Source organism: Schistocerca piceifrons, chromosome 1 (assembly GCF_021461385.2).
Source record: "Schistocerca piceifrons isolate TAMUIC-IGC-003096 chromosome 1, iqSchPice1.1, whole genome shotgun sequence".
NCBI lineage: Eukaryota > Metazoa > Arthropoda > Insecta > Orthoptera > Acrididae > Schistocerca > Schistocerca piceifrons.
The window spans coordinates 340,172,536-340,244,624 of record NC_060138.1 but is presented as its reverse complement, the minus strand read 5'-3'; the positions used below and the strand labels follow the sequence as shown (position 1 = coordinate 340,244,624).

At 40.5% G+C, this 72,089-nt stretch overlaps 1 protein-coding gene across 1 annotated transcript; it reads left to right on the top strand.

Moving 5' to 3' along the window:
• Positions 1-16,809: 16,809 nt before the first annotated feature.
• LOC124787383 (protein FAM8A1) lies at positions 16,810-46,782 on the top strand. The gene is made up of 4 exons (XM_047254335.1): positions 16,810-17,304; positions 25,807-25,924; positions 45,845-45,974; positions 46,138-46,782. Exons 1-4 carry the CDS (start codon positions 16,926-16,928, stop codon positions 46,447-46,449), a joined length of 939 nt encoding a protein of 312 aa, XP_047110291.1. The 5' UTR covers positions 16,810-16,925; the 3' UTR covers positions 46,450-46,782.
• Positions 46,783-72,089: the final 25,307 nt, after the last annotated feature.

The window sequence follows — 72,089 nt, the reverse complement described above, 5'->3', positions numbered from 1 at the left end:
GTCTCTCATTTGTTGGAAAAAGCTCACATCCAGCAACTACATGTTCTAATTACGTAACTGCTGTAGATTGGAGGTGATGGTCTTGTTGGGAGATTTTAGTGCGTGTGGCCGCGTTGACATGCAGGAATTGACTGAGCTACAGCACAGTGCCACTTTCAGAGGACGTCCAACCCCTTGTCCCCCCCTCCCAGAAAAAATTGCCGGGAAAAACCTTACTCTGTGCTTGAGAGGAAGGATCTAAAAACTCGAAATTCCGCCGTTCCGAAGGCTCAGAGGTCGAGGCCGTTGTTATCAAGCAGTCAACCGATCAATTTATATGGATGAAATAATCATCCAGCACTAACACCAATCATACTGAATCTTTTCATGCAACAAACGCGTCTGCTTCTGTCGCTGCTTACCCAGTGTCACACTGCCAGGCCCCGCTGGTGTGGGTAAGATCAGAGAAGTCAGCGGATTCCTTGTACCTAACCGCCTGTGACAGGCCGAGCTAATCCGCAATTTCTGATCACTGAAGCCTAATGATCACTCTTGCCGCCAGCCGCGATGCACTGCGAAACAAACAGTTGTAGCTTAGATGTATACAGTAGTTCTAACCAATTCCACACCGACATAGACCCCTCCAGTTTAAAAAATCCGTTTTACCCAAGCCAAGAGAGCGATATTGTTGACCAGACACCTTGAATTTCTCACACGAAATGTAGATTTCTCCATTTTATACTTTCGAAGACAGAAGAGATCGGGACATCCATGCATTTTCAAATTGTTACTTGTGAAAATCCTGTAATAGCATGGCATAGGCTATATTTTCTCTCACCAGGAAAAAAAATTTGTTCTAATCAGATTAATATCTTTTACCGCCTGCATCACAAGACTAGCATATTAAAGTCACTTCTGGCTAATGATGGAGAGTCACAGGAGCCACAGGATGCCTTCTCGCTTTCAATCTCTGTTAAAGTAACTAAAGGCTTCGCCACATATTGAGTCTCTTAAGGTAACAGCAGAGAGAAGTTGTAAATATCAGACTTATATTACATATCACGTTATAAATTCAGTATTACACCTATTTTATTACGATGGTCGTCTCTCCCTGTGTAGATTGAAATTTCGTTGAAAGCTATCACCCATAGGACAAACCCCTAATTACCTCTCCCACTCCCAAATTATATCTGTGGTACCCTAACTATCGCATCCACCCACCAGGCGAGACGTCATTGATATCAAATTTATAGACTAATTAATTAATTGATCATTATAGTCACTTTACATGGCGAGTATTTTTGTTCTGCAGTTGGAGTACACACACCAGGTAGCTGAAATGAGAATCCACGGAGGGAAGACGATATTCTTTCTGAGGAACCAGCATTTGAACCTGACCGCAGAAGGATTCTACTGCTGGGAATATAAATTTCGTGTAAGGACTGCGCTATTAAAAACGCGATTACAACTACTATATTACTGTCACTCCGCAAAAAATAAATAAATAAATAAATAAATAAATAAATAAATAAATTGTGATTCTATAGATGTACACAAGAGTAGCAGACTTTATCCATGTTAAAAACTGTAATGCATTTCATTTCATTCCATTCCTCAGTGATTATAGTTATTACATCATGGGAAGTGGGGATGGGGGGTGCAGACAGGAGCTCTACCCAAGTGGGGGAGCCCTGTCTCTGCAAACTGATTAAATAAAGAATATATATTAATATATTATTGACTTTGATTTGAATTTGCAGTTGTTAGATCATTCCTCTCAAGCACAGGGTGAATTTTTCCCTGTCAGTTTTTCTTGGAGGGTGGGGAGGGAGGGAGCAAGGCGTTGGGGAGGCGGGATGTCCTCTGGTGGTGGCACTGTGTGCTAGCTCAGTCAATCCCTGCATACCAAGTGAGTGCGCACACCTAAATTGCCGACAAGACTACAACTCTATTATACAGCAATGTAATTACGTAATTAGGCCATGTAGTTGCTGGATGTGAGCTTTTCCCGCCAAATAAGAGAGAGATCCAGCTTCTGAAAACTGAATTTTATAAATAGATAGTATATCCTTTGCTAAGTAATTGAAGTTCTTATCATGAGATCCTTCCTCTCCTGAAGAGACCCACCAATTTACAGGTGATTGCAGTGGGAGGGCTGGAGGGGGGGGGTATTTCCCAGGAGGGGGAAGGGTTTGTTACTTAATAGATTTGAAAAATTAGTCAATTCATTTCATATCAAAAGTGTGCTTGCATTGGCAAAGGGCGTTCCTACTGGTGTGGGGGAGGAGGGGTGGGAGGTTTCTCTGAAGATTGGGTTAATTCCAGGGGGTCATAATCCACTTAGCATAACAATAGGTTGAGGACCTGTCAATCAAAAGAAAACAATTGGTTTGCTTCTGGAGGTATGCTTCCCCTGATGTAGGCAAACTGCACCAACAAAATTCCCCAGAACGAAGGTTATCCCACTACTGATGTGTTAGTTTCTTTGCCACCACTACAGGCCAGGGCAGCAGACAGCTGATAGCGGCCAATAGCTTTCTCAGCAGTTGCAACCTGTGGCCAACTGCTTCTGTGTCCCTGCCCAGCACGCACACTCCCTGTCTATCCTACTGCTAAAATGCGTAATGAAAAGAATAGGTACTTAAAAAGATAAAAACGAACCCTACTATTTTTTAGACAACGATTTGGACTGCTGAACTCGTTAAAAACTCAAACATAAGTCACTAGGGAAGACTAAGTCTGTTACTGGCATTAGTTCCCTTCAGATTGGCAGACCAAGAGAAATCTATTCTCCTTGCAATCCATTAACGGAGGCTGGCATCCGACATGGAAATGTGACTGTTATATTATTACATTTAAATCCAGGCTTCAAGACTTCGTAACTAAAAGGCTAAGAAGTTGACCTTGCCTAGGGTACTGGATGGGCCACAAGTGGCACATAGTGAATGTTCCACCAGATATGATGGACAGCTGCAAATACAGAATAAGTAGTCTCGGACCAAGGCAAAATAAAACCATATCCACTTTGTGTCTGTCTTGTTGCAAGTGCCAAAGCGGTCAGTGTCTGTTCAACAGTGTTGCAGCTGAAATTCCAGTCCTAACACTCTTGAGTTCAGTCAGTAAATCTACTTAACCCTACCTGATTCCAGGTACAATAATCATGGGGCATTTTGATGATCAAAATATTACCGCTGGTGGGCAATCCACCGCCAATAATACTGACACGACTGATCTTTTGGATTATGGAGTGGCCAGGTTAAAATGGAGTGTGATTCAACAATGTAAGTCAGAGTCCTCTGGCCAACTTAAAACCAAAACAAATACATTTTTTGCAACGCTTAACATACAAACACTTTTGCAACCAGGTAAACTACATAAATTGGGAGATACACTACAAGAACAGAAGATTCAAATTTTGGCACTTCAAGAAACACAAATGATGCACAATAACACCATGGATTTCGGTAATAATCGTATTTTTAAAAGTAAAACTGATAAAAGAATACACCACATCTGGCAGTTGCTTTTACAGTCTCCAAAAATATTTGAAATTCAGGAACAGAGGTAACACCCATTAATAATATACTAATGACAATTTTTCTTAAATGCATAAATAAGGCATACACTTTAATTAATGCCCATATGCGAGTCAATGATGACAAACGTCAAAAATCTGAAGAAGCTTATGAAGCTTTAGAAATGTTTGAAAGCATTATCTCAAAAACTTCCTCAAACCGTGTTAAAATTTTAATGGGTGATTTTAATGCTAAATTAGGTAAAGAGAAAAAAATAGTAGAAAAGCTTGGGTGGATTTCCTGGGCATAAATTGACAAACCAAAATCGCCAAAGATTTGTTGAAACATGCAAAAATTTTAATGTTAAAAAGATATCAACACATTTTAAAAAGAACCCTTCCAAACCAAAAAATTTGGTGGGCTCCCAATATACCGGGTGATCAAAAAGTCAGTATAAATTTGAAAACTTAATGAAATGTAGATGGAGAGGTAAAAATTGACATACATGCTTGGAATGACATGGGGTTTTATTAGAACAAAAAAAAAAAGTTCACAAAATGTCCGACACATCGCGCTCGACAGCAAAACTGCTACCATGAGGGGCGAGAGATACGCCGATACGTTACATAATCACATCTTCCCGAGCCTGGCTGATAAACACCTGCTGGAACGTATGATGTTTGTGCAAAATGGCGCTCCACCCCATATTGCTAGATGCACGAAAGATCTCTTGCGCGCATTGTTTGGTGATGATCGCGTGCTCAGCCGCCACTTTCGTCATGCTTGGCCTCCCAGGTCCCCAGACCTCAGTACGTGCGATTATTGGCTTTGGGGTTACCTGAAGTCGCAACTGTATCGTGATCGACCGACATCTCTAGGGATGCTGAAAGACAACATGCCTCACCATAACTCTGGACATGCTTTACAGTGCTGTTCACAACATTATTCCTCAACTACAGCTATTTTTGAGGAATGATGGTGGACATATTGATCATTTCCAGTTAAGAACATCATCTTTGCTTTGTCTTACTTCGTTATACTAATTATTGTTATTTTGATCAGATGAAGTGCCATCTGCCAGACATTTTTTGAACTTTTGTATTTTTTCGGTTCTAATAAAACCCCATGTCATTCCAAGCATGTGTGTCAATTTGTACCTGACTATCTACATTATTCCGTGATTTATTCAGTTTTCAAATTTATACTGGCTTTTTGATCACCCTGTATTTATTGGGGAATTTCAAATCGATCATGTAGCATTTTCATACTCTAACAACAAAGAAATTTTAGATGTCCAAGTTAAGGAAGGGGCTAGAAACTTTTATCAACCATTCAAAACAAAACTAATTGGATACCAACCACAAAGTTTTTGGTTCAAAAATGAAAAAGGCTGTTTAGCTCTTAAAAACCAGGAAAATTATGAGTACTTGCTAATTATTTTGGAAAAGTATTAGACCACCCAGAACCACCGATTAAATTCCAACCAAAGCAAATTAATAATAAATAATTAAACAAATTAAGAGACTTAAAAACAACAAAGCATCTGGATAAGATGGTGTAATTGCAGAACTACTGAAATCAGCTGGCCCTAACACTATAAAAGAGATCACTCAAGTAATTGGACATATCTGCCAAAGTGAGGAAATACCTGAGGACTGGAAATCTGCCCTCATTCATCCATTGCATAAAAAAGTGGATAGAGCTGATGTTAATAATTACTGGAGCAATATCTCTTTTCTCTCGGTTGCAATGGTACTTGAATTACGTAACCATTACGGCACCTCACCTGAACCTCTCGATACCAGTAATATTCTACTGTGTTTCTGCAGAGTAGTTGACATATTTCTGAGACAACATTCAGATTTGATTCCATTAATGTAGAGATACTTTGATGCATTGATATGTTTATGTTGCAATGATATTATTCTTATGTGCATTCTTTCTTTTTGTCACTATGATCTTTGCCGTACTTGTAACTCTGATTTTTAGGCGTGTAAGTGATTATTAGTTAGTTGTTAGAGAGTTGGACCTTGAAAAAGTCAAGTCTTGGACGTCATGTTGGAAAGACACATATTGTAGTCAGCTTATAAAATGTGAACTTTAACAGTGAGGAAGATGTTGTCAAGCATGTTTTGTATTGTGAAATGATGTTTTGTGTGTTACGTGCTACCGCAACAAAAGCAATAAAAAAGAAGTGTAACTTAAATTCGGAGTGCTGATTTTTTTTTTTTTTTTTTTACATCACTATTGTGCTAACTTTGAAAGGTTTAATCTTCAAGAATGGTTTGTGAAGTGCATCTACAAAACTTTTGAATATAGCAGAATAAAACCTAGGCCTCTTTGCATCTGAACTTGGAATCATAACCACCTAGATTTTTGATGATTGAGCCATGATTTTATGACGAGACCAGCGTGGGAAACAAGAAGAGATGAGTGCCTAGTTTATTCATTATTACATGAAATGACTTTAATAACTGTGCTCTAATGACACCTGCCACATAATAACTTTGTTGTTGCCCGAAAATGCAGTATTTAGCAGCGTGAGCAACACCACAATCATTATTAAATTTTGACCTTTGTTGTGGTAGGGTTGTTAGATGGTCACATACAAACTTATTTCACGTTGTTTACTTGAGTGAGCCAAAGAAGAGTTAGAACATAAAATTGACGAATACCAAGCAGGCTTTAAACCAAACAGATTCTGTCCAGAACAAATTCTTAATTTAAAACTAATCCTTGGGCACCAAAGGATTTCTGATAACAATACTGTATGTCAATTTATGGATTTTTAAAAGTTCTATGACTCAGTTGATTGTGAATCTCTTTTCCAAACTTAAGCAGCAAGTGCTAGATAATAAAACTCTAACACTGATTAGTAGAACACTAACTGACACTAGCTCTAAATTTAGATTCATGAGAGAGATTTCTAAACCATTTGATATAAATATTGTTGTTTGACGGGGATATGGACTCCCCATTACTGTTTAACTGTGTTTTGGAAAAGGTAATTACAAAATGGCGAGTGTAAAAGTTTTTGAACACCAAATATGAGTAGTGGGATAACCTGCACAACACACCACTCTCCATTGTTGCCAAATTTATTCAAGATGGCGGCGATAAATATGGCAATGTTGCAATGATGTCATGGTGGGAAATTCAAATTTTGGTGGGAAAATAGGTCACTTGGGCCACATCCACTAACCTAAGTCATCCGGCCGCCACCTCTTCCTTGGAACTGGCGGGAAAAGAGCTCAGCCTGTGTTTGGCTGCTGAATAGGATCGATGTAAGCCTTTATTTTGCAGGCAGTCTTTATTTAAACAATTTGAGGCAGTAGCTCCATCCAGTGTGTTCACTATGAGGGTCCGGAGCCCAACTGACCTAGCACACAGTACTACCACCAGTGGGCGCTGTTGTCCCTCCTGTGACGTGATCCAAGATGGCGGTTTGGGGGGGGGGGAGAGGGGAAATGGCGGGAAAATAAATCAGTCAATGCTGGGCCGCTGGAGAGAGAATGGAGTGTACTTAATTTATTTTTGGAACAATTTATTTAGGGGCAGATTTCACGTAGTTTATTTATTAAATTGATACAAAACACTCTTCTTGGCTTGGGGTCACAATACACAGCATACAGACCTGCAAACTACTCGTAATTCACCGAAATAATGCATATATAAAGCTCTGCCAACATGCTCACAACGCTTAAACAGCCGAAAATAATGTAGTGCGCAAACACTCGTTGCACGCAAAAAACGCTTTTGAACTATTGTCGACCGCAACGTATCAAAGCTTCCAACTAGAGCACACGGCGAAGCTGCCGACACCACACAGGCGCTTTGCAGCCCGCAGGTGAAAGTCGTATCTATTTTCAGGTATGCAGTTAGAGTTCTTCGAGTGTTATACTGACATCACATGTCCATGTAAATAAGAGTCGAGTCACCTTCTGGGCCGTGCACACCTGTTCACCTAACCACCATGGCTGAGGTGTACCTGACAGTCCAGAGCTGAGAGAGATGTTCGCATAGTGGCTCACCCTCGCAGATGCAGCTAAAAGGTCCCAATGTTATACTGTCGTCACAGGTCGCACTATAGAAATCAGTTCCAGTGCTTCTCAGAATAGCACAGGGTGCATTGTTTCTAGCGATCCTTATGGGACATTTGAGATGCCTCTGGCCACGTATGTGTTTACTCAGCCACCACGCGTACCTGCCAGTCCCACGCAGGCCTAATTGCGAAATGTTTGGATGGATGGAAATTTTGGCCCTAACAGGGCCTGTTCACGAAAATAACCCAGAATAACACAGATTGCATTCTTCCTGATGGTCCTAACGATGCATCACCTGTTACCCTTCCTGGAAATCGCAGTGTCCTGCTTTCAACATATGTCTCAGAAGCGGTAAACTTCTCACTGCTAAAAGCCTTCATCATGTATGTGCACACTTGCGAAAACACCATTAATCTTAAAAGTATTCTTGTTACTTGAAGAGAAACAGGAAGAGATTATGGTCGCATCAAGCCCTTCCAGAAGTGGTGATTTTCCATATAGCTTATCATTAGCTGCACATTCAAATGAAGCTCTCTAATTGGTCGCCTCGGCCTATATACTAACCCACAAGCAACCTCCATTGTCCTCAGTCCACTGCTGTCCACCCTGTTGTGCGTTCCATCATTTCTGTGTGTAGTTGTTGTCTTCTCTCCGCAAGATGGAAGTTGACAGACTATACAGCAACAACATTCCCATGACCAAATCGAAGGAGAATGTAGATTTGTACAATAACGTGGTTGATTGTCATATCTGTGGTCTGTGTGCGCTGCCATTAGACGTAAAGGTGGAAACTCCTCATAGTGACCACTGTCATCTTACAGGGAAGTTCTGTGGTGCAGCTCACAATGCATGCAATTTGAAGTGCCAGCTACTAAGACACATACTCGTTTTCTTCAATAATTTAAGTGGGTATGATGCTCACTTTCTAGTTGAGCACTTGGAGAAAGATCAGGTATGTGTCCTACCTGAGAATGTCGAGAAATACATTTTATTATCCGAACGAGTGATGCCAAGAATTACGCTCCACTTCCGAGATATGCTACGTTTTATGCAGGCGCCACTCCAGAGACTCGTTGAAACTCTACCTAGGAAGGATATGCATATCACTCGAGCTGCATTTCCCAGAATAGTTTCAACTTGAGACTAGGAAGGGGGTTTTCCCATGTGAGTATGTGGATAGTATGGCGAAACTCAACGAAACCAGGCTACCTGGCATAACTGCATTCTCCAGCAACCTTACAGTAGATGCTATAACTGATGCAGAGTGTGAGCATGCCATGAATGTCTAGTGGGAATTCAACATCTCAACTTTATGAGAGTATGCATGGCTTTACATGCATGTGCTTGCTTGCAAACGTTTGCGAGAAATTGCGGAGTCTATGCATGGCCACATATTCTCTGGTGCCTGCTTTTTATTACATGGCACCTGGGTTGTCTTGGGAAGCAATGCTTAAGAAAATGGAGTGCAGCATTGAATTATTGACCGATGCTAATATGTCTCTTTTCTTTGAGCGAGGGATCTGTGGAGGATTTTTCCAATGTATCCATAGGAATGCAAAGGCAAATAACCTGTGGATGGGTAACAGGTTCGCCGGCCAGTGTGGCCGAGCGGTTCTAGACGCTACAGTCTGGAACCGCACGACCGCTACGGTCGCAGGTTCGAATCCTGCATTGGGCATGGGTGTGTGTGATGTCCTTAGGTTAGTTAGGTTTAGGTAGTTCTAAGTTCTAACGGACTGATGACCTCAGATGTTACGTCCCATAGTGCTCAGAGCCAATTGAACCATTTTTGGTAACAGGTTCAATTTACCAGTATATATAAACCAATTTCTTGCAGAAAAATACTTCCTCTTCTACTAGCACTACTACTAGAGGCATATACAAACGTAATCTTTTTTTTCAACTTACAAGTAAGCTGCTCGAGCATCTCATTATTTGCTGGATGCTGTTCCTGCATCTGCTGATGAAAAGCCTCCAGCTGCTTGTCCAACAAATCGGACTCCTCCTCTAGAGCTATTCCTGTAAGAGAACGTGACGTAATTTTATTTATTTTGAATGTCGAGTTACACAGAAAGATCACACATGGATTTTTTTTATACTTACGTGAATGTTGTTGTTGGTTATCCACAGCTGGAGTCTGTTCCACGTAACGTTGCTGCTGCTGCAGTGGATGGTTCTTTTCAGCCCCCAGCTCTGCCTCCAGCTCAGTTTGCATTTGCATCAAGTGAACCAGAGGGAAAAAAACAAGTATGAAATAAGAAAAATTTTAATAGCTACTATACAAGAACAAATTACAATGAAAATTATACTCGCATGCCAATTCTGGCTGTGAACCCACCATAGGAAGCTGGACTTCGAGAGTCTGCCATGGTCCAGCCCCCTCCTGTCTCTCCTCACACACCAAGATAAAATTGGCGATTTTAACATACAAACGAAAATTTACACTCAAAATAGAAATTATTTACTCACTTGGTAATCCTGTCTCCAGAACTCTATGCCTCTTGCTGCTACACTCTGAAGTGTTGCTGCAGCTACATCTCTTCATCTTGCGAAGAGAAAACGACAAGTACACACAGAGACGATGGAACGCACAACAAGGTGGACAGCAGCGGACTGAAGGCAATGGAGGCTGCTTGTGGGTTTACATATGGACCGAGGCGACCAATTAGAGAGCTTCATTTGAATGTACAGCCAATGAGAAGCTTTTATGGAACGTCACTATTTCTGGAAGGGCTTGATGCGACCATCGTCTCTCTGTCTCTCTCTCTCTCTGTCTCCAAGTAATAAGAATTGTTTTATGATTAACGGTGTCTTCGCAAGTGTCCACATACATGGTGAAGGAGGATTTTAGCAGTGAGAATTTTACCGTTTCTGAGACATATGTTGAAAGCAGGATATTACGATTTCCGGGAAGGGTAACAGGTGATGCATCGTTAGGACCATCAGGAAGAAAGTAATCTGTGTTATTCTGGGCTATTTTCTTGAACATGTCCTGTTAGGGCCAGAATTTCCATCTATTCAAACATTTCGCACTTGGCAATTAGGCCTGTGCGGGACCGGCAGGTACGCGTGGTGACTGAGTAAACACATACGTGGCCAGAGGCATTTCACATGTCCCGTTAGATTACTAGGAACAATGCACCCTGTGCTTTTCTGGGAAGCACTGGAACTGATTTCTATAGTGCGACCTGTGACGACAGTATAACATTGGGACCTTTTAGCTGCATCTGCGAGGGTGAGCCACTATGCGAACATCTCTCTCAGCTCTGGACCAGTAGGTATGCCTCAGTGACAGTGGTTAGGTGAATACATGTGCACAGCCGAGAGAGTGACTTGGCTCTTATTTACATGGACATGTGACATCAGTATAACACTCGAAGAACTCTAACTGCATACCTGAAAATAGATACGACTTTCACCTGCGGGCTGCAAAACGCCTGTGTGGTGTCGACAGCATCGCCATGTGCTCTAGTTGGAACCTTCGATACATTGCAGACGACAATAGTTCAAAAGCGTTTTTTACGTGCAACGAGTGTTTGTGCACTACATTATTTTCGGCTGTTTAAGCGTTGTGAGCATGTTGGCAGACCTTTATATATGCATTATTTCGGTGAATTACGAGTAGTTTGCAGGTCTGTATGCTGTGTATTGTGACCCCAAGCATGTCAGGAAGAGTGTTTTGGATCAATTTAATAAATAAACTATGTGAAACCTGTTCCTAAATAAATTGTCCCAAAAATAAATTAAGTACACTCCATTCTCTCTCCAGCAGCCCAGCACTGGCTGATTTCTTTTCCCGCCGTCCCCTCCCCCCAAGCCGCCAGCTTGGATTACGTCACAGGAGGGACAACAGCGCCCACTGGTGGCAGTACTGTGTGCTACGTCAGTTGGTCTCCAGACCTCATGGTGAACACACTGGATGGAGCTACTGCCTCAAATTGTTTAAAAAGAGACTGCCTTCAAAATATAGGCTTACAACGATCCTATCCAACAACCCAGTGCAGGCTGAGTCCTTTTTCCGCCAATTCCAAGGAAGAGGTGACGGTTGGATGACTTAGGTTAGTGGAGGTGGCCTAAGTGACCTATTTCCCCGCAATTTTCTTAGGTTAGTGTATGTAGCCCAAGTATATGTAGCCCAAATTTTAACTTCCCGCCATTTTCTGGGAGAGGGGAGGGGTTTAAGTTAGTGGAGGTAGCTCAATTGACCTACTTCCCCACTAAAATTTTAATTTTCCGCCATGATGTCATTGCGATGATGCCATATCTATCGCCGCCTCTTGAATAAATTTGGCAACAGTGGGAAGTGAGGTGTTGTAAATAATGCAACTGCTTTCAGAATAGCACACAATGTTTGTAATAAAAAATCACTTTCTAAATTCAGTAAACTTATGCATAACAGCGCTGTAATCAAACCTGAATGTATTTGTGGTGTAGAAACTTTAATTTTAAATAGAAAGAGAGATATTGAAGAAATTCAAAAGAAAGACAGAAAGAAAGATTATTAGGAAAATACTAGGCCCCAAAATTACTGATGGAGAAACTTAAAGGCTGAGAAGTAATAGGGAAATACAAGAGTACACAAACATACATGTTGACATGAGAAAATGAAGACTTAAATGTTATGGGCACATTAAAAGAATGGCCCCACTAGGTTGACACAACAAATATAATTCTACGAAAACAGAAGTAAGGCCAAAACCGAGCCTATTAAATGGATCACTGCAATTAAGGAGGATCTTAAAGTAGCCAGTATAGCTCAGTCAGATGTTAGAGATTCAGGCAAAAGACATTTGCTTGGAAAGTTACTCAGAGGGAAAATAGAAAACGGACTGGAACAGCATGGTCTGATGAAAGAAAGAGACTTAATTCTGAAAGGATGAAACAAATTTGGACACAAAGGAAAGCCAACCATCAAAAGTGACATTGATGGAGTGTAACTTACATGGTCCTATTGGACCCATACATCAACAATAAATAATTACATTTAAAACTACATGAATGTGGCACTGAAGGCAGCACAAAGCTATATTGCAAAACCTACAAACTAAAAGTGAAAACAAACGACCCCTGCTGTCTTCAGAACACGAATCTGCACTACCACAATTACCGAGATCACAAGCACATGCTACTAAGAAGCACTGAGACTACTCTGAACGTTGGGAGACAATGAGCAAATCTGATAATACAGCGCCATTCGATTTTTGGCGGAACATACACGCTATTGTTGACGAATCGAAGATAACAGACACAACATTATGTTACACCACAGTCCAACATTTTATTAGACTGTGGCTGCCCTGTGTGATCTAAGGCATCTGGATTAACCCTACGGAAATTTGTGGTAAGGTCTTATGGATCCAAACTGCTGAGGTCATCGGTCCCTAAGCTTACACACTATTTAATCTAAGTTAAACTAACTTATGCCAAGGACGACACATAGACACACCCATACCCGAGGGAGCTCTCAAACCTTCGACAGAGGGAGCCATGCGGACCATGACAAGACGTCCTAGACCGCGTGGCTAACCCTATGTATTGCTGAACTGACCACCAGATATCGAAAGGTGGTCCCAACAATATAAACTGAGGTTGCGAATATGGAGTTGTCAGGAGAGAAACAGTAACAGCAGAATGAGTCGGTTACAAGAGCTCAATGTTTTTTTAACGTGAATTCGTCACTGAATGTTACCTGAGTAACGTCCGCCCCCGGTAGTTGAGTGGTCAGCGCGACAGAATGTCAATCTCAAGGGCCCAGGTTCGATTCCCGGCTGGGTCGTAGATTTTCTCCGATCAGGGACTGGGTGTTGTGTTGTCCTAATCACCATCATTTCATCCCCATCGACGCGCAAGTCTCTGAAGTGGCGTCAAATCGAAAGACTTGCACTCGGCGAACGGTCTACCCGACGGGAGGCCCTTGTCACACGACCTGAGTAACAAATCCGTCAGAGACATTTAAACCCTTCCACAGCTGTTGTTGGTGATGGGTTTGTGAAGTGGAAATGCGAAGGAACACCCACAGCTAAAACAAGACCAGGCAGACCTCATGTGTTGACAGACAGGGATCATCAAGCACTGTGGAAGGCCTTTGTAAAAAATCGCATGAAATTAGTGAAAGGAATCATTTGTGAGTTCGAAAATGCTACCAGCAGTCCAACTAGCACAATGGTTGGGTGAGGGAATTGAAAAGAATGGGATACACTGGTCGAGCTGCAACTCATAAGCAACACATTTCTGTAGTCAGAACTAAGTGACGCTTAAGGCGATGTAAAGACCGACGCCACTGTATTGTGGATGACTGTAAACGTGTGATTTGGAGTTATGGAACACTCTATACTCTGTGTCAATCAGCTGGAATTGTCTGGGTATGGCGAATGCCTGGAGAACATTATCTGCCATTATGTGCAATCCCAACAGTGAAGAACAGAGGAGGTGGTGCTACAGTATGGGGATGGTTTTCCTGTTTAGTGTGTGGTCCCCTTTCGCACTTAAGAAAATATTAAATGTGTTAGGCAGACGTGATAACCGCTACACCACGGAAACTGCTACGCTCTGTGCTCCACATCTGACACAACTTGTAGGACGATCGCAACTTTGGCGTAAAAATCACTTTGCGGAAGCGCACAATGCAGGTATTTCGCATTCGTATGCAACAATCGACAGCACCCTTGCCTGTCTGAATGCCATCACGAATAAGAACCCAAGAAGTCGTCGGAAATGCTCGCGGCCGAGTCCTCAGTAGCATCAAATATACTCTTCCTTTCCGTACGAGGTACCGTCAATTCGCGCAGTCGCTATTGCAAATGATGTCACCAAAAGTAATCACTTCGTTAGCGGCAAGGAGCCTGGGCTCTGTACTGCGTACAGAAGAGGAACAGTTTAAAGACAGTTACACTTTGTATCAGCATGTCAATGCACTGTGTCTTAAGACAGCATTTGTGAGGTAATGGTCTGTGGACAATAAAATTTCTGAAACGAATTGGCCTGCCCATCCCAAAGTTCCGACCTGAATGGAATGCTGTTGGGATGAGTTAGAATGTCGACATCGTTCCAGACTCCAGTGTTCAACATCATTACCTTCTCTGGTTTCGGTTCTTGAGGAGTAATAGGCTGGCATTCCTCCATTCTAATGTCATAACCTGAATGACAACGCCATTGTCTGTCCGAATAATCTCAGTTGACGCAGTATTGAAAGCCATGCAATTAGAATTTTGACAGGAGTGTGTGGAAACAGGAACACATAGCGCCACTGCCTTATCAGTTACCATGAAATTTGTGGCGTCACTTTAGTAGGTTGTGGAAACCAGCTTTTCCTGATTTGAGACACATACACAGTATCTAACTGTAATATTTGGCTTATTGTGTTAAACATTACAGCTTCTAATGAATAGATCATATCAGATTTTTAACTTTTTTTAATTTGGTCAATAACTCTGTGAAATATGGAAAGTTAAATTTTTGTTGAGCATGGAAGCCTTTAGGTGGGCATTCTGCAACTGGTGTGTTCACCAGGTTAGCCATTTAGTAATTGGTTAGCTGTTTAGTAATGAAGATACCCGGCCTTCACTTGCTCAAACCAGCCATAACCATAGAACAGACAAGGAAACAATGACTTCGTTTCAAGAACAGCTGTGTTTCAAAAACTAGCAGTGATCTGGACTGGTGTGAGTGAGAGAGCGATGTCATGAACACTAGGAATGTGACGCCATGAACGTTGGCTAGTCAGCAAACCCAGTTCGTTGGCCACCTTGAGATGCAATAGATGTTGAGCAGACTCTCCAGTTTAGTATTGAGTTCACTGCTTCCATGACACAGAAATTCAGAATATACAAGGTGAGTTCAATAAGTAATGCAACACTTTTTTCTTCTAGAAGTTGGTTGGTTTTATACAGGATTCAATACACTATATTATTCCCCATTCTTTTGGCTACAAAACTTTATTTTTCAACATGACCTCCATTAAATGTGACTGCCTTACGCCACCTTACTGGGATGGCCTGTACGTCTATATGGTATTACTCTACCAGATGATGTCAGAGCCAATGTCTTGCTGCTTCAGTAACCTCGTCATCGAAGTACTGCTTCCCGCAGAGTGCAACCTTCACTGGGCCACACGGATGGAAGTCGAAAGGTGCGAGATTCAGGCTGTAGGGTGGGTAAGGAAGAAAATCCAGTGCAGTTTTGTGAGCTCTTTCCCAGGTGTACAGCCTTGCAGTGTCGTGGAGAAGGTGAAGTTCGTTTGCATTTTTCTAGCAATGAACACGCTGAAGTCGTTTCTGCAGTTTCCTGAGGGTAGCACGACTGTGTGCTGTCGGCTGGAGATCAGACAAATTTGAGCGACCTTGTGATTATGATAAATGTCTCGCTCAACGACTCATCATACTTTGATTCAGTGGTAGGTCTCCATAGACGTTCAGCAAGCGCCTATGAATAGCCTATCTGCAATGCTCTGGTTTGTGGCCAAAAGAATCCCAATGACAGATCTCTGCTTGGAACGCCCATCGATTAGAGATGCCATTTTGAAGGTTACGTATAGTGCCGCCACTTATCGCAACTTCAAGAAACCATAGGAGCTGAATTGGGAATATTCCATTATGTACCACAACAAATTCCACATTTCTCAACCGAAATTGGTTGAGAAAAAAGTGTTGCGTTAATTATTGAACGCCCCTTGTAGTATGTAGTAAAGCAACTAGCAATGATAATATTTATTAATTACCAAAGCAGTTTCATAATGCAGGTCTTGATAAAGTTTCTTTGGTGAGCTGTGGAGAAATGAAGCAACAGCAAAAGTGTCGATCAACCATTTCAGAATAACACCATTCGTTTGCTAGCGAACATACACACAAACAAGCACATCAAGCGACATTTATAATGCAATGCATAGAGCCTGTTTACCTCATCCGTTGTATTTTCGTTTCCTAAGTGCTATCAACGGTGTCAAAAACAACTGCATTTTTCTTCTTTAATGGTCCTGCTAAAAGTTTTTTCGGCACAGCCGACTTTACACAATCGGCTGTGTTCCTCGGGAAGAAAATTATGACGTAAGGCGTATAACTATGACGTATAATTATATCGTCGTCTCCTAACATTGGAAGTTAAACTATTCTTCTCGCGCTCACTCTTATTGCAATAGCGGATTATGTGCTTCTGGCCTTTCTTCTGTTCATTAACAAAATGCCGCCAGCTGAAATGCGCTGTGGAATGTTTTGATGTTTCCTGCTGTCTCGTTTCATTGTGTGTAGTGTCGATCGACCTTACGACGCCAAAGATAAAAACGATTGCAAAAACATGCTGAATGTAGTCACTATCTGAAAGATTGAAAGTTGAGACATGTCAAGTTCTTTGTTGATTAGAAGTGAATGTAAACAAGTGCAAATAAATTACGAAAATGGTGGAAAACTCAAATTCATCCAGTGATAAACCAAATGACAGCGCAACAAACCAAATGCTAGGGAAAGGGATAGTGTGTAAAACACGTGAGGAATATTTTGCAGCTTTAGAAAAATGGCTCCAAGACGTATATGTGATGCAGAGTTTCGCGGCTTCATTTCCGTATATTTTAATGTGTAATCAGTTAATGCCAAATGCAGCCACGAATAATCTGACATCAAGTGTTAATACCGCCACTGGTATACCAGGGGCAGGAGTGTTTCAGTTTATTACTCCTCCCCCCTATCTGCAAGGGCAGCAAGCGAATGAAGGCGTCAGACATCGATTTGGCCCAAATGTACAGAGTCAACGAAGGGAACAGGCCAATCTTCAAGAAGGTAAGATTTTACGTCTTTACAATTTACCTATGACATTAAAGACTATGCCTTAGTCGTTAAATTTTCAGTTCTGTTTTCCGTAGTATTATGCTAAGAGTGTCATTTTAATGCCTCCTTAATGTCCAATATTACTGTAAGACGATGGTGACACAATTCATCACATGCATTTCCTTCCAACAGTCCTATTATTATGGCCGGTGCCTACCCTGTTATTTAGACCGCTTTCGCCTTGTCCAAAATTTCGGAAGTTTGTCATGGTTTACCCCTGTAAAAAAATATATGTATTACTTCCTGGTGCTTTGTGCGTATTTTTATGTTATGTTCATAATTAGCTGAAGCCAAGTTAATATATTCATTTCTAGTTTGACAGAATCTGAGTATTTAAAATGAAATGTGTTAATACAATTTGTATTGGTTTGGCACTGTTGACGTAAGACGCTATTCCTTTACTGTACTTCTGACACTAAGCAAATCACCGAAGTACACTCGAAGCTATCATTTGAAGAAACAGCCAGGTGTGTGTTGGATTACTGTTATTTGCTGATTGTTTTGTTAGTATTGTAAACATCAAGAATGAAAAGCAGGATAATATACATAATGAAAAGATTTTCCGTAAGTTCCATGTAAGATTTGTTGTGAAGATTAGAGTTAATGCATCAGTTGTTTGCATGATCTGATAATTTGCATTTTCTCTCCCTCTTTTCCCTTTATTTATTTATTTTTTTAAATTGGGAGCGTGCGTTATAGAGAATTAATACCGTGCCAGACTCTCTTGGTTGTATGTCAGTGTGTTCTTCAGTTCGTCGGAGTTGTTCTGAGATTTTTGTTGCTTGTTGTTAGTCAGATACATGAGCTTCTTTTCTTGTTCAAATGTGACTTAATTCAATGTATTTGTTTTATCTGTATTTCTGCACATAGAGAAACACAGCAAATTGCAATCATTGTTGGCAGGCACGTTGATGATACCACACATATGAAGTGGTTACACTTTCAGCTTCGAAGAATCAAAATTTGTTGTGCTACCCGACCACAAAACATCTATTAATATGGTCTCCGATAGTCATGGTTGTGAATACAAGTGACAAGGTGGCAAGCGTGGAGTTGTATAGGTATTGGATGTGGTCCTGTGACATCCCATTCCATGATTGTTGAAGTTGTCCGAGGCAGAATATCCACAGCTACAAGGCACACTCGGGAGGTGACAGCAATATAAGTACGAGCATTGCCCTGTTGAAATAGGGTGCAGGTCATCATGAATGGCAGAGCCACCAGTTGCAATATCTTCATGTTCCGTACGGGCGTCACAGTGCCCTTAAGGAACACTAATGGTAAACAGATGCAATGGGATATTGTTCCACTCACCATCACACCATATTGGCTGGAAGCGCGCAGAGATACCACAAACAGCTCTTCTTGACACTCATCAGTGCGCCTCCAGACCCGGACCTGGTGGGTGTTGCCTCCAACACAGAAGTGAGGCTGGTGATTAAAGATGACATGTTGCTGATACTAAAGAAATTAAATTCCTAAAAGAAATTGCACTGCACGCCTAATGAAAAATCTGGAGGGGGAGAAACCATGGAACTGACAACTGGATTTGAGCTATATAGTTCAAGTACATAGACTGTTTTATTGTCTTAAAACAAATCGCACTGCGCATCTAATGGGAAATTCTGAAAAATGACTTAAGTTGGACTCAACTGATAGAATTGAGTTGTATAGCTAAACTAGACAATAGTGATACCAAAAATTATCATAAAAGAAATTCAGAAAAAGAAGTCAAAAATTTGTCAGAACCAAGTTTATAAATGTGATTGCTGCTTTTTTCACTTGTAGCAGTGTCATCTGTACTTTTAGGTTCCTATCTAACCCCACCATCAGAAATCGTGCCACATTTGGAAAAAAAAAAAAAAAGCCAGATGTTTGTGGGAACCAGTGTTATAAATATGGATATTACTCCTAGCACTTGCAGCAATTTAAGCTTTGCTGTTAAGTTCCTCCCTAACCACACCACCAGAAATCACAGCATGTTCAAAATAAACAATATAGCCTAGTTTACATTAGTTACGAAGGTAGCCTCAGGTAACATTTAATAACAGGCCACATATCTTTCTCATTGTAAACTTACGATATCACATGATGGTGTGGCTCAAAGCTGCGTGTAGGAATTGGAAACTAGAATTAATACTAGAACTGTGGTGTCTGTGGAGGCAACTGGGAAGCTTGTGTTGACCATCATCAAAGATCGTTTTGCCCTATCAGTGTCTATTACGAACAAAAATTCATCACCCTCTACCCGCCATGGTACATGAAGGAAGTATGGGTCTAGTGTAGCAGGGGATACAACCCGTCGGCTTTGGATAATGACGTCGCAAGTCGCTAGAGAGCAGTTTACCATTTTTGCTTTTGCTGTTATGTTTCAGTTTCGTTTTTTTACTGATTGCTTAATAAAGTGGATCTGTTTATTCTATCTCGTGAGGTTTTTTTTTTAAGCCAAAAAACACTTATCAGCTACTGAAGGGAGCTACAACACTAAGAAGAATCGCTTCTCGTTTGGCGACTTGTGACGTCATTGTCCAAAGCCGACGGGTTGTATGCCCTGCTACACTAGTCCCAAAAGTGTGCTAAGGAACACGTGGAACATGGATCTCTAGCATTGGATTCTCTTTAGTGAATTGTGCAGCATTTATCTGAAGACTGATTATCTTTATAGAAGAGTGTAGATGTGATCAGATGCTGACACACATGTCAAGCATTCAGTCCCAGGAACTTAGCAAGGATGGGGGTCAGTCATGCTTGCGACTGGTATCATGTACAAATGTAGGGCGCCTCTCATTGCTATTTCAAGCTCAAAGGCTGTTGCAGTATTGGGACAGGGTCTGCCAAACTATTGTTCAGCTCTACAGTCAACATTTTAGCAATTTTCAAGGCAATAATGTATGAGCACACTTTGCAACTCATGAATACCTTTCTTCGGGATGCGGGAATCAGGTAAATGGATTGACCTGCGGTAATTGGTTATACAAAATCTGTTGAGATTTCCTGGGACCATTTGAAACTTGCATTGCATTATTGCAGAAATCCTCCTGATGTAATATATGACACAGGGAGGACTAATGTCAAAGTGCGGGGAGGGTTGAGCAGCAACACCTCGGCCACCTTTGGGACTCTGTGCTGAGGAGATCAACAAGCATGTTACAGTGCATGGGGTGGAGCATCATTAATGAAATTTACCGAGCAACTGGTTTTAATTTTGCAGGGGTGATATTTTGAACAGATCCTTTTATTTAATTCCCCCCCACCCCCACAGTAAAGTTACTCAAATGGAAAAGGAATACCATGAATTCATTGACCCAGTAGAGGAAAATTTTGTTGACATTGTCGTGAGGGCATATACAACAAATGATAACACTGTAAGAACAATATGTGTCTGAGTACAAACAACTTCGTCAGCACTGGTACTTTGCACACCCTCCTTTTGCAGAAATGCAAGCTGCAAATCTGTCATGGAGATCATCGTAGAGGTGACAGATGTAGTCTTACGGAATGGTCTGCCTTGCAATTTCCAGTTGGTGCCTCAGCTGGGCCAGATTTCCTGCCAGTCTTGCAGACCGCGCAAAGTAACGTTTCATCCAATCCCAAACTTACTCAGTGGGAACAGATTTGGGATCATGCTGGCCAGGTTACTTGATAGCAAGTTGGTTGGCATGGGTTACATGTAGACATGTATTGTCGCATTGAAAAAGCACATAGCCTTGTTGGCGCACTAACAGTAGGATGAAGGGTTGAATGATGTTTTAGGTGTACTGTTTAATGTACCCTCTGTGTGACCACCAGAGGAGAGTGGCCATCGTAAGATATGGCTCCCTACATTGTGTCACTAGTGTTGACCATGAATGCCTCTGTCATATACACTCCGGATGTTGGTGCTCACCTGCATAACATCACGCACACATACGACCATCACTGACACTGAAGCAGAAGCGACTTTTATCACTGAAGATGACAAGTTCCCATTCATGCTTCCATAAGTGCCTATTGCAACACTACTGGAGGCAGACTGCACAGTGTTGGGGTGTGAGTGGGAGACCCACCTAATAGCATCGCAGGACTGTAGCCCTGCTTCACAGAGCTGATTGCAAATGTTACTCACAGATACTGCTTGAGCAACAGTGTCCCTAATTTGTTATGGAGTTGTGGTGCAGTCTCATACGATGCTTTGTAATAAGTCAACAGTCGTGGCATGCATCTGTGCATTGCCACAGTCCAGGTCCAGGCGGACAGGCATGTGCACCTTCTGCTAATCACTGGCGACAATATCAATGAGCCGTGCGGACCTCTCGTCTCACGTGTAACGCAGTTCTATGCTATGACCACCCAACCTTCTGCAGAACCACTATATGCTGTCTCTCAAACTACGTCAGTTGCACAAGTGGTTCGCGTCCTCACTGTCACGGCATAGTAACAATGCTGCAGACACAGACAGAGCTCCATATGCCATGGCAAACTGGCTGATGCTGGCTCTTAGAGGTGAACAACTGCTGTAGAGCTTGTGACATTCCATGGCTGATAACACAGTTCCTGGTTTGTTTGCACTGGTGCACATTTGACCATTGCATTAATTGCTCTCTCTTAATGTCCAGTACCAATGTGACATGCCTTAGTCACTTGCATCAAGGTATTAGTTTTTCATTTTTCAGTAGTGTATTTTGTAATTTCTTAGGCTATTCTTTCACTCCCTGCTCCCCTTAATCTAGATCCATACGTGTTGAGAAATATGTAGCCTAGGTGATATAAAACATTTTTAAGAAGTTTATAATGCAGTGATTATATCTCAGGAATCACTTTCTGTAAATGTTACTGCTCGCCTTCAATATATTTAAAGAATAGCGTCATGGAATCACCAAAATCTGTTCTACTATAGCCAAAGCACAGTGATACGACATTGGCGAGACAGTATGCTTAGCACTGCAACAGACTGTAAATTTTAACACTTGGGATCTTATGAAAAATATATAAGATAATAGATACACTACAGGTGTTGGACAAAAATATGGAAGCATCATGAGAAATGCATGCTTGAATGTAAATGCAGACACTAGCCAAGTATGCAGCTTGAGTTGTTGTATTTGGCAATGAACAGCACCTGTGCAATGCCCTCAGTATATTGCAAGCACAAGAACAGTGTTCTGTGTATTGAGAATGAACTCGAATTTGGGTAAATCGTTGGTGCTCAAGTGGTGAGTATTTCCATAGTCACGTTAGCTGAAGCATTTGGTGTTTTAAGAGCCACCATATTGAAGATTTAATACCACATACAGGTAGAGCCGAAAAACATCATCCACTACATCACAGTGCAGATAAAAGTGTGTGTTGAGTGAGTGCAATGAACAATCATTGAAGAGGATTTTGGCAAAAAGTAAGAGGACAGTAGCTGGGTACGTCACCCGAGAAATGAATGTTTTATCCACAAACCCTGTCAGCAACAAAGCAACACAAAGAGAAACCCATAAGCTGGGAATTGGTAGGGCAATCTGGAATTCCAAAACCACTTGTCAATAATGCAAATGTCTGTAGTGGGAAACCACGTGCCAAAGCCATTAAACGTGGACCACACAGCAACAGATGAAAGTCACTTGGTCACACGGGTCTTGTGTAAGCTTCAAACTTCTGGCAGAGCTTATGTCCCAAGAGTGAAACTTGGGCAGGATTTCAGTGATGATGTTGGTAGCCGTATCATGGTATTGTTTGTCCCCCATGGTTACTCTGCAATCTTGCAATACTGCCAAAGATTATGTGGCCAGTTTGGTTGATCGTGTCCATCCCATGCTACTCTGTTTGATCCCCAATGATGATGCGTCGTTCAAAGAAGACGGGTCTGATGTTCCCATAGGTTGGAATCTTCCAGAACTGGTTTTGTGAGCATGAGGTTGAATTGTCTCATCTCCCCCATTCTCCACAGTTACTGGATCTAAGTATTACTGAGCCTTTGTGGTATACTTTCGATAGAAGGGTGTGTGAGTGCTACCCACCTCCACCATCATTTCCTGAACTTTCCAATTTTCATAGGTAGAATGACATAAGACTCACTTGAAAACCATAAACAGCGTGTATTTATCAATTCTGAGATGACTGAAAGCTGTTTTGAATGGCAACAAGTTTCTTACACCACATTATTCATGGTAATGTGCTGTATGTCCATGATGTTTTCATATTTTTGTCCACCCCATGTATATGTGACAAATTCTGCGAACCAAAAACAAGCACATTTTTCATGTCAGGAATCTGGCCAGCAGCACCAGCACAACATCTGGCTACACTTGGTCCACAGTATAATGTTCTTGTAACATGTCCATATGATGATGAGCCTGCAGTTGCTCGAAAACATGTTCATGGTTGAGTAAATCGTAAAAAAAGTGACCAGTTGTGTATTTATTATCAGATAAATTGCCAATTTAAATCACAGTCGCAGTTTGTCATCCACAATGAATATAATTTAAAAAATCCTCTAATCTACCCTTGTAATCAATAAGAACAGTTGCATAATTGATTGCTTTTTCCATTCTCATAACATATATTTACACATCTGAAAGGGAAAAGTCACCAAAAAGACATCACAACTTGTTTGTGAATTATGAAGTTGCACCCAAGACTGACACACATAGAAACTGTTGGAACCAATTTTTCTTTCATCCAGAAAAGAAAGATTAAAGATCAGAGGGAAACAGGTGAAACACAAAAATATTTGGAAAGTTTCTAGAATCCCAGAACAACAAAGGCACAGCAAGTTGAAATGAGAAGGAAATAGCCCACATCAAAAGGAGAATGTGCTTGAATTTACCTTCGCAACATCGGGTCTGGGTGCCTGCTCACTCTTCCCAACTTTCCCTAACCTATCTATCTTTTTTGATTGAGGATGAAAATGTTTTAAAATCTAGGCCTTGCCTTTTCACTTTTAAAAGCATCATATTAATGTCGTCTCCAGAGAATAACTGTGAAAGCCAAGCGACAGATTAGGTTTGTAGACATGAGAAGATTATTTGTAGAGAGGGAGTTGACAAGTCAGAAAAGGCCTTCTGTTACTATTTTAATATATTTTCTCTTTAGCAAAAATTTTGTCATGGCATTATTTGTACAAATACTGATTCATTACACATACTGTATTTAGATTGGAACTGTGTACATAATTTTATCACTTAATGTGTTCTCACCAATTAGTTTCTTTGAGAATGATATAGTGAATATTAATCTGTTGCTAGTGGAAAAATAGGGTTTAGTTGTCTTGGAAAGCAATAAAAGTTCCAAAATGAGAATCAGTCAATATTTGTGCCAGATTATCCAGGGTCATGTTTGATCTTGAAAGCTTTCCTTAAACTCCACAGGTTCCATATTTTTTCTCAACTATTTTCATAGGAGGGTTATGGTGCCAGACTGATGTTTAGCACAGACTGAAGTGTAGGTTAGGGTAGAAGGTATTTGGTTGTGAGTTAGCAAAGCCAATGAATAATGTGATGTGATAAAAAGTTATGACATGCCAGGTGATTATTTTTGGGATGAAAGTTATGCTGACTGACTGATATGTAGTTTCAGGTTGGGGTGAAAGCTGATAGGCTCTTTGTGAGCTGGAAGAGCAATCAAATGCCATCTTATGAGATAAGGCTATGTTAGAGTTATGATGTAATTAGAGAAAGCTCAGCTATATAGTTACTGATGTAAGAAAAATTTTGTTACATTTACTGAATAATGGTTTTGTGTTCCTGATTACATTGTGCATTCGGAGGCAGTATTCGCATCAGTTGTGCCACAGTTACTTCATCTTATTGCCATGAAACACGTAGTCTGTCTGCTGCTCTTGTACTACATACTTAAAACTAGCCATTGACTAACCGTTTAGGATAGTGAGAACTGCCGACATTGCTTTGCAAAATACAAAATAGCACTGCCTTCGTTCCAGACACTGTGTGCATGCGCAGATGATGTGACTTACCAAATGAAAGTGCTGGCAGGTCGACAGACACATAAACATACACACAAAATTCAAGCTTTCGCAACAAACTGTTGCCTCATCAGGAAAGAGGGAAGGAGAGGGAAAGACGAAAGGATGTGGGTTTTAAGGGAGAGGGTAAGGAGTCATTCCAATCCCGGGAGCGGAAAGACTTACCTTAGGGGGGAAAAAAGGAAAAACGGACGGGTATACACTCGCGCACACACACACACATATCCATCCACACATATACAGACACAAGCAGACGTATTCGTGTGTGTGTGTGTGTGTGTGTGTGTGTGTGTGTGTGTGTGTGTGTGTGTGTGTGTGTGTGTGTGTATATATATATTCTGACTGATATTGGTATGTCTCTATTTTATGTTTGTGTTAATTTCTTTGTTTAAGAAGAATATGATTTCATAAAAATCAGGCAGGAACTGTGAAACAAAGCTTACCCAATGGACGACATTGTTGTTTACTCTGTGAAAGTGGAAGTAATTTGCACTTTCTTTTTTCAGGAATCGTGTACAAAATACCTGCTGTGTGGAAGAGGATAATTGCTGAGCTCTTGGACTTTGTCATACTATTATTTGTAAGATTAGCTATTACTTTTGTTGCTGTGGATTTTGACATTATGTGAGTGAGAACTAAAATGCATATAAATTTGTGATGTGCTATTTTGTAAGCTAAAATAAGCATACATCGATGTAAGTGTCACAGGCAAGCAAATAGCAGCTAAGAACAGTAAGACATTTTTATGAAGTTTAATGTCAATTGGAAAACTAACCCACTTATTGGTACATCCTTTATCGAGGAGCTAAATGTGACTGAATCATTATTTTGTAATGCTATAATGGTGTCAAACACTATAATGTAACATGAGACAGGGAATTCTCTGAGCCAAGGAAAAGTTTCATATTACCTCCTTGTGCTGTGCTTTTTTCTTAGTATCAAGATACCAGGCACACACAGTTACTATATGACATTCCTCTCAACAGTCAGCAGAAGTATGGCCAATTTACATCCTATTCCATTATTTGGAAGCAGTACCATGACTGTACACATCTTGTAGTAGCTGCATTATTCATTTCTGACCACAATAGACGTAGAGTTGTGGTAGGAGACAGAAAATGTTTTTTATTTGTCACTATATACATAACCTTCTTCCTGTTTTTGAAGGAACAGTTTAATACAAGTCATAAGAGGGGGGTCTATTTCCTTAAACTTATTTTGTGTCTTCTGAGTTTAGTTTTTCTGTGCACCTGTTTGCTAGACTCTGTCACAATTGCATCTGAATGTTACCTGCCCTCCAAAAGTAAAATAATTATTTTACAAATTGAGATTGATCAGATTGACAGAGAATGGCTTAGTTAGTCTTACGTGCGAGCAAATGTGAAAACATAATTCCCGCCGTGTTTGAACCATTAAGAAAGACGATGACTTTAGTGGTGTTATAATGTGTAAGCATGGGTTATGGATGGGTCTACCACTTCATACAAGTAACACAATAGCAAACAAAGCAATTTGTGGCACTGTACAAAGAAGTTAAGTTGATAACACCTGAAACAAATATTCTGACAAGACTTTTTTGAGAGTTTAAAGCAATGAGTAATGAATACTGGTAAAGTGTTGTGGACAAACTTGGTGACCCATGTGAGAAGGGGAGTGGATGGAAAAAATAATTTGTGTAGTCTATAAAAGTATTTTTCAATGGGGAAACCAAGGGATTTAAATATGAATTGAATATCCATTCTGTTTGCAAGATTTGGCACACTCTGACTTCCCCCAATTCCCAAATCTGTGGCTAGAAAATGTTTTGATTACAGTATTTTGGCAGCTGTAGGTAGATATTCTGCAGACTTTTGAGAGCATTGCTTCAGGGATGGAATCTGCTCACTGGAAAAATGTTGGACAAAGTGTGTTTTGACCTAAACACAGATTTCTGAAGTCCAGATGTGCATTATTGCTCTCCAGCAAATATTTTGCTCTCACAATATACAATGTTTTAATGCATCAACTTTTCTGTTCTCCATTTTCTTCATTAACATCCATTCCTTCGCTTCTCCAAGTGCATTCTGTGTTGATATCTTGATCATGATTCAGCTTTCCTTTTAAATATTCCAAGTGCCCTTCCTTGTCCCAGTCTATCTTTCTTTTATCTCGTAGTATATCATTCATGATTCAGCTTTGTTTATCATATTATATCTCCCTCAACATTCACGCTTATTTTATCTTTCTCGTGTCTCATTTATCTCTTGACTCTTCTTACACTCTGATTTCTTTCCAATTAAAGTGTCATCATGACCTGTCAGTTATAGTCCAGTCAATGAAAGGAAAATAGGAGTGGTGGGGAGGTGGGGTTGGGGGTTTATTGACTAACCTACTAAAAATCCTGACCAGTGGTATATGTGGGCGGGGGGTCACATTTATTTGTCTTTCTTAAATATCTTGAAAACTGTGGCTTCTAGCAAAAATGTTTCCTGTTATAAAATTCAGCTACATTAAATTTGCTACAAAAATGTCCTATCCATTTTTCCTCCAGGACTAATACTTTCAGCATCTTAGGGGATGGGAAACTCACGAATTATTAAAGATAGTGTTTCAGCAGTATAAAATTAATGTATGTTGTTAAATACTGTGAGTTAAGAACAAATATTAAATGTTTGTATCATATCAAAGTGCAGTAGGGCCATATTAAGGGGTAAATTGTGTTCTGGTGTAACACGGCGGAAAGGCAGGGGTGGAAGTTAGAGGTGTGAGGGAAGGTAAGTCACTGGATTGTGGTCATGCAGTTACTCCCTTCACAGATCTGCAAAACAAAGAACAAGCAGACAATTCCCCATTCTCTCTACTGCACGATTTCACAAAAGGCAACTATAGGATGTTTCACGAAGTTATGCCAGCCCTTCTGCAGCTTACCTTATAGTTCACTGTTGATGCTGTGTGCAGACATGCATAAGAGATGTTTATTTTCCCCAAAGCACATTAACACTACATGGAGTCCAGATGTGAATTATTAGTAATACTAAGATGCGAGAAAATCATATGGACAGAATCTACATAAATTCCTACACACTGTTCTACAGTGTTATAGGTAAACTGATTCTTATTCAAGCTGTAAAGCAGCTGTAGCATTCTTCCAGGAAAGACATCCGGAGTGCTTCTCACTTTTCAGTTTACAGACTGACTATACCTCCCCAGCATTTTCTGTCCAGTTATTTAATGTGAGCAGGCAAAATAACTGCACAGAGCTCATGTTTGTGCAGTGGAGTTATTTTTAGGCTATTCAGTGAGTATGCAGTTGCTGTTATGTATAAAAGCTCACGGCTGGAGCACTTGTGAAAGCTCAATGGCTGGAGCTGTAAACTGTCTACCACACTGAAGAGCCTGTCCCGTGTGTAACATGTGTAATATATATTCGACAGTGGTGGGTTTACTGTTTCCAATACCACTGTCTGGAATACTTTTTAACAGTGTGAGGGTTTAAATGGGCCCCCTTTGCAACAGAAGTAGGACATGCAGGTGTTATTGAATTTCTGATATTTCAACAATAGTCAAGAATGCATTACAGCAGATTACTTTTCTAGATTTGAAAATGGTAGTCCTATCCCATCAGACATACTGATGCATGCCTTGCAAGGTATACTATGCATGCACTCAGTGCAACCCACTCGATAAATACCAGCAATTCCTGAGTGGAACAGATTTATGCAGTCTACCAGTAACATAATGAATAGTGAGAGAAGTGCTGTAACATTTTGGTCATTCATTAATTCATCACCAAGTAACTACATGACTGTATAGTATGCTATTAATGACACACAGCGGCAAGGTGCCACATCTACCTTTCCAGTCTCTATCCCACAAACACTACATAAGTCACTGCCAACATCACACTTGCAAGTTAAGTACTTCTCACTCATTGCTTATAGGAATGTATTTTACATAAAAGCTCCCTTAACAACTGTAAGTATTCACTTAATAAACTGACAATATCTCTACTACATAAACACGAGCTCAGTGAAATTATGTTGAATACTTACATAAGAGAAGTGGACAGAAATGCTGGGGAATATAGTCCATTTCTAAAGTGCTCATGGTCTAGGAAGTCACCTTTTCTTGGCAGGAAACTGCCGTACAGGATGACTAAGAATGGATTTCCCCTGCAGCAGTATAGAGCAGTGCAGAGCTTTATGTAGAATCTGGCTATATGCTTTTCTTGTGTTTGTATTATTAGTAATTCATATCTGTATTTCATCTAGTGTTAATCCACTTTGTGAAAGTAAACATCCCAGGCATGTCTGTTCACTGCGTTACCAGCGATTCATAAGGCAAGCTGCGGAAGGGTTGGTATAACTTTGCGGAGCAGCCTGTTGGTGCTTTTTGTGTCATCGTGCAGAAGACAGATTGGAGAATTGCCTGCTCGCTCTTCATTTTGCAGTTATCTAAAGCAGGGAAGTGCATGATCACAACCTGGCAACACACCTTCCCTCATGCTTCCAACCTCCACCCCCACCTTTATGCCCTGTTACACTCAGTAACACATTACCCTTAATACAGTTCTACTGCACTTACATGTGGTATAAGCATTTAATATTTGTACTTAACCAGTGTTATTTAACTACATATTTAACAAATTGCCTGCTCACTCTCTCGGCCTCCTTGGCTGCCATTTGTTTGATGATTTTTCTAACACTTCATCAGCGTGAGTGCTGACATTGTCAAAGTTTCACCCTCCATTGCTGGCGCTGAGACCTTTTCTGTGCTGTACATTGCACAGACATGGTGTAGAGACTATGTATAAACCGACAGCAACGGAGAAAAGGGACCCACTTATAATGTCATGAATATACAGCATACATTGTACTGGTGGAAAACTCTATGTTGGAATGACTGGACAATCAGTCAAGACCAGGATCACAGAACATAAGTGGGATTGCAGGTTGGGACCTGTGGAGATATCAGCCATGGTGGAGCACACAGTGTGTGAGACCAACCACACAATAAAATTTGCTGACACAGAAGTTCTTACTGTAGAGAACAGCAATCACATCTGCTTGTTCAGGGAAGCTATAGAAATCCACAAACATGACAGTAGCTTTAACAAGAATGAGGGAAGCCTGAAGATGAACAGATCCTGCAAGAGAGAACCACAGCAGTAATGACCACAGGAAAATTCTCAGGTATTGGCACACCAGGTACCTACAATCAACAGCTGCGGGCTCAGCACCAGGCCGCTACCAGCAATGTAGGGTGCAGCTTTGACAAAGCCAGCCACTCCTGCTGGCTAAATGCCACAAAAATCATGAAACGAATATTGCCTGAAGGAAACAAGACAGAATGCCACAAAAGCCTTGACAATTTTGAATGTACATTAATTTTGTACCAATGAAATGTTCACTATCTTTAATAATCTGCAATTTTTCCATCCCCCGCGGTGTGGAAGCTATTAGACCAAAAGGAAAAATGAAAAGGATATTTTTATAGGAAATTTAATGCGCTTCAATTTTGTATTAAGAAACATTTTCGTTAGGAGCTGCGGTTTTCATGATAGCAAGAAGAAATAAAAACAAGACCTTTAAATGCCCGCCACCACACCCCGACATGCGCACCACACTGTTCAGGACTTTTAGTACGCTGTTCATGACACTCCACCCTACCACTGTACAAAAATTTGTGACTAAATTAATTTTTTCCATCTAGTCAGCATTTTTTGGTCTTCATCTACCTCATTAGTATGAAGGAACTTGAATGTTCGTCCATTTTGAATTTTGGGTTGTTTCTTACACTTTGTGTCTTCTTTGTATTAGTTGGTCTTTTCCTGTCTGTGGGTGACTGGTATGTGCTTCTTATTAATTACAAATAGTACCAGTATTTGATTCTCGCACTCAACTTAAAACACAGTACCCATTCTTGTTTAAAACAGGCAATTTTACTGATACTCCCTGGCAAAACTGTGTATTGGACCGAGACTTAAACCTGGGACCTTTTCCTTCCGCAGACAAGTTCTCAGCAGGGTCCTAGACTGTTTCGAAGCAGCATCTCTGCAATACCTTTTCTTCCAGGAGTGTTACTCCTGCAAAATATGCAGTAGGACTTGTGTAAAGTTTGGAAGGTAGGAGATGAGGTACTGGTGAAAGTGAGTCTGTGAAGGTGGATCAAGAATCGTGCTTGGATAGCTCAGTCTGTAAAACACTTGCCCATCAAAACAAAGCTACCAGGTTTGAGTCCTGGTCCAGCTCACAGTTCTAATCAGCCAGTAAGTTTCCAATAAATGCCACTCTGCTGCACAGTGAAAATTCCTTCTGGAGAATATATTATTGTTTACTAGAAGGCTGTTTTGGTCAAAGTATACATATGTACCATAGTACTGTACACCATGTGTTCCAGCAGATTTTATGCCTTCCAGAATTACGTAGGTGTAAGCTTTCATGCTGTCACATGGCAACTGTGTTCCTATGACCCTCACCAACCCCACGAGCAAAAGCAGTGAGAAAGAGGAATAACTTCTGTTTGCTCCTCTCCATGCACAAATATATCTTTTCTTAGAATTCAAGGGTACTGTAAAACATTGGGTGGGGCAAATAAAAGTGGCTTGGAGAACAGGATTCTAGAGTACAAAGAAATATAGCAGAGAAAAGGAAATGCAGTACTCACCTGACTAAAGCAGATGTTGAAAGTGACCACCATTCATCTCTTGGCACTTTTGGGCCCTGGTCAGCAAGTTGCTGAAGGTATATCAAAGCTTGACTGCTGGAATTATTGCAGTCTCATCCAAAAAGGCCAGCTGCAGTTCTTCAAGTCTGTGAGTGATGTTGCGATACACCTTAAACTTGAGGGCTCCCCGCACAAATCGCATTCGGGAGGACGACGGTTCAATCCCGCGTCCGGCCATCCTGATTTAGGTTTTCCGTGATTTCCCTAAATCACTCCAGGCAAATGCTGGGATGGTTCCTCTGAAAGGGCACGGCCGACTTCCTTCCCCATCCTTCCCAAATCCGATGAGACCGATGACCACGCTGTCTGGTCTCCTTCCCCAAACCAACCAACCAATCCCCGCACAAAGTAATCACATACTGACAGATCAGGTGACCTGGGTGGCCAGCTAAGGCTGACCTCTGCTAACAGTTGTATCACTTGTGAAGAGTGTGTAAATGTGCTCCATAGTTTGGCTGGCTGTGTTGGCAGTTGCTCCACTTTGTCGGAAATAACTGTAGGTCTTTTCCACCTGCATTAACCACAAATGGTTTCAAAATATTGGCAATGTAATGACCCGAAGTCAGCATCTGATGAAAGAAGAAGGGTCCAATAAAGAAGATGGGTCCAGCAATGTGACATGCAGGTGTTGCGCACCAAACCAAAGCTTCTGATCATGCATTAGTGTATTGTGGAAATTACGCAGATTCTCTGTTGCTCAGGACCTGTGATTCTGTGAGTTGACATAACCTCTCAGGTGGAACCAGGCTTTATTAAATGTAACAAACAGATCCATGTCAAAGCCATTCATTGTTAGCTCAGTAAACAGCCACTCACAAAACTGGAGGTGCTGTGGAGCATCTGCTGATTTTAATGTATGAACTACAGACACTCAGTAGGGATGCACATGCAAGTTCAGGTGGAGTATTCATCCTGATCAATGTGATGGGCTGGTCCCTTGTGATAGGTGGCGGGTTGATTTAGTAAGACTCTGAACCATTTTCTGGTGAACTGCAGCTACATTTTCTGGTTTGCAGACATGTTTCGAAATGTTTTTTGACTTTTCAAAACAGATCCTGCCTGGCTCCATTTTTGGACTAAGCGTTGCATGGCACTCTTTGCTGACACTTTGACACATTTAAACTTCTCAGCAAACAACTGTCCACACTAATTCCATGACATTGTTGTCAAGTAACTTTCCACAATGAACACCTGCTGCTCCATGTGAGTATCTGCGTCCCCTTTGCACTGTTCCACTCTCACTGACACAGCCCACACTGCACTCTGAACCGGTGTGGATCACATGGCAGGCACACACATGTTGTGCACGTCACAAGTTGCGGTTATATGCATACATTCACATTCAGTCGTATAGACTTGTCCAAGTCACTTTTATTTGCCCCATCCTGTATTTTCAATCTCACAAATGTGTCAAAACTCAAAGAGTATGTTCTAGTATATTTTTTATTGTGTGGGTACTCCTAATGAATACAGTACAAATTTTGTGATGAACCTTTTTGGCAGTGTCTATTGGGATCCTGTGAACTGTCCATAACTCTGACAAATTCATTTCATGGAGATCATTTTGGTGCAGTAACACAAAGTTGTAATGGTGCTGTCAGATGAATTCTATTGTTGATGTAATTTGTAATGAAAGCCCCTGATTATGGATGGCCTAGGGAGGATTGTTCTGTAGGATGAGATATCTTGTGAACAATATAAGATGTGAAGTTTCGTCAAACCCCTATTAGTATCTCCACTCAGTGTACGTAAACAAAGACATGTTGTCCATGCAATGTGAATATCATGTGCTAAGGAGGAACACACTGGTTCATTCACGTAGAAGCTTTGTTTAATCAAGGCCAAGTAATGAAAGTGAAATACCAGTATTACATCATGGTCATTTAAAAAGTTAATCAGGCACTATGTGTGTTGAATCACTGAGATGTCAGTGGTATCAGTGCATTAATACTGTAATGGATTACACATGTCCATGAATGATTATTCTCTGTAAACATTGACATTTTTCAAGGTTATGAGGCTGAAAATATGGTAAAGAAACTTCCTCGGTGGAATATAACTAATAAGCTGATTAAAGGTAACAACTCGCCATGTAGCTGTGCATTAAGTCATAAATAGGTACATAAACAAGAATGATAATTTTGGCGATGTGAAACGAGGGACATTCTACCATTAATCCTTCCCATTCTTCCTATAGTGGTATTCCACTGTCGATTCAGCCTACACAATATTCTGGTCCATGCCTATGCCAGTCCCTCTCCTAACCCTTTGTCACATATCCCTGTTTAAAGCACAGTTACAACATCTTTCTGATTCACTCACACGCCACATCCTACTCTACTCTTGTCACAGGCCTTTCCTATCCCATAAGAGACAGTGCCAAAGTTGAAATAAACCAACCAACCATGTCATATACCAGCTCTGCTGCAATTTCTTTGCAGCATTATATGTGAGCATGACCACCAACTAGCTATACACCATAATGAATGGCCATTGTTAGAATGCAGCCGAGAGCAGAGTTGTGCATCCAGTGATAAAATACATTGCTTAGTGCCGAGCACAACATGCTGGAGTTCAATGGCTGTTCCACAAACCGTCTCACCTGGATCCGTCTCCTCCCCACACTATCAGCCTTTATGAACTGCATGTATGGTGGGAGTTATTTTGCAACATGTTCTTCATTTCGTAGTCCTCCTGGCCTCCGTCGCTGCTCAGCCCCTGCACCCCATTCCTCTGTCCCACAGTCTCCCTTGCCTCTGCTCTGTCATCCCTCACTAGCCCCTCCCTCATGTCGTCATCTTCTGCAGTGCTCCTATGTTACATTCTGAGCCCATGTACCTGCAGCCTCTCCCTTCCATATTCCATGTTATAGACTTTCTGTCTCCCTCCAAGTCCTCACCCACACTTCCCCAACCCTCCATCTTCCCTCTCTTTTCTCTCCTCACCCAATTCACCCAAAACAACCCCTCGCCACAATTAGCCTGCTGAATTGCATTTCCACCATTGTGTATGCAACCGGCTCACTGTAGCTATATGTGTGTCTGGGGAGAGAAAGGGGTTTTGCGTACCAACGACCCAATGCCTCTAATTCAAGTTGTTGCCTTTTCTCCTAAATTGTTTATATCCTGCCAGAACTTTCCATACCATATTAAATTTTTCTGAACTTTCAGACGAATCCTTTTTCAAAGATAACAGAACACACACACATGTGCACAGCTCTGTAGTCCTAGCAGACTAAATTGTGCTGTGATTGCATTTCAGCAGCAGTGTCAGCACAATATAGTTGACTGGTACAATTTATCTATGGATCTGTGTGTATGTTCTGTTATACCTGAAGGATAGCAACATTTTTCGACCTTACTGTGTGTCTATCAATGACTCAACAATAAGGTGAGTTTCTGCCTTTACTTGTTAGACTTCTCTTGGCTCTCCTTCCAAACAATTTTAGTGTGCAGTAGGGCACAATAATTTTATTATGATGTGCAGTAATGTGTTGCTAGTGTTTTTCTAGCAATACCATTGTGATAATGGGTTCAAGATTTTTGTGTTGCACTTCAGCTGTTAAAAGATGAAAAGTAGCAACTAAGCACTATATGGTACCCATTGATCAGGTCTCCACCCAATAGTGTGTGGATAAAAATGGACTTTCAACACAAAAAAAAAAAAACATTGAATGTAAAAATTAAGAAATAAAAGTACACACACACACACACACACACACACACACACACACACACACACACACACACACACACAAAATGATCTGAATGATGGTCAACAGCTTAATGCAATACCAACCACAAGATTTAAAAGTGACTAAAATTGAGGCCGGGAACATTAAATAAGACACAAAACTTAAGTATTGGTTGACTCTTGTAACAAAGAAAAGTTTGAGCTAAATATAAGGAAAGTTCTAGCTGAATGTAAATAATTTAAATGTAAAGAACACATTCACTGGTTAGCAGAAGCATTAAGTCATTGACAGCACAAGAAAAGAATGACAATTTTGCTAGCTTTCGGATAAGTTCTGCCATGAGCTAGAGTACGCAGATGTGCATGCACTCCCCTCCTCCTCCCTCCTCCCTCCCCCCCCCCCCCCCCCCACACACACACACTCAAACCTGTTCGCTATAATTTACCGTGTGTGTGTGTGTGTGTGTGTGTGTGTGTGTGTGTGTGTGTGTGTGTGTGTGTGCCCGTGCATGCATGCGGGCACGTGTACTCCAGCTCATTAAATGATTTATCTGAAAGCTAGCAAAGTCTTCATTCTTTTTTGTGCCTGTCAATGTCCCTATGCTTTAGCTTTCTGGTGAATTGTCTCCTTTACACGTAATTTAGTTGCGAAACTCTGATTTTGTAGTTAAGCGAAACATAATGGAAGAAAATCAGTAAATTTAAGTTTCTGGTTGGACTATGGGCTTTGTTGGTCTGCAAACCAACCATTATTGAAGAACAGGGTGGTATTTTTACTCCATAGGTTTGAATTTGTTAGTAAAAGGATAACCAATTTATTCATGGACTTCAGAGGAACTAGACGTCGATCTGTTGTAGAATTTTAGAACATGTTTTTTGCTCGAGTATCATGTCGTTTTTGGAAACCCAGAATCTACTATGTAGGAATCAACATGGATTCTGGAAACAGCGATCGTGTGAGACCCAACTCACTTTATTTGTTCATGAGACCCAGAAAATATTAGATACAGGCTCCCAGGTAGATGCTATTTTTCTTGACTTCCGGAAGGCGTTAGATACAGTTCCGCACTGTCGCCTGATAAACAAAGTAAGAGCCTACGGAATAGCAGACCAGCTGTGTGGCTGGATTGAAGAGTTTTTAGCAAACAGAACACAGCATGTTGTTATCAATGGAGAGACGTCTACAGACGTTAAAGTAACCTCTGGCGTGCCACAGGGGAGTGTTATGGGACCATTGCTTTTCACAATATATATAAATGAGCTAGTAGATAGTGTCGGAAGTTCCATGCGGCTTTTCGCGGATGATGCTGTAGTATACAGAGAAGTTGCAGCATTAGAAAATTGTAGCGAAATGCAGGAAGATCTGCAGCGGATAGGCACTTGGTGCAGGGAGTGGCAACTGACCCTTAACATAGACAAATGTAATGTATTGCGAATACATAGAAAGAAGGATCCTTTATTGTATGATTATATGATAGCGGAACAAACACTGGTAGCAGATAATTCTGTAAAATATCTGGGAGTATGTGTGCGGAACGATTTGAAGTGGAATGATCATATAAAATTAATTGTTGGTAAGGTGGGTACCAGGTTGAGATTCATTGGGAGAGTCCTTAGAAAATGTAGTCCATCAACAAAGGAGGTGGCTTACAAAACACTCGTTCGACCTATACTTGAGTATTGCTCATCAGTGTGGGATCCGTACCAGATCAGGTTGACGGAGGAGATAGAGAAGATCCAAAGATCCAAAGAAGAGCGGCACGTTTCGTCACAGGGTTATTTGGTAACCGTGATAGCATTACGGAGATGTTTAACAAACTCAAGTGGCAGACTCTGCAAGAGAGGCGCTCTGCATCGCGGTGTAGCTTGCTCGCCAGGTTTCAAGAGGGTGCGTTTCTGGATGAGGTATCGAATATATTGCTTCCCCCTACTTATACCTCCCAAGGAGATCACGAATGTAAAATTAGAGAGATTAGAGCGCGCACGGAGGCTGTCAGGCAGTCGTTCTTCCCGCGAACCATACGCGACTGGAACAGGAAAGGGAGGTAATGACAGTGGCACGTAAAGTGCCCTCCGCCACACACCGTTGGGTGGCTCGCTGAGTATAAATGTAGATGTAGATGGGTCTACAGTGAACGTGAATGTCCTAGTATTTGTCCCTTAACTAAGATGCTAAAATAACGAAAAAGCCCATCCTGAAATGACTTGGAAGAGAGTATTATAACAGTTGATGCAGACTGACGGGGTATGAACGTAGATTTGGTTTTTATGGAATGGGAAACAGAAATGCAGAATGAAAACATTTACTGAGCCTGTGTGTAAGGCCATCACTGAACCAAGCATAAAGCAAAAAAAAAATCAGAGAAGAGGCCCACAAATTGTTGCTGAGAGAAGAGTTGCAATTGTTATATGAAGAACAGAAAACTGTGAAAGTGACTATAGTATGCACTGAGGATAAAGTATATGAGCAACAGAGCCAAACACAAAAATCTGAAGTAACAGCCTTGTGGAATGAGTGGCATGAAGAGCACCTGTGTAGGGAGGGTCGTATGTCAAACCAGAAGGAAAGGATCTCATGTAAAACAGGGGAGCAACTTTATGGAAAGAAGAATTAATAAAAAATGTATCCCATTAGTAGAATTCCTAATGGTGAAGCGACAAGAAGAGAGACCCTGATAGTAAATTAGTTTCAAACATGCTTGAACAATCTATTGAACTGTAAAGGGCATAATAACTTTTTGGTAGGCTGCATGAATGTGAGGGTATAAAGACAGGCAGTTTGAGTGGAAAAGACAGTAATAAGCTGGAGAACAAGGCAGCTTGCAGTGTGTACCCAATCAAGGCACTTGGAAGCATTGGCCGGCAATGTCTGTGTGGAAATAAAATGCAATAAGCAATGATTGAAAACAGGGAATCTTCATCTCACTATTCAAGAGGGTGATAGGAAGATACACTCAACCACAAAGGTGTAACTTTGCCTCCATGTGAGGACAGAGTAGGAAAAACCTGTTTAACTTATGCTTGAGGTCTATTGAACTTATGCTTGAGGAAAGACAGCATAGTTTTAGACCTCATGACATCATATTTACCACAATTATGCTTTATGAGGAATAATGGAAGAAAAATAAAATGCTTATATTTTAATAATAAGTAGGAAACGCTTCCTAATGTTGGAAAAAGTATATTTATTTGATCTTGACCCAGGTTTCAGCTTCTTAAGCCACCTTCAGACGACAACTGAATGTCGCAAACGCAGATAAGATAATGTGCACTTTACACAGATATTATTTTTACAGAAGAAACAAAAATTGCATGTAGAGTGTTTTGGAAAAAATTACATTTTTTGTCACACAGAAATAGTTGCATTAACTCAAAAGGAAATAAATTTTTTTGTAGAGATACATGTAACAAATGAGCAAGAATAAAGTTGAATTTACAATTTTAATCTAAATTTGAAATTTTTTATTCTCTTGTGAAAAGCAAAAAGATGACACTACTGGAAATGCTGGAATTCAACAAGCATATGACACAGAATGTCAGCTTAGTATTAAATGGCCAAACTCAGATTTCCTTTTTCCTTGCTGTTAAAGTAAGTTTTAATTATAAGTATTAGATTAAAGGTATAAAATCACCATTATTTTTTATCAGTTGTTACATGTATCTTCACGCAAAAAACTTTGTTTCCTCTTTTAATTAATGGAATTATTTCTGCGTGGCAAAAAGTGATGTTTTCCTACGTAAACACTCTACATGTCACTTCTGTGTAAATAATATCTGTGTAAGTCGCATGTAATTTTAACTGAGCTTGTGACATTCAGTTGCCACTGAAGGTGATCTAGAAGGCGGAAGCCAGTTCGTGATCACATAAACATAGTTTCAAAGAATATGAGGAAATGCTTCCAATTTAATATTGTTATCATGTTCCGCCAAACACAGACAGAAAATTCAGCTAACTCATAACTGTCTTTGTGGATACTAAAAAGGCATGTAACCATGTTCCTCGTGAAAATATTAGGTTGATGCATAAGTTCATAGCGTATTTCCACAATTTTAGTAAATACAACAAATGCTAACAGAGACTTCAGTCAACCATAATATATTCTCCTGCACTGCTTAGAACAGTCTGTCAGTGCTGGGGCAACTTTCTACTGTAGAAGTCACATGGATTTGAGGCGGTGAACTTGTCAAGCCATGTTTGGAGTGAATTTTCATCTGGAAAGGAAGCTGCTTGAAGGTTGTGTGGGAGAGAGGAGAAAAGGTGAAAATCTGAGGTCACAAGATAAGATGAATAAGGTGGGTACAAAATGATTACCCAACTCAACTCCTGTGTAGTGTTTTTTGTCAGTCTAGCACTATGTGGGCAGGTATTATCATGAAGTAGCATCACTGAATGCAGGTGTCCTGGTTGTTATCCTTGGATTGCGTCTGCAAGATGTCTCACTTGGTAACAATAAATGTCATCAGTGATGGTTACACCTCAGAGAAGCAATTCGCGGTACACACACCATCGCCATTCTAACCTGCGAAACATCTTTTGTGTCGGTGTTATGCGTGCAGGTCTTGGGATGGGGAGTTGCTGCTTTTTTTGGGGATCAACCATTCATTTCTTTCCCTTATGCTACCATAAAGCCAGCATTTCTCGTCACTAGTAACAATACAGCATAGAAATGGTCGGTGTTGTCCATGAGCCAATTGATGATGAAGAGCTTGCAGAGATGCACATATGACCACTTGCTGATTTTTATGATTTTGGCTTAGAGCATGCAGTTCACTTGCATCAGATTTTTTTAACCTTCCTCGTTGGATGCAAATATTCCACGGTGGTAGAATGATCACAGTTCACCACATTTGCCTGTCCTCAAGTACACAGACACGGATTATTGTGGATTAATGTGTTTAAACAATCTTTATCAAACCTCAAGTGTCTTCCTAAACATGGAGAGTCATTGATGTCAAAACAATCCTTCTTAAAATGAGAAAACCATTTTCTTACCATTCACTGTCCAATGGCATTATCTCCATTTTGTGGGTGGCTCCACTGCTTTCACCCCTCTATTGAACTCAAACAAAAGAATATGTCAGAAATGTTCTGATTTATACACTTGACACTCCATTTTCTAGTGTCCACAGCTCCACTCATTATCTCCAAATGACAAAATGACGATATGTGAACTCCAGTAACTGGTAGCAACTAAAATACCGACATGCAAAACAAAAATGCTATAAATTTATGTACCAACCTTATATACTGAAAAGCATAAGAAAGTGTCTGAGAGTATCATTACAAGAGTACGACAATGCTGTGATGAGACCAAGGGTGGTATACTGATCCAGAGGAGATCAGATTGGTTTGAAATGAAGAGTAAGTTCTAACAAGGAAATTGTCTGTCACCACTCATACATTAGTAATGGATGAAATTCGAAAAGCCGTCAGAAGAGAGAGTGCAATTCCCAGGAATCTAGTCATCACTGATGCTAGAATGATATGGGGTCAAAACATGCTAAACTAGATCTCTGGAATGAAGAATGTATGGCAGTGATCTCAAAATCAGAAAACCAAGACAGTAAGATTTGTGTTGAATAGAAATTCTTCATCAGTCCATCTAAAAACTGGAAATGAAGACAGAGAGTTTGTCAACAACTTGTAGTACTTAGGTAGTGCTGCCTCGTCAACTAATACTATGCACCAAGATATTTTGAACAGAATGCGGAAAGCTTAAAAATAGATATGGGATACTTCAGGTGCTTTGTGACTGATCCAGATGTCCCATTAGTATAAATTTCTTGTAATTTCTTTAAGTTAAAACACTGTGAAGAACAATATGTTGGTCCCTTTCCTTAATGTTAAAAAAAAAGAATCCATATGCAAATGCTTTGTCATAATAAATTCGTAAAGTGGGATGAATAAATAAAGAAACACCTTTTCAGGCATTAAGAAGATTTTCTTGCTGGATGTGGTATAGAAATAGTCAAATTAATGATGTCATTCATATGTACTTGAAAATATATACTTTCTGGAAACCAATGAAGTGGGAGACTTACTGTTTAAGCTGATCACAACACTCATTGTTCGCATTACTGGAACCACTGTCTGTTGTGACAGTTCTGACTGCCAAAGCATTTGAAATAACCTGTACAAGTAAATTGGTGGATCAGTCAGACAAGACAACAAGAAATCACTTTGTTCTGGAGAAAAGAGAAAAAAATTATATCCTTAAATATTTTTAAAAAATGTGATTGATGTGTGGAAGTATTTCACTTTGAGAAATTTTACCAAGTTGCAATGGATCATTTTGCTGAACGTTCTGGAACATACATATTTATAGATTCACTAAATTTTTCTTGTTTTCTCTCTCCCTCTCAATATTTATTTTTTTTTGTAAAAGAATGTTGGAAAGTAGAATTTAGACTAGGAGTACTGGTATCCAAAATGGAAATTTCATCTATTGTCCTGTGGTTCCAGAGGCTAGAATAAACCCATGTAACTCCTGCCTGTTTTAAGAGGTGACTAAAAGAAGTCTTATACCTAGTCAACCTCACATTGACAAGTTAGCTGTTATCAGGAAAACTGTCAGTTTTAACTCACATCACGACATGTCCAACTTTTTTTGTTCCACTTGTCTAAATATCACAGAAGTTCAGCCCCTTTTGGGAAGGATATCTTACATGATGTATAATCTATCTGTCATGTGTTGTGATCCCCTGCACCTGTTATGAGAGTGGATATATGTTCACACTCAAAATTTAGTGTAGTAGACAATCTGTCATAGGGGGCTCATCATTTACCATAATAGTTATCTCTCACTGACAATGCAGTGATGCCTGAGTTGTGAAGTCCTCATGTACACTAATGAACCAAAACATTATGACCACCTGCTTAATAACTTGTTTATCCATCTTTGGAACGAAATACAGCATGGATTCTGTGTATCAGGGATGCAACAGTTGGTTGGAAGGTTTGTGAAGATATGTGGCATTAGATGTCTATGCACAGGTCATGCAATTCACGTATATAACAGGCCGCTGATTTGCATATGTCTAATAGGACCCAGATGGCTTTAAATCAGGTGAATTCATTTGTTGAGGTATCAATAGGAGCTCACTAAAATGTTCCTTGATCTGGCTCTAAGACATAGACAGTTATACTGCAGAAAGATGACATTACTGTTGGGAAAGACATCAAGCATGAAGAAATACAGATGGTTCGCAGCTGTCAGCGTGTCTTCAGTTGCTACCACAAGTCTTACACAAGCACAGGAGAATGTGTCCCATAGCATAACACTGATTCCACCAGCATGCACCTGTGATGCGCTGCGCATTTTGAGCTGCCATTCACCTCAGTGACAGCATTTGTGGAGACAACCAGCAGCCTAGTATACGAAAAATGTGATACACTCAAAGAGCTGACATGTTTTCACTGATCAACACTTGAATCTTGATGGTCCCGTGCCAACTGCAGTCATAATTGACAATGTTGTTGGGTCAACATTCGAACACATAGAGGAGGTCTGCTGCGGAGCTGCATGTTCAACAATGTACAATGAACGGTATGCTCCAAAACACTAGTGCGTGCATCAGCATTGTGCTCTTTGGTGCAGATGCCTATTCTACGGAGCAGACAAGCCTCAGAACCCCATGTTCTGTGAAGAGTCGTGGCCGTCCAGCCATTGAGCTCCTAGTTGTAGTTTCATTGTCCTTCTACCTCTTTCCGTAGATGCTCACGCCATTAGCACATGAGCATTCAACCAACATCACCATTTTTGAGATACTCATTCACAAGCTCTGTGTGATAATAATCTGCCCTTTGTCAAAATCGCTTATCTCAATGGATTTCCCCATTTGCAACCCATATCTTTGCTAGGGTGATTCCCCATCTGTGTCTGCTCTGCTATCATCCTTTTCTTACTGCGCCATGTGCCCACAACACCACCGGGCAGCATCCAGTGTCTCAGGCAGTGGTTACAATGTTTTGGCATATCAGTGTATACTGAGGAGTAGGTGTCTCATCAGATCTGGTGCATCAGAACTCCGAGCAAAGGCTACTATGCCAGGTAGCCTTTGCTATGGTCAGGGTGCTACTGGGAGGGCCTCTGATCAGAGTGAGTGGCAGTAGAGTAGGTGATCTGCAATGAAACTGATAAACTTACCCTTACAGGTGGCTGAGCCTACATGCTGGCTCAGCAGGTAGAAAGAGACTCAAAACGCCATGGTATTTCCATCGTAGGCCATAACACAAGATGGGAGCCAGGCAAGAAGAAATCGAGGTAGATAGTTCATCTACTTCTTGATACGGTCCATGGATTGGAAAAACAGCTGTAATAGAGAACATGAGAACTAGATATCTGTTGATCAAAACTGTGAATGGTAATCAGACACAGGCACTTGACTTGAAGACTGAGGACAAGGTTGGGGATATACCAGTTACCATTTTGCCTCATAACAAACACAACAGAAATCAAAGTCTCATCTTCTATTGACAGATGAACTGCATCCCAACCGAGAGCAGTATGAAGTGTATTTTGTTTGTTGTACTCCAATAGGGCCTGAGGATAATAGGATTGACATTGGACCTTTCAGCCTCACCTGTGATTGAAATCTTTTACCCAAGGAAGTTAAGGTCATGATTTATAGGTGTCAAGTCAAACCCAGTTTTCTTTCATGTACTAAATGATTTAAGTGCATGAGGTTTAGGCATAAAACCTCTGTCAGTGAAAGATGTCACAGTGCTCACAGTCTTAAAGGTGTGCCACCACCAGATCCCATGCTGGACAAGTCTTATTAAGTTCCTGAGCATAGCCACTGCGAGTGTGCATTTTGTGTGTAAACAGTACATTGCAGAATGAAAAGATAGTGCATGTGGTCAATATTCAAAATAGATCAGTTAACGAATATGCTGTTGAAACTTCCTGGGAGATTAAAACTGTGTGGTGACCGAAATTTGAAGTCGGAACGCAGTTTGGAAGTCTGGCACACAGTTTTAATCTGCCAAGAAGTTTCATATCAGTGCAGAAACTGCTGCAGAGTAAAAATTCCATTTTGAATATGCTGAAAGAGAGTCCTTTGAAGTGTGTTTACAAGCGGTTTAAACATTTCCTACAAAGATGGGATGCCATGGGAGACTCCTCCCCAAACTGGGTGGTCTGCAACTGCTTGCATTCTGAATAACATATGCAAAGTGAAGGAATATTTTTCCCAGGATTGTCATGTGACACTGCGAATAATAGCACAGAAGTAGGAATTTGTCGTGAGACACATTGAATGGATACGCACCCAATATACCAAACAAAGTAACTGGGCCCTGTTCTATAACAAATCCCAGCCACACACTGCCTTTCTTGTACAGCAGTTATTAGCCATCTTACTTGCCACGCTTGTGTCCCTTGGAATTTTTCGTGTTCCCCAAATCGAAAGCGTCCTTTATCTGTCTACATCTGCGTCCATATTCGTACATCTGTATCTGCACTCTGCAAACCAATGTGAAGTGCATGACAGGATACTTCCTGCAGTACCATGTATTAGGATCTCTTTCCATCCCATTCACATATGGAGTGTGGGAAGAATGAATGCTTACATGTCTCTGCATGCTACGAGAACAAATGGGCAAGACCATAGTATGTTCCTTAACTCTTCATTTAATTGTGTTCGTGGAAGTTTGTTAGCAGGCTTTTGCAGGAACGTAGCCTGTATCTTGAAGCATTTGCCAGGTCAATTTTCTGAGCATTTCCTTAATGCTATCCCATTAGTCAAAAAGCTGTTGACTTCTGTGCTGTATGTTCAGTATACCCTGTTGGTCCTGTTTGGTGTATCCCAAACCCTTGAACAGCACTGCAGGATGAAATGCACAACAGTTTTACAAGCAATCTCTTTTGTAGATTGGCTTTTGAAGGGATAGCAATCAGCCAGTGGACTATAACCACTGAATATCTTCTGGGCAGGCTACTCACTTTATGAAGTGCAAATGGAAGAATCCTTACTTATACTTTAGCTTGTAGCCTGATCTTCGTGTCTCTCTCTCATACTTATAAGGTGGTGTTGATTCCATTTTGTCACTTCTTGTTCCTTTGGCTTACAGTAGTCAGTGTCAATGTGAACCATTGTTGATTTATGTAAAAATAACTAACCTGTTAATTATTACAATTTTTCCAGAGACCTCGAGAAGTATGACTTTGATCTACTGAACAGAAATGTTAAAATGGACTACAAAGTTGCTGTTGAAATGACATCTGAAATCTTACTGCTTGAAATGATACACAGACTTGTGGTCTGTCTTTTTGAGGTAAATATCACATAGTTAATTATTTGTGTTTCATGTCATCAGTTTACTTAGAAATATGGCTAAAAATGTCATCATCAAAAATTAATGAAAGGGTCGGAAATTAATTGTATTTATAAATGTCTTACCCTTATACAGAAATGTAATTTCTCTCTTTGTTTTATAGGCCTTTTGGATAAGGAGAGGCGTAGGACCCCGTATGGGAGGTGCAACTCCAGGAAAGGCTGTGCTAGGAATTCGTGTGGTTTTGTGTGAAAGGGTAACAGATGTTGAGGGTCGTCCTGATATTGTTTTGGTTACACCAGGCACTGATCCAGGCATGTTTTGGGCTTTTGCCAGGTCTTTAATAAAAAATTTGATTTTAGCTGTCTTGTTTCCAGTGTGCTTTGTGCTCTTTCTTTTTAGGCACAACAGAACTGGATATGACATAATTTGCAGAACACTTGTTGTAGAAGATGCTCCACCAGCTAGAAATTAAAGAATTCTGCCCATGTATACTTTAATGGCCATATCCTCATGTTCCTTATTTCCTTCTCTGTGACTCCCTATTATTCCCAGTGACCCACTCCTTTTTCTCATCCTACTGATCTTTACCTTTTAGTATTATTTGCCATCTTGCCTTATTCTGCTCTGCATTAAAACACACACACACACACACACACACACACACACACACACACACAGCAACCAGACTTTTGGAGTGTATATACATTGTAAATCGATATTTATATTTTCTCAATACAGAAAATGACTTTAATATTAAAGAGTTGTAAAATTTGAAAATATTATTAAAGTATTTTTGTTTCTCTGACACACAGCTGTAATTTATTTTAGTTTCAAGCACTGAAAAATGCACTACATTTATCTGCTCTTTCTCTTCTTCCATTATGTAAAATGGCCATGTTGATAAACTGCAAAGAATTCTTGGAGGTGGGAAAGGATATAAACATGTGAGAGCAAGCACAAAAAGAAAGATGTTCTCTACCATTAATTTCATCAGTTTAATATTACTAGTTGCTTTCCATATGCTGTTTGCTGTTTTATAAGCAATTAAAACATTTTTGAGACTAAAGTAATCTGCACTTGTGCAATGGCTGTCTCCTGAAGGCCACTTTTGCCAATTGGGATTATTAAGTTCATTAAAACAACACCCGTCTTATAAGGACATTGTTTAATACTGCACTGGAAGCAAAATGTTGCAACAGGAAGAAGCAATAGTTACATTCCCTGAGAGAACTATCAGAAATATGGACACTTTGATTAATTATAATGCGTTGTACACCAACAATAATCTAAATTTATGTACTTAGGCAGTGATTGTCCTGCCTTGAGAGAAGAAAGAAAATGTGGAAGTTCAGAAATACTAACATATTTGCTATTGAGAAGTTTCTTTCTTTTTGATGCTGATGTCCAGCATGGGAAGATACCATTCTGAAATCCAGTACAACCTTCAAGCTTAAATTATATAGAGGGTGTATCATAATTAATGGCATAAACACATACAGTTGAAAGTACACTATACTAGAAGCAAAGAAGTCTCAGTAAACATAGTGTCGAAAATGCATACCTTGAAAGCTATGAGAAATTTTTCATCTTTGATGCTGTGAAACAAATCTCTTCTACTGCAAGCTCTTTGCTTTCATATTTTGGAAAGTGGCAGTATGGATCAAAACAAGAAAAAAATGTCCAGTAAACATGTGCTCTAAAATGCACACCTTAAAAGTTATAAGGATTTGTTCATTAGAAGAGTTTAAAAGTGGTGAAGATCAAAAAGTGCTCATAGCTCTTAACGTATGCATTTTAGAGCAAATGTTTACTGGACATTTTTTTCTTGTTTTTGTCCATATTGCCACTTCCCAAAATATGAAAAGAAAGAGCTGGCAGTAGAAGAGATTTGCTTCGCAGTATCAAAGATGAAAAGTTGCTCATAGCTCTTAAGGTATCCACTTTTGACCCTATGTTTGCTGAGACTTTTTTGCTTCTAGTATCGTGTACTTCCAACTGTATGCATTTATGCCATTAATTGTGATACATCCTGTATATTGATTTCCATAGATCCATTCTAGATTTACATACGTATTCTGCTAGCCACAAAATCCTTACGATACTGTGTACAAGTGATGGTCATTGCCTTTCCTGTTGTTACATTCGCAAATGAAGTGATGGAAGAATGACTGTCAATATTCCTCCTCCATACGAGCCATTCATTCTCTTTATGCTGGTGGCAGTAAAATCATTGTACAGTCCATTACAAATGCCAATTCCCTACTTTCTCAATATTGTTTTGCAAAAAGAAGGCTTTTTCATTCCAGAGATTCACATTTGAGTTCATGGAGCATTTCCGTAAAATTCATGCGTTAACTGAACCTACTGGTAACACATCTAGCAACAGACCTCTAAATTATGTACTTGTATTCCTTTAATCCAGCCTTGTTGGGATCCCATTCACCTGTTCAGTACTTAAGAATAGGTTGCAGAAGTGTTCTATACCTGGTCTCTGTTATAGATGATCTGTACTTTTCCTAGAAAACCGAAGATTTAAGTGGCTGGAAGCCTTTTCTGAAAGTATGTATGGAGTGTAGTCATGTACGGAAGTGAAACATGGATGATAACTAGTTTAGACAAGAAGAGAATAGAAGCCTTCGAAATTTGGAGGAAGTAGGTTGCAGTAGTTACTCAGAGATGAAGCAGCTTGCACAGAATACAGTAGCATAGAGAACTGCATCAAACCAGTTTCTGGACTGAAGACCACAACAACATCATACATACTGAAGGGCATTAAATAATTTGTGCAGTCTTGTGTGCGAGGATCATCAAACGAAAATGCATTACAATGTTTACACAAAGTTGAAATGTGCATAGGTTAAATATTATGTATAATACACAGTATATGATGATGATGATGATGATGATAATATACATCAGTTGTTCTGCTAAAAAAAATTGTTGATAATGGAGCAAGTTTGGCAGTCGATAAGTTCTCGGTCTCCTCTCAAGTTGTACTTCATTAGTAGCAGCTAAACTTTTTTGTGATCGCTGGCCAGTTATTACAAGTGCTGAATCAAAACTAAGTGCATTTAAGCCTTTACATAGTTAATTCTTATTGCCACTGCGACTTTTGTGTACTGAAATTTACATTACGTTATTTACAACAGATTTCATTGAGGAATTTATGTACTGAGAAGCTGTAGGTCTCTAAAAAAGATATCCGCACCAGGATATTTAGGATTTAAAAGCATAATTAGTTCCTATTGCATAATTTTCTACTTTTTTTACTTGAGACAAGCAATTTGGAATTATTTCATCTGTTACGATTTCAACTCCTGATAGGTCTGTTAGGGCTCTGTCTGTTAAAAATAAAAATTGTGGATTATATTCACAAAATCACTGTATTTATTCAAAATAGTTTCCTCCTGAGTCAGTAAACAGCTGAAATCATTATAAAAGTATTTTGAAACAGCCACTATAGTCCTTTCTTTGGAATTGCGTTCAATGCTACAGGACAATTTTCTTGGATTTCCTTAATTGCTTTGTAACAATGTCCTTTTTATTGCCAACTTCAATCTGGGGAAGCCGCGCAGAGTTGCCATACGGTTTGAGACGCTATGTCATGGACTGCGTGGCCCCTCCCGCCGGAGGTTTCGAGTCCTCCCTCTCTGTGTGTGTGTGTGTGTGTGTGTGTGTGTGTGTGTGTTTGTGTGTGTGTGTATGTTGTTCTTAGCATAACTAAGTTTAAGTAGTGTGTAAGTCTAGGGACCGATGACCTTCACAGTTTGATCCCTTAGGAATTCACACACACACACACACACACACACACACACACACACACACACCACACTGAATTTGGGAAACAACCAGAAATCAGCTGGGTCCAAATCTGGTGGGTGATCCAGAACTGTGATATCAGCGAAAACACTCACACACAGTCTTTGCTCTGTAGGTTGGGGTGGAATTATCATTCACAAACACAAAACTTGATGTTGCCTTGTTGTTCAATCGCCTTTTTCCGGTGAGTGTCAGGCATGTGTTGTTACATCTGTGGCCAGGACACCTGCTGCAGCGATGCTAGTTGCAACTGTACCTTACGGTTATTGCTGGAGTAGTTGAGCTTCTAAATAGCATCTCATATGGGCAAACAAGTTGCGTCTTAACATGTGGTTATTTGTATTTTGGGCTATGCACAGCTCTGTTTAAAAAGAATAGCTTGATGTAGACATAACATTGACCCGCACATGTCTGCTTTCATACCCCGCAGCCAGTTCACTACAATAAATATCATGTAGCTGTGATACTGCAGTCAAATAGTATATATATTGCCAAGAATTACAACTTAATAAAACATACAGAAGCACAAAATAAATGTTAAAAGAATAATTTAGCAACAAGCGTTCTGTTCTAATATCTGTAATTGATGTCGACAATAGATAGGTGTTTTGAATAATTTTTATTATGGAAAGGACATCTCAGATAAATGAGAAGTAGTCCTACAATATATCCATTAAAATACAGACAGAAAATACCCTTCTCAAATGCAGTAAAGTTATGTTGAGAGCATTAAAAGTGTGTTAGCAACATCCCCATATTAAATAGTCATTTAAGGTAGCAAAACTAAGTCCATTTCGTAATCACAATACACAAAATATTCACCAGTTCAAAATAGTTCAGAGTTCAACGTGATGAAATTATCACACACAATACAAAGAACAGTAACTCGTGCACTGTCCTCTGTTTCATAATACAAGCAAGAAGAAATTAGAGTCATACTCTGGAGCACAGTCAGATCTCTCCTTCGAAAGTTAGGAGTATTGTAGCAGCCATTCACAGCCCAGAATCAGTCATCCATATGACTGAATCGCACATTACCATGGGTAGGTCTGCATTCTTCCAGCACTCGACACAGTGTGTCCCAAAATCACTCCCTTGAGCTCTTCACTCAAAAAGTCTGTCTCCACTTGACTCCCATAGTGTTCTGCTACTGACTACTTCTTCATTGGCTGAAGACCATCCACACCATAAATACATCATTCTTATTTTTACAAATGTGATTTGACCTATTATGACTACTTCCCAAACTAAACTTCCATGATATATCACAACAGTATTTAAATAAAGAAATGTTATAAATATTCAGTCACACTCAGATCATTCACAATAACTGCAAATAAAGGTTTGTTCATAAATAAATAAATTAGTATTCTTACACAAGTATGCTCTCATTAAGTGACAAAATTTTGTCTTTAAATTTGTTTAAACAGTTATTTATACCATCTTGACAGAAGTGTCTTTTGGTTCTCTTCTCAATCATGGGGTCTGCTAACATATGCTGTTGACCACTTTTAAATTTGCACAGTTTTTTGGTAGCACTTGCAGTCAACATTTGAATAAAGTTACAGTCAAAATATATAATGCAATGTAATTCATTAAATAAATACACAAGTATGACAAAATATGAAGTATTGATGCTTTGCACATGTGGAGAATATGATGTCCGGCAAACATTTGTGTAATGGAAAGGATATAAATGACATAATTACTCAAGAAATAAAATAGATACAGGTACATAGTTTTCAGAGATAATGGCTATAGAGCAATGCTATCATCTGAGATATTGTTTGTTGAAATCACATGAAGTGATGAAATGTTGTTAATTCAGAGGTTTATTGTGTACATGTTTATTCATTGTGAAATACGAGGGTGGATCAAATGAAAACCTTAAATTTGTAATAACAAATCGAAATTTCACGCCGTTATCCTATAAGTTGGTAAGTGTGCTACAAACAGCGTGCAGAATGGGCTGTAGGTGGCAGCATAGTGCAGATGCACACATACCGTTGCAGTATCGGTATGAAGACAGTCGCCCCACTTGCGACTTGCACCAGGGAAGAACAGCATTCTGTTATTCAGTTTTTACGTAGTGAAGGTCTGAAACCTATTGAAATTCGACGAATGAAGGTCCAGTATGGTGACGCATGTTTGTCACAGCAGCAAGTCTACGAATGGAGTAAGAAGTTGGCAAATAGTGTGACTTCAGTGGAAGATGCTTCTCGTCCAGGTCAGGCACAACGAGTTGTGACTCCACAGAACATTGCAGCAGTTGAAGTCATAGTGAAGGAAAACCTACGAGTGACACTGAATGATATTGCAGCATGTTTACAGATTAGTCATGGGTCAACACACCACATTGTGCATGATGTGCTCCAGTTTCACGAAGTGTCTGCAAGATGGGTGCCACGGCAGCTGACTCCTGAAATGAGAGAATGACGGGTTGATGCTTGTGAAGAACTTCTTCGACACTTTGAACGAGAAAGTGATGGCTTCCTTGCAAGAATCATTACTGGGGACGAAACCTGGGTTCACTTCCACCAACTGGAAATGAAGAGAGTGAGCAAGGAATGGCGCCATTCCTCATCCCCAAAACCAAAGAAGTTTCGAACAGAACCATCAGCAGGGAAGGTTATGCTGTTGGTTGGTTTAAAGATTAGAGGGACCAAACTGCAAAGGTCATCGGTCCCGAAGGTTATGCTGTCTCTCTTTTGGGATGAAAAGGCATTATTTTGGAGCATTACATGCCTAGAGGGACCACTGTCACCAGTACATCATACACAGAACTCCTAAAAAAATCATCTGCAGCCTGCAGTCAAACCAAAGCGACGTAGATTGCTGTCAGCAGGTGTCCTTTTGCAACATGACAATGCAAGGCCTCACACTGCCTGTACTGTTGCAACAATCACAGACTTGCATTTTGAGTGTCTTCCTCATCCACCATACTCACCAGACCTTGCCCCAAGTGATTTCCATATGCTTGGACCACTCAAAGACGCAATGGGAGGAAAGAAGTTCCGTTCTGATGAAGGCCGACTACCAAAAGAATGTTTTTCTAAAGGAATTTATGCACTTTGTAAACGCTGGAGGACTTGCACTGAGTGTGGGGAAGATTATGTTGAAAAGCTTTGTACCACTTCTGCACAATAAATAATATTTAAAAAAACATTTAAGGTTTTCATTTGACTCACCCTCGTATTAACTTTTCTAGTTTTAAAGACATTAAATTATTGTTGTGCCAGTGGAAGTGCCTCGTTTTTGTGAAATCCCAAATGTATTCACATTCGCTTTAGTATGTAACTGATTTATTGTCAGAGTACAAAGATCTGTAACTTAGCCACCTTTAAGATTGTCTGACACTGCCATTTCTTGGAACATTGTCTTTCCTCCTGCAAAAAGGCCATGCAAGCGACATCTGTCCAAATTTTCAGCTTTGAGATTTACCCTTATCCAGTCCTCTGCTGAAGCACCTGGCTCCCGTGGAACAGCCGCAGCGACCTGCCTGGCCATGATGCCCTCCTGATCCATGGGCCGCACAGCTTCGCAATCGATTCCACCTTAGCTTGTACCAAGTGTAGGTGACCAATTATCTTGCTCACATATGCTTAACGTTACATATTGCTTTGACTTTCTACATGGCTGTTGCTGAAACCTCAAGTAACATAACGCCGCAACTCGCCATGAGATGGCATTACTGTTTGGAGTGCTAACGGGCTTGGACACGTTGTGTAACTAATTTTTTTTTTTTTTTTTTTTTTTTTTTTTTTTTTTTTTTTTTTTTTTTTTTTTAAATCCTACCTGGATACAGTTACTTATATAATTTACGTGTAAGATATTTCAAAGCATTATCTTGGCTGAGTTTAAGTTGTACTTATTGTTCAGATTGTTGATGTGATGATTTTTCTAATGTTTTAGTTTCATGAAAGTATTGCTAACAAAAAGGTATGGGTAACTGATCTTTTTACTGTGGGTACAACTTAGCAAATATCGTGTGAGCTAATGCGTATTTATGGGCTTAGTGCCACCTCTCATCAGATAGTCTGTCATTCTGACTTTTCAGTAAGCAACTCAGATTCTGGGTGAAACTAATTGACTTTTGACCTTATTAACAGTTGCATTCAGAAGTAGTTTTCCATCGCTGGTATTATCTCTGTGCTTGTCAGAATATGACCTTTTCCATTACACTTTTGATCACCTGATTTTTATGCACAACTTGACATACTTCACTGGTTGATTGAACCATTAATTACGAATTTTGCATAATTTACTGTAATTTTCAATATGACATTTGTCCTCATAGACAGTGTATTCTGAACACAGAGGTGCGCGGTCGGAACCATCTTGTCACGGTCCGCGCGGCTCCCTCCATCGGATGTTCGAGTCCTCCCGCGGGCCAGGGGTGTGTGTTGTCCTTAACGTAAATTAGTTTTAGTTAGATTAAGTAGTGCGTAAGCTTAGGGACCGATGACCTCAGCAGTTTGGTCCCATAAGACCTTACCACAAATTTCCAAAAATAATTTCCAATACAGATATGTAAAATAATTTTACAAACTTTTCTGAATTCCTAGGTCATCACTTACTTCATAAGCAAATATATGGTTAATATGTAGGTTTGAACTTAAATAGTGGCAACAATGCTGTGGAGACACTATGCAATTGAATCTACTATTGTCGCCCGTTCCACGTTACCGGCGAGCACACAATCGAGGGAAAAACAGTCACTTGTGAGCGAGCAGTCTAACATAGTGGTGTCACTATGTTTTCAAAACAGGAACAATGGAGTTGGATCAAGATTGAATGTGTGCATTGGGTGAGCTCACAAATCGTACAGTGTTGATCACTGTCCACTAACGCGGCAACAGCAAGCACTACTTCTTCAGAGATGCTAGGATGACCTGCCAATGCGTGTCTGCCACAGTTTGCCGACCTTCGTTGAAGGCTTTTACCCAATGCACACATTCAATCTTGATCCAACTCCATTGTTCCTGTTTTGAAAACATAGTGACACCACTATGTTAGACTGGTCGCTCACAAGTGACTGTTTTTCCCTCGATTGTGCGCACGCCGGTAACGTGGAACGGGCGACAATAGTAGATTCAATTGCATAGCGTCTCCACAGCGATCAACACTGTACGATTTGTGAGCTCACCCACGAAACTGGATTAGCGCATATGACTGTGCTTCACATCCTGAACGAAGGTCTGGCCATGCGAAAAATTGCATCATGATGGGTTGCGCGTGACTTGACGGAAATGCAGAAATAGATGCGTTACAACGCTGCGCGCTGGCTGCTGTGATTGAGTGGTTCTAGGCGCTTCAGCCTGGAACCGCGTGACTGCTACGGTTGCAGGTTCGAATCCTGCCTTGGGATGGACGTGTCTGATGTCCTTAGGTTAATTAGGTTTAAGTAGTTCTAGGGGACTGATGACCTCAGATGTTAAGACCCATAGTGCTCAGAGCCGTTTGAACCATTTTACAATGCTGCTCAGATGCACTTAGAGCACTGTGACCGCGAAGGAGAAGGTTTCTTACACCGTATCATAACACTGGATAAGACATGGGCCACATCGTGCGAGCCAAAACTGAAACGCCAATCCAACAAATAGCGTCAATATGGGTTGCCATGAAAGTTGAAAATGTAACAGAGCCAAAGTATGGTGGAAGTTATGATGATTCTCGTGTACGACTGTGATGGTGTTATCCTAACACATTACGTCCCTCCATGGCAGACCGTCAATGCACAGTATTACTGTTCATTTTTGTAGAATCATTTTCAACCAGCTTTGCGAAAGAAGCGCCGACACTTTCTGCGCAACCCACCCATCATTTTGCACGACAATGTGCTGGCGCATACAGCGCAAACTGTGGCTGCTCTGTTCAGTCAATGGGACTGGGAAGTTTTGTACCATCCACCATACTCCCTGGACTTAAGTTCTTGTGACTTTGATTTGATTTCATAGTTGAAGGAACCACTTTGTGGCATTTGCTTCAGAACTGTTCCAGAGATTCGACAGGCAGTAGACCGCTCCATTCGCACCATCAACAGAACAGGCTCTGCTAACGGTATACTACGCCTTCCACACTGCTGGCAATGGGTTCTACACAACGCTGGTGACTACTTTGAAGGACAGTAACAGGTGCAAACATGTAACTCTTTTGTATCGGTTGTGAATAAATAGTTGCCACTATTTAAGTTCCAACCCTCGTACATGTAGTCCACCCTGAGAAACAGAATCTTACCTAGCAGTTTCTAAAATAATAAAACTTGTTCATCACCAGTCTTTAAATAGTCAGACACCACATAAATTAGTCAGTCTGTGGCCAGCATGTAACCATTTAACATCAGTGAGAAACTCAGTCCCCATTCCTGGTTAAGTGAGTAAACGAGCAACATCTTTTTGAGTATGCTCTTAGTAATCACTCATGAACAACTAAGTGCAAACTTGCCATGAGAATGTGTGTATTTATAGTTACTACTTAACATTTGGATTTGTACAGCTATAAGTGTACCAGTTGATTCTTTCATTGATGCCACATTATTGTGAGCAATGTTCTTTTTATTATTCTACCAGTATATTATGTCATTATCGTGTTCACTGATTAGCATGCCACAGTGTGATTTTACTTAAGTCATGTCTGGAAATAGTATTATGGACGTCTCCACCTGTATAAGATGTATTAATGTGAAAATGGACCTGGTCATTGGGTCATTCACAGTGCTAATAAATGTGTAAAGAGCCACTTAACTGAAAACACTAAGTAGTGTACGTCATTTGCACAATCCTTGAAAACAGTTTTCAGCTGATTCATCAAGACTTCGAACTACAAGTCTGTGGAGACTTGACAGGATAAGCAGGTAGGGTAGTGTTCCAATATTTTCAGTAAACTGAACCCGTTTAATATTCCTCTTAATCGTCTAACCACTAGTTCATTTCTGTAGTATGTTTTTAAAGCACAATTTGTAGCAGTTCCACCTGTTTTTATTTTCTTCATTTGTTGTCCTCAGTGTCAACGTACTGGCTGAAAAATGGGGTGTAGAAGTCAAACACGGACTACTTTAAATGATTTAGCAGACAGATGCTCGGTTGCGTTTCACTGTCTTTTACTTTCACTTTTCACAACCTCCCATATACACATTTAATATGGCCAGTGCACTATTGTTTAACTTTCCATAAACCTCATTAATAGTTAGCAGATGAACCTCCACATACTGCTACAATAGTTTACTGTTGAACATCTACAAGCAGTAAAACCTAACCACAAAGTTCACAGTTCGTGAAGAATAATCAGGTACGTATGGAGCAGACAGGCATTGTTTTTACACATGGCCTAATTATTTAACACTTACTCCATTGTTACGTTGAAGCATTGTTGTTTCTAACTAACACAGGTTTCTCGTCTGAAACTCGGCCGTAGACTGACTGGCCTCATGCCAAAAATTGGGGCCCTTATATATACTCACAATAATAGGTACTGGAACTACATATTGTTCGAAGTTAAATTTACAAAAATTATAATTAAAACTTAACTCATTAAATTAACTGACTACATAGAAAAATTCTGTCTTTTTAACAGTTTCTTCTACTGCAAGGTTTAGGCCGAATTATTTGTTTAAATGATGAAATTAACATATATAGTTACGCAAACAATACTTTTGATTAAACTGTTAATTACTTTGGAATTGATTAAGGGCTGGTTTTGCTAACATGTTTCTGACTAGAACCAAATAGATACTTTAAGATTTCTAACATTTCTTCTTCCAAATGTTTACAATTATTACAGAATTTGAATTTGCTTTATAAGTCAACAGTAGAATTTAAGTTACGAAACAATCACCGATTTCACCCTATAATGAAAGATAGTAACTAGGAATAGTTACAATGAATTAGAAAATCAATTACATACATAAAACTAAGCACAAAATTAGATATGGTGTTACATTCTTTAAAACTAAGAGTCAATCTTTCTCTATTATGAAAATACAGGGTGTATACGAGGACGAGGAAAAAAAATTTCCCGCTTAAAAATACATTTTCTCCCGGATGAAAATACACTTGTTCCGTGGTAAGTAACAGTATACTTTTCCTCGTAACTGTAAAACTTATCAATCCTTTCAATGTATGTGGTTTTATACACCGGCGCAGAAACTTTAGAAAACAAAAACTCAGAGGAAAAAACACGTTTTGGAAAGGTGTCTGGTGTGCAGCAACATGTACACTGCATATTTTCCTATTACGCGAAAGTATAAATTCTAATTCCACCAGACACCGGATGTTAACATCACTGTTAAGTAGCGCGAATACGCAAATAGGAAAAGGAATTGTTTAAATTGCTATACTTAGTGTTGCTACAAGAAAAGAAAAGCTTACACGTATAATATTGGTCTCTAAGATTAATAAGCTGCAAGAGAAGCTAAGCTTTCACACATAATGTTGATCTTTTTTGCGCGTGTTACACTTTGTCCTCAATGATTTGATTTTCGAATGAGAGTCAAACGCTCTGCGATTTAAGAAATTCATCGGACATTCGCGCACAGAGTTCATCTTGCGTAATAGGAAATTTTCTTTGAGAGTAGCACTTTCCAAACAACCATTCGGAATATTTTCCCACGACCTGTTAGAAATAGATTCGTTTCAGCAGTTGCCAGAGAGTTCCAGGTAACAGGCGTCGCCGCGCTTGCGCAGCTACGATGACGCAGGAAGCCCGTACGTTCGTACGTGAAAAACATTAAAATATCTTACATTATGTCATAAATAAAACAAGACATTAGAGGATGCTCCAAGAGCATGGCATTTTGTGAACCATACTAAAATGGATAATTCGGCTTAAAGTGCACATTCGGATGTAAAATTTCTTGGAGTACCAGTACTGTATTATTTCATGTTTGGTTCTTAACTATGGCATAATGCCATACGTGCTAGAAGATGAAAACGTGAACTTGAAATGCAGCGAACAGTTGAAAGTAGCCAGTAGTATGAAATTAAACACATCGTTTCAAATAAATTGACTTCCTCTGCAGAAAAGCTTAATATAAGTCAAATTTATTTAACATGCCGACAACAATAACTTCATTGTTCTGCAAGGCGATTAACACTTGACTGTCAGGAAGATGGCAACAAAATAAAATATGAAACTAATAACATATTTCAGCCTTCCGTAATTATGTGAATGTATTTTAATTCACTTGATGGCTCCCGGCCACAGTAATCCTTTTTGTTTTCATTTGACGTGAGAGCAATAAACGAAGAGGAAACAGCAATATCATTTACCGTAAGCACAGGTCACGTGGAGACTACCACCTCCCCACAACAACTCAGACTGCAGGTCCGGATCTACGATATTTCCGAACCGGGCCAATATTAGATAGTGGCACTCCCCCTCTATCGAGCGTTTGTGGTAGGACGTCAAAAATTTAAAAAAATACCATTTTGTAGCTCTCATCTTGCTGAAGAGTCTGATACATAAAACATATATGTTCGAGTGAACGTAAGACATGTTATTTGGTCTTAAGTGTGCCAAAGTGCAGTGCCACGCCTCTTCACGCAGCGTTCTCCCATCATACGTCTCTTTATTTCGCTCTGTGGAATTCAAACGTGTAATATTTTGTAATGGGTGCCATCAAACCATATTCCGGCCAGTGGAAATTAAAATGTCCTGTGGTGCCTCTCCTGCTCGCAGTTCGGTGGTTTGACCCTGCCCCTCTTAGAAAGAATCTAGCAATTAATACTGGATGGGATTATTTGTAACCGGCAGAACAAGAACTCTTCAGAAAATTTGCAGTCTTTACTGCCTATTAGCTAGTAACTTGCTGTTCTGTGTGACATTAAATTAAATATAGGATACATAAAACGAGTAAAGACAAGACACAAGCAAGTCCTAGCTTTTTCTTGTATGTAATCTTCCCACCACTTTATGTCTTTTCTGGGAAAGACTCTACTAGCTCATCGAAGTTCGTCAACGTTTTGCTACATGAAAAAATGTAATCTTGTTGTCTAATGCTAGAAAAGCTGTTAATACAAATTGTACCCAAGACTGGTGTGGTTCCTCGATCTGATTACGTGTATTTTGTCACTGTCTGCTTGATAAAACGAAATAGGCCTGCCTAATATTGCAGCAATTGTCACACACCAAATAAACGAGACTGTTTTGACACAAACGGTCATTTTTATAACATGACGGAATATAATTCACGAAGTACCAATATCGAATGCCTATTAGGCCTACGAAAATCAAAAAGTTTTATGTTAGGAAATAGTTGCACATTTCATTCATATTCTCTAGCTTCTGAAGCGTGAGATCGAAAAGTAGGAGTATGAAATTTTTATATAAATTTGGAATCGTCATATTCTTCCGTAATTTGTGTGATGTCCCCGTTTCTCCTCCTTCCTCGTTCTAACAAACAATCTTGTCATCACTAATTCTGTAACTATTCCTGCCAGTGTCAAACCTTATTCTCTTGTTAACTTCACTAACCCTGCCACAATCACCGCACTTATTCTCCGGTTAGGCGTTATTACGTGTTCGTACAACGTGTTTTCCGTGCTACTCCCAGAATAGAACTTTAGCAGCTGCTATTCAGGACCTGTATAACTGGCCCTTAGTAGTGTAGAGGTCTGACCAAAAATTTTCTGTCAGAATTTCACTTTCTTGGATACACGGAGAAGACAGTACGTAATCTTTGTTGCCTGTTATTTCTGTTAGTCGTTTATTTCCACCCTGGTAGTCTGACTCTATGGAATTCGCTAGTAATTATAACAACGCTGATAATTGACAAACCCTGTCAACTGCATAAAAAGCGATTGGCATTCACCCGTTCGACTTTATTCCGCTCAGCTCCTATAGACCAGTGCCCTTTTGTCTGCAGGAAAGTTTAGTTCTAGATGCGACGGGGATTCCCCTGCCAGAAACATCACGTACACTATGCGCGCGTTCAAAAAATCAACTCATGATTCATTCAGAAATTAACTTAGAATTTGTTAAAAAATGTTCAAAAACCAACAGGGATGCATTCAAAATAATATGAGTAATTGATAGACCAAATTGCGTTGGATGTCAGGAGCTTTGTGAAGAAAGGTCTTTTTCCTCGATAACATGAATTTGCCCCCCCCCCCCCCCCCCTCTGAAACTGCCGCCCGGGGCAGATACCACGGTTTGCTCCCGCCCCTTAGTTCCGGGCCTGTTGCGCACATGTGAATCTGGCAGCTTAGGTGCACCAGTAAATTTTTTCTGGATATCATGTGGGTGCTTGCTGCTATTGCTTATACAGCTAACTGCCACACTTCCGTAGCCAGAAGCGGGAGAAGGTACTACTCATACGCGACTCAACTGCACATGCACATGCGCATGCGCATAAGCTCACTCGCAACCGCTCAAACTAATCTAATGTAAACAGTTGTGACGTCACGCTCATCGGAGGCAATTTGTTGTTATTCTACATTGCATAGCTTCCTAAAGCCTTTGACACATTTTGCTATCGGCAGACGCTTGTATGAGCACTGTGTTTTGTTGTTGTATTGGTGCATTTCCTTTGCAACTTAAGTTTTATTTTCGTTTTTTTCTCACGTTCGTTTTTTATTGCTGCAGTATTATTCTGCAGTAACGAAATACAGTAATATTCTTTGTTAGAGTATTGGTTTCTACCAGTCAAAGTTACAAAAATTTAACTGAAAACAAAAACAATGAAAAATTCCCGGAATGCTAAAAAAATTCCGGGTTTTTCCCGGTTTTCTTCCGGATTTACCGATTGTCCCGGTTTGTATACACCCTGTAAATACCGATTATACTCACATACATAGTTTAAGTTAAAAAAAAGATTAAGTAGGCAGATGGCAAAACAAGAGGGGAATTAAAATTAGCCCAGCTTGCTTAGTCTCAAATTCTTTAGTGGAATATTTGCAACAGTGCTGACAATTATTTCAAATAATATTTTTTCTAAAAAATGTTATTTCAAAATTAACCCAAAAGTTTTTGAGGTAACTTAAATTTAAAATAACATCATTGAACAGGACTTACAAATTTAAATTTTAGTGGGCTGAATGGTACTGATTCTTATTTTTGCAGATATTCATAATATTAGGCTTTATGGATGAAAGTAATAATGCCATTAATTCAAATTATTCTTGATGCTGTTGATCGGCTACCATTGCTGCTGCCATCATTATCTCTACTCTGCAAATCACCATGAGGTGCATGACAGAGTGTATATCCTATTGGGTTTCTTCCCATTCCATTCACGTATGGCGTGTGAAAAGAATGATTGTTTGAATGTCTTTGCACAAGCAGTAATTATTTTGATCTTATCCTCACAATTCCTATGTGAACGATACATAGGGGCTTGTAGTATATTCCTAGGGCCATCATTTAAAGCCGGTTCTTGAAACTTTGTTAAGACTTTCTCGGGGTAGTTTACGTCTACCTTCAAGAGTCTGCCAGTTCAGTTCCTGATGTGTCTCAGTGGCACTCTCCCACGAATAAAAAAGAACTGTGACTATTCATGCTGCCCTTCTCCGTATACCTTCAATAGTAGTATTTGGTATGGGTCCCACGCACTTGAGCAGTATTCTAGAACAGGTTGCACAAGTGTTTTGTAAGCAGTCTCCTTTGTAGACTGACTGCACTTCCCCAGGATATACCATCAGTATAGTAAAATAAAATTTCTGAAAACATACTGTATCTGTGAATAATTTTTCAAGTCTCTATGGAAAGACTGAGGATAATAGAGCTTACATCAATGACAAAGTAACAGAATGTACCTATCTCAATACAGAACAACAACAAAAATTAAGAAATATGAGGTACTTACATGTATTTGACGAGAATACAGACTGACGACCATAGATGTTAAGTCCCATAGTGCTCAGAGCCATTTGATTTTGAACGAGAATCCAGATTTAATAAATATGCGTATGTAGCACTTGGACATGATGCCCAATGACACATTTCGTCAAAAATCGTACTACATCTCCTCGGCGAAATAAGAGGCTTCTGTCTAAGAAATAAAACGAATGCTTTGTTGGAATATCCCCAGGCTGCAGTCCATTATTAGCAGTAAATACACCTAATGGCCAAATTCGTTTAGTCATGGACGTAAATGCCATTAACAAAATAATTGTGCCAGTTCACACACAGCCTGAAAGTTTAGACGAGTTGTTGCAAAAATACCACGGTGTGCAATTTTTAATTATCACAGGTGTTAGATATTGCTCCTGGCTGGTCTTAATGCCCAAAGAATCTGGAAATTATATTATATATTTTTCTTCATGCTGGTAGAAGCTTCAATTTTCTCATATTACCCATTGGACTCAATGTAAGTTCTGGAGTGTTCATCACTGCTGTAGATATAGTTCTAGCACCGATACTGTTTGTATCTGACATCTTAATTTCTACTGCTACATGGGAGAAACGTCTTGATTTAATGGATAGAACATTATATAAATTTTCACAGGCGAGAGTGATAGCCAGCCTCCAGAAGTCAAAGTTCAGTAGACAAGAAATTAAATTTTCAGGACAACTCCCTCTATGATCCGTATGGATGGCCAGAATAATAAATCGAGGTGCCTCATGCAGAATAAATGTTTTTAACGGACCATCTTTCAGTGTTGGTCGCAGGCAGCATTTGGTATTCGAATAGGTCCCATCACCTGAAATATATAGATTCTGTTAAAAATAATGTGTGGCATTTTCCACACCAGCTTACCCAATACTTTTTTGTGGTCATCTGCTGCATGGGCCAGAATGTACGAATTATTGTCTGTTGCACAACATGTTAATATGAGCTCTTGCTTCATAATCAGGAGGGCCCACTTGTTCTACTCGAAGAATCCACAAAGCATTTTAAGTGGTAGGCATACGGTAAACTGGTTGTTGATGTTATCATTCTACCCAACGTTCTGCAGACAATTCACATCTGCTTCAGGAACTGACGTTACTCCAACATTGCTGCAGCGGTCTCTCTCTCCTCCATTCACTTCATGGGTAGTTCCTGAAACAAAAATGCAAAGGTGTTAAGGCTCAGTTGTACAGGTACATCCGGGGGACTTACCTTCTTCAAAAGTGTGAACCTTGCACTTGGAATTATTAAATCATCTGCTCATCTACAGTGTGCTCCCTGCCGCCGTTGGATAAGCAGCTGCAGCAGCAAGTCGTATACCCATAGCTTACTTATTTGTTACATAGTTTAATTCTTAATTTCTTTGCGTGGTTTTGGGTACTTGCATTGTTTAATTCATAAATTTCGGGCGTATTATAGTATTTGAGAGTTGTAGCATCGCGCTTTAGTGTTTACTTCGTAGATTCTTACTTAAATTGCGTGTGAGTTTCGTATAGGAGGTGTAATTTCGTGTTTTAGTTACTGTAATCGTAAATTCAGGCAGATTGTAGCGCAGTCGTTAGGCATTTGTACAGGTTAGTTAGTAAATTCTTTGCGTGTTTCCCTTGCGTTATCTAGGCACGGACTCGTGTTTCAGTAACTGTTGTTCAACATCGATTAGAATGGACAGGGACTGTGATTGCTGTGTTCGGATGAGGGCTGAGTTGGCATCCCTTCGCTCACAGCTGCAAGCGGCGCTGACTTCGGTCGCGCAGCTTGAGGCTGTGGGGAGCCGGACTTGGGTATCACGGGGATGTCAACCTCGTCCCGTCTGTCCCCAGATCGGTCTGCCGCTGTGGTTGCTCCGGTTGCTGCCTGCAGTGGGGCTGAGCCCTCGCCTGTGGTAGATTGGGAGGTCGTTCCAAGGCGTGGCAGGCAGCGAAAGACGTCCCCGGAGGCTGATCAGAAAGCCTCCCCGGTGCGTCTGACAAACGGGTTTCAGGCACTGTCTCTGGCTGAGCCAGATGCAGCTGCCTGCCCTGTTTCAGAGGATGATTCTCAACCTTCAAGGTCCGGGCAATCACAGAGGGTGGGCTTATTGGTAGCTCCAATGTTAGGCGCGTAATGGGGCCCCTTAGGGGCATGGCGGCTAAGGAGGGGATGAAATCCAGTGTGCACTCCGTGTGCATTCCGGCTGGAGTCATTCCTGATGTGGAAAGGGTCCTTCCGGATGCCATGAAGAGCACAGGGTGCAGCCAGCTGCAGGTGGTGGCACATGTCGGCACTAATGACGTGTGTCGCTTTGGATCTGAGGAAATTCTCTCTGGATTCCAGCGGCTATCTGATTTGGTGAAGGCTGCCAGTCTTGCTTACGAGATGAAGGCAGAGCTCACCATCTGCAGCATCGTTGACAGAACCGACTGTGGACCTTTGGTGCAGAGCTGGGTGGAGGGTCTGAATCAGAGGCTCAGACGGTTTTGCGACCGTGTTGGCTGCAGATTCCTTGACTTGCGCCATAGGGTGGTGGGGTTTCGGGTTCCGCTGAATAGGTCAGGAGTTCACTACACTCAGCTGGCGGCTACACGGCTAGCGGAGGCTGCGTGGCGTGGACTGGGCGGTTTTTTAGGTTAGAAGGCCTCGGGAAAGTACGGGGTAGACTGCAATCTCAAAGGGTGCATGGCAAATACAGGACGTGCTTGGATCAAGGAACAGTCGGAATTGTAGTTGTAAATTGTTGTAGTTGTGCTGGGAAGGTCCCTGACCTTCAAGCGCTAATAGAAAGCACAGAAGCTGAAATCGTTATAGGTACAGAAAGCTGGCTAAAGCCTGAAATAAGTTCTGCAGAAATTTTTACGAAGTCTCAGACGGTGTTCAGGAAAGATAGATTAGGCAGAATTGGTGGTGGAGTGTTTGTGTCTGTCAGTAGTGGTTTATCTTGTAGTGAAGTCGAAGTAGATACTCCGTGCGAATTGGTATGGGTGGAGGTTATACTTAACAGCCGAACTAAGTTGATAATTGGCTCCTTCTACCGACCCCCAGACTCCGATAATATAGTTGCTGAACAGTTCAGAGAAAATTTGAGTCTCGTAACAAATAAATACCCCACTCATAGGGTTATAGTTGGTGGGGACTTCAACCTTCCCTCGATATGTTGGCAAAAATACTTGTTCAAAACCGGTGGTAGGCAGAAAACATCTTCCGAGATTGTCCTAAGTGCCTTCTCCGAAAAATATTTCGAGCAGTTAGTCCACGAACCCACGCGAATTGTAAATGGTTGCGAAAACACACTTGACCTCTTAGCCACAAACAATCCAGAGCTGATAGAGAGCATCATGACTGATACAGGGATTATTGATCACAAGGTCGTTGTAGCTAGGCTCAATACCGTTTCTTCCAAATCCACCAGAAACAAACGCAAAATTATTTTATTTAAAAAAGTGGATAAAGTGTCACTAGAAGCGTTCCAAACTGACTATGCAAATGTAGACAAGATGTGGCTCAAATTCAAAGATATAGTAGCAACAGCAATTGAGAGATTCATACCTCATAAATTGGCAAGAGATGGAACTGATCCCCCGTGGTACACAAAACAGGTCCGAACTCTGTTGCAGAGGCAACGGAAGAAGCATGCGAAGTTCAGAAGAACGCGAAATCCCGAAGATTGGCTAAAATTTACAGACGCGCGAAATTTGGCACGGATTTCAATGCGAGATGCCTTTAATAGGTTCCACAACGAAAGATTGTCTCGAAATTTGGTAGAAAAATCCGAAGAAATTCTGGTCGTATGTAAAGTACACAAGCGGCAAGACGCAGTCAATACCTTCGCTGCGCAGTGCCGATGGTACTGTTACCGACGACTGTGCCGCTAAAGCGGAGTTATTGAACGCAGTTTTCCGAAATTCCTTCACCAGAGAAGATGAATGGAATATTCCAGAATTTGAAACACGAACAGCTGCTAGCATGAGTTTCTTAGAAGTAGATACCTTAGGGGTTGCGAAGCAACTCAAATCGCTCGATACGGGCAAGTCTTCAGGTCCAGATTGTATACCGATTAGGTTCCTTTCAGATTACGCTGATACAATAGCTCCCTACTTAGCACTCATATACAACCGCTCGCTCACCGATAGATCTGTACCTACAGACTGGAAAATTGCGCAGGTCGCACCAGTGTTTAAGAAGGGTAGGAGTAATCCATCTAACTACAGACCTATATCATTGACGTCGGTTTGCAGTAGGGTTTTGGAGCATATACTGTATTCAAACATTATGAATCACCTCGGAGGGAACGCTCTATTGATACGTAATCAGCATGGTTTCAGAAAACATCGTTCTTGTGCAACGCAGCTAGCTCTTTACTCGCACGAAGTAATGGCCACTATCGACAGGGGATCTCAAGTTGGTTCCGTATTTCTAGATTTCCGGAAAGCTTTTGACACCGTTCCTCACAAGCGACTTCCAATCAAGCTGCGGGCCAGTGGGGTATCGTCTCAGTTGTGCGACTGGATTCGTGATTTCCTGTCAGGAAGGTCGCAGTTCGTAGGAATAGACGGCAAATCATCGAGTAAAACTGAAGTGATATCAGGTGTTCCTCAGGGAAGCGTCCTAGGACCTCTGCTGTTCCTGATCTATATAAATGACCTGGGTGACAATCTGAGCAGTTCTCTCAGGTTGTTCGCAGATGATGCTGTAATTTACCGTCTAGTAAGGTCATCCGAAGACCAGTATCAGTTGCAAAGCGATTTAGAAAAGATTGCTGTATGGTGTGGCAGGCTGTCAATTCAACTAAGTACCTGGGTGTAAAAATGGTGAACAACTTCAGTTGGAAAGACCACATAGATAATATTGTGGGGAAGGCGAGCCAAAGGTTGTGTTTCATTGGCAGGACACTTAGAAGATACAACAATCCACTAAAGAGACAGCTTACACTACACTCGTTCGTCCTCTGTTAGAATATTGCTGCGCGGTGTGAGATCCTTACCAGGTGGGATTGACGGAGGACATCGAAAGGGTGCAAAAAGGGGCAGCTCGTTTTGTATTATCACGTAGTAGGGGAGAGAGTGTGGCATACGCAAATTGGGATGGAAGTCATTACAGCAAAGACTTTTTCGTCGCGGCGAGATCTACTTACGAAGGTTCAGTCACCAACTTTCTCTTCCGAATGCGAAAATATTTTGTTGATCCCAACCTACATAGGCAGGAATGATCATCTAAATAAAATAAGAGAAATCAGAGCTCGAACAGAAAGGTTTAGGTGTTCGTTTTTCCCACGCGCTGTTCGGGAGTAGAATGGTAGAGAGATAGTATGATTGTGGTTCGATGAACCCTCTGCCAAGCACTTAAATGTGAATTGCAGAGTAGTCATGTAGATGTAGATGTAGATGTAGATCTTGATGCGGAATGGTGATTTGTAACTCAACATTGTTATTAAAAGCTGCGGAAGCAAACGGTTTGTATGAGTGATATTCATAACAGCTGTTTCGAGCACTGAAACGAACTGTGGTGTTATATCAAGTGCTACTAATGCCATTGCGTCGTTTGAAACCTAACGATTTTAAGAGCTTGAAATTGTCGCAAGTTAGCATGTCGTGCTCTCCTGGCGAAGTGGTGTAATGACTGCTGTGTGCTGCTGCTTAAGATGAAGTCATATCCCGATCTCTTCTCCTCGAAAACCTATAAGGCGGCTGTCTCGGTCCATGATGCTCACATCAAGATAGTCTAGGGCTTGAACTAGTACAGGGGCATTATGTGGGGTTTGGTTTTGTTGGAACCTAAACAATTCTGTATCCTGGCCTGGCTATAGGGGGGGGGGGGGGGGGGGGAATCATATAATTTACGATTTAGTATACCATTGAAGTATGAGTCTGTAGCGATAGTATACTCTACATGGATTATGCTAACTGGCAAAATATCAACGGTTTGGTTCGATTCGTAAATTTTATCAGCATTCCTGTTCAACTTTTTGCTCACTGAACCCCCAGAGTGGGCCAATAGACCCTGCTCCAATAAAACGTCTATTGCATACTTTGTAGTTTTTATTTCAGTTTAAATGTGTTAATGTTTGCTCATTAAACAGGTCCTTCCACAGGGCATTCAAATTATCAATATCGTAAGTACAATGTGGTATTTTCAAAACTTTGATTACACTGTGTAGATGGATTTTATTGCTCGTCCTCGGTGATATTGGGTATGCTGTTGCATGTCGCCAGACCTACTAGTGGAATGGCTCCACTCTCTTCTGCTTGGATTTATAGGTGGAAAGTAATTTGCATGTAATGCTGACAAACAAGCCTTTAGTGACAGAGTGGCCGACATTACATCTAAAGCACAACTGATGGACTGAAGCAGATGATGGCTGTTTTTATACAGCTATCAGGATGAACATTAAGCATAAATGTCCACACAGATATATATGAAAGTCTCGATAGTATTGTAAATTATAGTACACTAGGTTGGTATTGAAGTAGTGTTGTAATTCCTTAGGTGGCTGTAAATCCCAATAAAAGTTGAAATAGTTAACACTATCTCGATTAGGCTTTTCATATGCAACACAGTGGATTGCAGCTCCTCCAGCAAGACCTAAATTTACATCACACTGTCTGGTTCTCCACATCTTCTTCGGCACTGTGTCCCTCATAAACACATCCTGGAATTTTGGGATCTTTAAGTTTTCTCTCGATTTTCAGAACTATATTTGTGAGAGCCTTACCCAGTAGCACAGCTACGAGGCCCTTTTTATAAACACTCCTAGTCCGTTCTTGTATGGTTTTAAATATAAACTCTTTCCAGTAGCATCACTCCATCTTACAGTTATGTATCCTAGTTTCCTACAGCTGCTGCTGGGCATTTTATGCATTCTTCACGGTTCGAGCAATGGGGGCCACTCCATTTACTAATGAGCCAACTGCTGAGAGAGCTAAGAGAGCAGGCATTATAAATGGAATTATTCCTCCCATGCCTTAGGAATGGAAGAATCCTAGGTGTTTAAACTTCGCTTCTTCTTCTTCCCCCCCCCCCCCCTCCCCCACACCGTCACTGCCACTTCAATGTGCTTTTTGTTTGCATTTCACACAATCTGTGGGATACAGTTTGTTAGACATGCGCCGGACTTCCAGATCAGTGTACAACGAGTTGCATTCATAATCTGCCTGAAGCTCATTCCAGTACCCATTTTAAGTTTGGCTCTAATCGCTTTATCAACTGTAAAGGCAGCAATACGCTGGCCCATACCTATGTGTCTTCTTTGGAGTATCTCTTTGGCTTTCTTGGCTAAGATTCAGTCTGCTACATGCTGCTCTGACAACTCCTTTTTGCTTCGTATGTGATATCATGCTGCTTTCACACCTTGTCCAGTAAGTTAAAACCCTTACCACCATGTGTTAGACCATTTTGGAGCTTAATCGCAGGACCACAGAAATTATAACCAGGGAGATGTTGCTCAATCAGTAACCTTTCGAGAATAGCACCTCGTCCTCTGATGATGCGTCTCCTAGCACTCATGTTATGTTAATGAGCTGGTTGAAGTTATATAGTAATTCATCTGTGGTCACCCAGCTGTTGTGTGGTGATGAACGCACTAGCCACTTTACAAGAGCCTTGTTTCTTCAATGTCTTATTGCTTGTTCTATGAGAAGCATATCTGATTCAGGACTTTTCTGCAACTCCTCCGAGTACAAACTGCTTGCAATATCTACATCATCAGTATCACGGCCTTGCTGTGCTGGTACTGCGAACGGCTGAAAGCAAGGGGAAACTACAGCCGTAATTTTTCCCGAGGGCATGCAGCTCTACTGTACAGTTAAATGATGATGGCGTCCTCTTGGGTAAAATATTCCGGAGGTAAAATAGTCCCCCATTCGGATCTCCGGGCAGGGACTACTCAAGAGGATGTCGTTATCAGGAGAAAGAAAACTGGCGTTCTACGGATCGGAGCGTGGAATGTCAGATCCCTTAATCGGGCAGGTACGTTAGAAAATTTAAAAAGGGAAATGGATAGGTTAAAGTTAGATATAGTAGGATTAGTGAAGTTCGGTGGCAGGAGGAACGAGACTTCTGGTCACGTGACTACAGGGTTATAAACACAAAATCAAATAGTGGTAATGCAGGAGTAGGTTTAATAATGAATAGGAAAGTAGGAATGCGGGTAAGCTACTACAAACAGCATAGTGAACGCATTATTGTGGCCAAGATAGATACGAAGCCCACGCCTACCACAGCAGTACAAGTTTATATGCCAACTAGCTCTGCATATGACGAAGAAATTCAAGAAATGTATGATGAAATAAAAGAAATTACTCAGATAGTGAAGGGAGACGAAAATTTAATAGTCATGGGTGACTGGAATTCGTCAGTAGGAAAAGGGAGAGAAGGAAACGTAGTAGGTGAATATGGATTGGGGGTAAGAAATGAAAGAGGAAGCTGTGTGGTAGAATTTTGCACAGAGCACAACTTAATCATAGCTACCACTTGGTTCAAGAATCATAAAAGAAGGTTGTATGCATGGAAGAAGCCTGGAGATACTGACAGGTTTCAGACAGATTATATAATGGTAAGACAGAGATTTAGGAACCAGGTTTTAAATTCTAAGACATTTCCAGGGGCAGATGTGGACTCTGACCACAATCTATTGGTTATGAACTGTAGATTAAAACTGAAGAAACTGCAAAAACGTGGGAATTTAAGGAGATGGGACCTGGACAAACTGAAAGAAACAGAGGTGGTACAGGGTTTCAAGGAGAGCATAAGGGAACAATTGACAGGAATGGGGGAAAGAAATACAGTAGAAGAAGAATGGGTAGCTTTGAGGGATGTAATAGTGAAGGCAGCAGAGGATCAAATAGGTAAAAAGATGAGGGCTAGTAGAAACCCTTGGGTGACAGAAGAAATATTGAATTTAATTGATGAAGGAGAAAATATAAAAATGTAGTAAATGAAGCAGGGAAAAAGGAATACAAACGTCTCAAAAATGAGATCGACAGGAAGTGCAAAATGGCTAAGCAGGGATGGCTACAGGACAAATGTAAGGATATTGAGGCTTATCTCACTAGGGGTAAGATAGATACTGCCTACAGGAAAATTAAAGAGACCTTTGGAGAAAGGAGAACGACTTGCATGAATATCAAGACATTTGATGGAAACCCAGTTCTAAGCAAAGAAGGTAAAGCAGAAAGGTGGAAGGAGTATATAGAGGGTCTATACAAGGCGATGTACTTGAGGACAATATTATGGAAATGAAGAGGATGTAGATGAAGATGAAATGGGAGATATGATACTGCGTGAAGAGTTTGACACAGCACTGAAAGACCTAAGTCGAAACAAGGCCCCGGGAGTAGACAACATTCCATTGGAACTACTGACGGCCTTGGGAGAGCCAGTCCTGACAAAACTCTACCATCTGGTGAGCAAGATGTATGAGACAGGCGAAATACCCTCAGACTTCAAGAAGAATATAATAATTCTAATCCCAAAGAAAGCAGGTGTTGACAGATGTG

Excerpts from the sequence above, each read along its gene's own strand:
- LOC124787383 (XM_047254335.1), top strand. The coding sequence starts at position 16,926 with ATGGTGGAAAACTCAAATTCATCCAGTGATAAACCAAATGACAGCGCA. Across the intron at positions 17,305-25,806 it reads ACAGGCCAATCTTCAAGAAG|GAATCGTGTACAAAATACCT; the intron begins GTAAGATTTTAC and ends TTCTTTTTTCAG. Across the intron at positions 25,925-45,844 it reads GCTGTGGATTTTGACATTAT|AGACCTCGAGAAGTATGACT; the intron begins GTGAGTGAGAAC and ends CAATTTTTCCAG.